This window comes from Bos taurus, chromosome 1, assembly GCF_002263795.3.
Source record: "Bos taurus isolate L1 Dominette 01449 registration number 42190680 breed Hereford chromosome 1, ARS-UCD2.0, whole genome shotgun sequence".
Taxonomy (NCBI): domain Eukaryota; kingdom Metazoa; phylum Chordata; class Mammalia; order Artiodactyla; family Bovidae; genus Bos; species Bos taurus.
This window is the reverse complement of record NC_037328.1, coordinates 131747567-131819655: the sequence shown is the minus strand read 5'-3', so window position 1 is coordinate 131819655 and position 72089 is coordinate 131747567.

The following is a 72089-nucleotide window of genomic DNA, read 5'->3' as shown; positions in this document are numbered from 1 at the left end:
AAAGAGTCCCTTCCAGAGCCTTCAGAGAGATTGGCCTTCGAACACCTTGAGTTTGGACTTGCCTTCAGAACTGTGAGGAAACAAACTTCTGTTGTCGTAAGCCACCCCATGTGCAGTAATTTGTCCAAGCAGCCCTGGGAGACTAATACAACGATTAACCACTGGGTTTCAGGGAAAAAGGGGACATGGAACAGGCAGGGCTGGAAGAGAAGGTCAGGCTGGAAAAGAAGGTTTAGGGAGGTGCAGAGGAGAGGGAGGGCTTTCCTGATCACAGGAATAGCAGCAGCAAAGGCATTGGGGTAGAAACAGGCAAGTCTGGGGAGACCTATGTGTGGGGAACAGAACTCGCTTTGATTTGTACCTGATGGTACAGGATTTATTTCTTCTTGATACAGATATATCACTAGACATAGTCTCATGTTTAACAATTATAATAAGGGGAAGATTTTTGGTTCTCAAGTAGAAAAATAAGGCTGGAAGAAATGAGTGGGAATTCTCTGATTGTCCAGTGGTTAGGACTCTGCCCTCACTATAGAGGGCCAAATTTAATCTCTGATAGAGGAACTAAAATTGGATTAAACTGTTGGAGCGAGTGTTCCTGGCTCAAACACCAGGTGGTGTCATCCATTTATGACAACTTGGTTGTGCCTCAAAATGGCCAAGATGGGTAAAGTTTAAGTGCCTGGGTGAATTTGGAAATTTGTGAGGTATGGGCTATTTGCAGGCTATGTACCTGTGATTTAGATTAGTGATTTGTAAAATACAAATGTTTCCTAAACTATGTGGCCTCTAATTTTACAAAAATTTTAAAATGGTTGTGGATTTCCCATCTGACCAATGAATGAAAAATAAGGAAAAGCAAGAGAAGGTTTATTCCATTTCTAAGTTAATATGTGTATTGTTCTACATCATTATAAAGTCACAAAGGATTTTAGGGTTGAAAAATCTATGGTTTGTTCACATCTAATTTCCTGAATATGGTCTGAAATCTCCAAGTAGTTAATCCTGAAACCCAGAGACTGTGTGTTATTCATTTTTCAACCTTAAGCAGGCACAGAATACAGGTGCTTAATCAGTGTTTGTGAAATGAATAAATTCTATAGAATTCTGTAAATGAAACTGAACATGTGGTCAGTGCTATTCCTAATAGTGATTCAATATGGCTAAAATAATTTTTATGAGGAGGTGGACTGTAAGAAAATTTATTGGGAAAAATCCTTGAGTGTCTAGGGTCAGCTTCTAGGACTTAGGTTTTATTGCATCCCATGTCCCAAGAGGCTTTCAACTGGTTCCTGGGAGGGCTTATTTTCTTTGCTTAGCATGAAACTGTAGGTCCTTTGTGGGATGCCTCTGAAATGAGGGCTTACCTTGCTTTCTATATTCCTAGGAAAGGCCCTCGATATTTCTGTAAGAGAGAGAAATTTAGGTGATGGGAAGAGGAACCCCAAATTCAGGTGACTCCTGAACTGCAAGTACAGACCTGTCCTGTCCCAGGATTTCATCCCAATGACCACTGTTCTCTGATGTTTTGAACCAAAAATAATTTACTAAAAAGTTCAAGGTGGTCAGGATGGGCTTGGTGTGGCCCAACTTAAAGAGGAAAAGAAGTGAAAACTAACATTTTGTGCTGGCTGTAATTGCTTCAGACAAATTTGTGTTCTGCAAATTACCCTCTATAGTCCAACATTTGATGAGCCATGGCCACTGTGGCTCCCTGACAATGTACTGGTACGTGTACAGTTGTCCCAGCCATGCAAGCTTACTTTGGCTCAATAAGTCTAAACCAAAATAGAATGTTAGCCTAACCCCCAGAAAAAAACCTGGAAGAAGAGTTTTGCTCCCTAAAATATCTAGATGGTACTCTTCTAAAAGATGAAAACAATCTTGTTAAACCCAATCCCAACCACTATGCCTTTCAAAATTCTTCCTTCCATATTTTCAACTATTTCATTTCATACATTCATGTGCAGGTGCTCATGATTATCTTACTCTGAAAGAAGTAAGTTCTCAGTTGATCATGGAAGTCCACAGACTTTCATGGACTGAACTTGTCATTGATCATGGCCCTTATCCTAGGTAACCTAAGTCATCAATAACTATGAAGCAGAGGGCCAGAATTAGTGCAGGACCATGCTCAGCAGGGCAGGAATAGGGCCCTTTATTATGAGCCATTTCCCTGAACAGAAGTTACTTTAGCACCTGGGACCAAGATTGCAGCCACTGAGGTAACCTCTGCAAGTTGGTAAACCCTCTGCAGAAGGGGTTATGGCAGAACCCTCTGCAGGAGGGGTTATGGCAGCAAACCTAACCAATCCTTCCACAGGCAAAGACCTAGGTAGAAGCAGTATGTTTGGTTTGACTCTTTTGCTCTGCCAGTTCCCAGCTGCAGGGAAAACGGAAAACCTCTTCTGCAAAATGGGCATTATATCACTACTTTGCAAGTTTGTAGTGAGGATTAGAGAAAGTAATACACTTTAATGCATTGGGACAAAACTAATATATGAAACTAACACATATTAGTTTTCATTTCCTTTTCCCCAAACTGAATGTAATTCAATCAATAAGTATTTATTGAGTCCCCACTAGAACAATAATCTCTGGAATTGGGGTATACAGAATAACTACCCTTATTGTTAGATTAATGCAGAGGAACTCAGATACTTTGCTCTTGAGAGCTCAGACTTTGTAAATCAGAAGCAGGATTTGGCCTTTGCAAGGAAGACACAGCCAGAAGAAGCCATTCCATTTCTCTAGGCTACGGGGAGGCAGTCAGGTCCATCACACTGCCCACGGCAAGTCTCTACTTGCATTTCCTGGGGACCCCTGGAACCAGTCAATCTATTTTTGTGTATCTCAGTTTTTTCATCTGCATGATGGAGAACTCAATAGTGTTGGCCTCATGGATAATATACTAAGTAATTTTCATTGAGACAGATATGTCTATAAACCACGTTGTATGTTTTCCCAGCTCTTTACAATGTGGATGAGTGTGTGCCCTCCACATGGCTTCTGATCATCTATGAGCTTTATCTCTCTTGTCTGGCCATGGTGAGTTATATCAAACAAACCCTCAGATCCCCTGGCTGACAGAGTCTCCTTCTCCTTCCAGCACCTTCCTCATCACTGTCTCCTTTTGAAGATTCTTTTTTCAACTTTCTCTTTTTCAAAAGATTACTTTGTCACAATTATTCAGGAAAGGGTTTTGCGCCTGTAGGAAATATTAATAGACTATTATGAGGTTCTACAACTAATTTTTCCACACATATCATCTGTCTTTGCATGGTTATTAAACTTCAACAATATTTCATGCAATGCTTCCCTGCTAAATTAATTTGGTTCCTTCTTTTCTGGCTTCTTCTTTTCTGTCCACAAGCTTTAAAATTAAATTGAATCTTCATAATTATAGCTTTTTGTTGTTCTCCTTCATATCTTTTTCTTTTTTTCAATTTCTCTATCAAAGGAGCAATAAAGACATAAAGAAGCAAAATTATAACTCTAAAAGACCCAAATGGTCTGGAGTTTGATGGGCTTGAGGTTGGGTATCTTTTAAGGAGGAGGAGAGAGGGTAAAGAAATTCAGACCTGCCTGGAATGTAGATAAATTGGCTCTGATTTATCCTGGGGCACTGAAAACAAATGAGAATTGTTCTCTCAATCATGAAATTTTCATGATTGCTATAGTGTTCTTATTTGTGTCCAGTGATATTCTCATTTTTTAAAAAGTAAATGTTCTTTCTCCACACACATACACATGCATGTATACACACACACACAGACACACACATTTTTAACTTGTGGTTAAATTTTCCCAAAGTCATATGTAGCTAATAAACTTCTCTTAAAATCCTTTTCTTAGCCACCAAGGATTCTTCACTTTTATGTTACATGTCTTGAAACTTGTGGATTAAGATCTAAAACATCCTTAATGCTTGGGGCTGACTCAACCACAGGGCTAGTGGGAAGTGGAACCAGGGAGGAGGCTCTGATTGGAGGCCCTGAGAATTAGAGATAGAAGCCAATTAAAGTCTATCAGGGAAAATGGAGACTCAGACACAAAGACCAGGAAACATGGAGGGGAGCGACTCCTCAATCTCCTTTCATCTGCAATGTGGTTCTTTGTTTTATGAGCTTCCTCATAATAAGAAGAAATGGCCAACCTGACAGGTTGGTGAGGTGTATCTGATGGGGCTCTGCTGGTGGGTGGGATTACTGTGCTTCCAAGGCCAATGCACATGGCCAGCCTTTTCTCAGATGGAAGCAAGCTTCTTTGGGTAAGCCAACCACCCTTGTGAGCCTTCCCTGTGCATCTGAACTGTTGGTTGGGTAGGGAATCTAAGGCTAATCTTGGTGCTTGGTGCCTCTTTTTCTCCCCATTTCTCCAGCCAAAAAGCTGCTTTCTTCAACTGAACTTCACAAAGGAGACTTGCATGTAGCAGTATTGGTGCTGATTTAGTCATTAATAAGGAGGTACCAGGATTCTTGTTACGTCTTGTGGTAGGATGGAAAAGGAAGAAATGATTTCAATGTTCCTAGAAATCTGGCCATAACATCATAATACCATCCATATCTTACCTTTAATTCACAAGAGTGAGACCCAATATAACTATGGAGTCAGGCAATATTCAGAGTCGGATGCACATGTGATCAATGAGAGGCCAGATAGAACACAGGGATAAACGTCCTGGACTGTTGCTTTGAACATCAGTAGATACTTGCTTTCACAGCCATGGGCTCTGGGTTTTATGGCGTCTGGTGAGTCAGGCTGGGTTAAAGTCCAGAAATATTTCTCCATGGAAAAAGGATTTATCCAGCAAACAATATAGTATGATTGTATGCTCAAACCTCAGATGAATGCTTAATTTACCTAAGAAAGTAAGTTGAACCAAACTGAAAAAAATCCATTTTCTAACACACTTGGCAAAGCAAGAATTACTCTCCTGATTGCTGAGGAAAGAAGCTAGAGACAACATGATGAAGAAGCTGAGGCCCTTCATCATGTTGTCTCTAGCTTCTTTCCTCAGCAATCAGAGAGGATGGCTGGAATTGAGACCTCAGATGTCCCTGAACCCAAATCATATCCTAAACATCTCATCCCTAGCACCACTCTTTTTCTTTGCTCCTTTAGTCTGCAGTTGCACAATAACATTATATTTCTTTCCTAAACTTCCATAAGTAATTTTTACTGATTCAGCTTTGGCAATACTGGATTAGCAAAATACTAATGAAAACTATAGTATCACCCCAAAGATGTATGGCCAAAGAAGTGAGAGACTAAAGCATGGTGGGGGGGGGGGTTGATTTGAACAATAATTTCAACATCTGAGATTACCTTTGTAATGTTTTGCTTTGAAGAGAACGCAGAAAACTCCTAAATGTCTAATTAGCTTATTAGCCATACTTATAAATTAGAAACAAATATCATTTCCCCTGTCTTATAAATGGACAGAGAAATTTTTAGAGCACTTCTGTTACTCCCAAGATGACGGCCATTCTGCTGAGAGAGGATGGGTCGCATCTAAGGCTATTAACCTGTGAAGATTCTGATGTGGTCACAAAGCAGTGTGTCCAGGTAATCAATCTTCAGGGGCAGGAGAATAGGGGACCCAACCCTGCAGCCCACTTGGTCACTTTCTACACGCTGAGGCCAGAGCTGTAACTATGGATGTCTAACTGAGAAGAAGTTCAGTGCAGAGATGATGTAGGAGAGAGCTTTCAGTCACCAACAAATGTGTTAACATCCACTGAACCCAAACCAGATGGATTTAAAAGCTGAATCAATTTGGTTGGATGTACATGAGTCAGATCTCTCCTCTGGATTGAGCAGGCGACATTCCAGGGAAGAGGACTCAGGCCTTATTCCCTGGCCGCTCTCCTACCCCCTGCACCTACATCAGGTCCTCAACTGTGAGTAGTGGTATAGTGGATGGAGCAAGAATGCTTGATCTACCACTTACTGAGTCATTGCTGAGGATCAGAGTTGTTTTTGTTTTCTGATTAGATCATTTTGTTGATTGGAGAGAGAAGTGTGTGGAAGAGAAAGAACACACATTCATTAGTTCACTTGTGTGTTCATTCACAAACATTGCCAGACCAGTCACTCTCTTCTAAGCACTGGGCTAAGCCCTGAAGACAAAATTAAACAGGGCAAAGTTGACCTTTAGTAGAAAAAACGTGTTGTGAATCATAAAATGCACCATGAGGTTGAATCTGTGGTGGTAATTCTGATATGATGCTCTGGGAAGGAAGGCTTATTTTAAAACAATTTAATTAATTAATTTTTATGGACATATAGTTCATTTACAGGGTAATGTTTTAGGTGCATAGCAAAGTTATATGTATATATGGGCTTCCTAGGTGGTGCTAGTGGTAAAGAATCCACCTGCCAATGAGGAGACGTAGGAGACGTGGGCTCGATCCCTGGGTCAGGAAGATCCCCTGGAGAAGGGAATGGCTTCTCACTCCAGTATTGTTGCTTGGAAAATCCCATGGATAGGAGTCTGGCAGGCTATAGTCCACGTGGTTGCCAAGAATCGGACACGACTGAAGCAACTTAGCATGCACACATGCATATATGTATATATTATCTCTTTCAGATACTTTCCACCCCACAGATTATTGCAAAATGTTGACTAGAGTTCCCTGTGCTCTACAGTAGGTTCTTGTTAGTTATCTATTTTGTATATAGTAGTGTGTATATATTAATCTCGAACTAACTTATCCTCCCCCCTTTCCCTTTTGGTAACCATAAGCTTCTTTTCTATGATAGTGCTTATATGTGGAATCTAAAAAAAAACCAAATGAACTTATATACTTAACAAGAAGGCTCTTTACTTAAGAGCTACTGTGGCCATGGGCTTCCCTGGTAGATCAGTGGTAAAGAATTTGCCTGCAATGCAAGAGATGTGGGTTCGATCCTTAGGTTGGGAAGATCCTCTGGAGATGGAAATTACAACCCACTCCAGTATTATTGCCTGGGAAATCTCATGGACAGAGAAAATGAACTGGCTACAGTCCATGGAGTTGCAAAAGAGTCAGACATGACATAGCGATGAAATGACAACTGTGACCTTAGATTTCCATTTTCGTGGGAGCAGTGAGCACATAAATGGGCATCAGAGGCTCGAGTGTCCTGTAAGGGGAAGAAGCGTCATGTAGTAGGGTCTGATGGGCTACCTGCCAATCAGGGAGGCACATTTGGAGCCTGGAGGCCGAGTTGGGTAAAAGGGTCGTTGTGGGGAAGGAGAAGGTTCCAAATCCCCTACTGGATGTGAGCCGTATGCATTCTCCACCTTGCCATCTTCCCACCAGTTCAGCTCATCATTCTGCTCCCCTCTTCCCTTTGTCAGCCACTCTACTCTCTGTCCCCAGCTTAACCTGTCTAAAGCTCAACTTCAGTGTAGCGATCGTAGCTGACACTTACAAAGCTTTTCCTCTGGGTACCATTCTATGCTCTGTACAGATGTATTAACTAATTTAATCTGCACAACAGGTAGGTACCATTATTATACCCCTGTTACAATGTGACAGCTGAGACCCCAGGATGTGACTTTTCTCAGGTCATAGGGTAAGTGAAAAAATTGAAACTCAGGCAGCTAGGCTCCAGATTCTGCACTCCTAGTGGCCAGGCAAGGGTCCACTGCTCCTGTGTCATCCTCAAGTTCAGAAACATACTTTGGTTCACCACTTACTATCAAATAAATCTAAACTTCAACTTGTAACCTCGCTCCGTCCATCACTATCCAGATCTCAGTCACCATCATTTGGCAGGCAAAATAAATCACTTAATATCCTTCATGACTTTTTATCTCTTAGCCTTTGCTTTTTCCCCTGCATCCATGCTCAGTTGGTCACTCATGTGACCCTATGGACTATAGCCTACCAAGCTTTTTTGACCTTGGGATTTTCACCTGGACTGTTCTCTTTTCTTTTATGCCTCCAGTTCAGTTCAGTTGCTCAGTCATGTCCGACTCTTTGTGACTCCATGAACTGCAGCATCCCAGGCCTCCCTGTGCATCACCAACTCCCGGAGTCCATCCAAACCCATGTCCATTGAGTCAGTGATGCCATCCAACCATCTCATCCTCTGTCGTCCCCTTCTCCTCCTGCCCTCAATCTTTCCCGGCATCAGGATCTTTTCAAATGAGTCAGCTCTTTGCATCACGTGGCCAAAGTATTGGAGTTTCAGCTTCAACATCAGTCCTACCAATGAATACCCAGCTCTGATCTTCCTTAGGATGGACTGGTTGGATCTCCTTACAGTCCAAGGAACTCTCAAGAGTCTTCTCCAACACCACAGTTCAAAAACATCAATTCTTTGGCACTCAGCTTTCTTCACAGTCCAACTCTTATGTCTATACATGACCACTGGAAAAACCATAGCCTTGACTAGACGGATATTTGTTGACAAAGTAATGTCTCTGCTTTTGAATGTGCTGTCTAGGTTGGTCATAACTTTCCTTCCAAGGAGTAAGCGTCTTTTAATTTCATGGCTGCAATCACCATCTGCAGCAATCTTGGAGCCCAGAAAAATAAAGTCAGCCACTGTTTCCACTGTTTCCCCGTCTATTTGCCATGAAGTGATGGGACTGGATGACATGATCTTCGTTTTCTGAATGTTGAGCTTTAAGCCAACTTTTTCACTCTCCTCTTTCACTTTCATCAAGAGGCTCTTTAGTTCTTCACTTTCTGCCATAAGGGTGGTGTCATCTGCCTATCTGAGGTTATTGATATTTCTCCTGAAAATCTTGATTCCAGCTTGTGCTTCCTTCAGCCCAGCATTTCTCATGATGTACTCTGCATATAAGTTAAATAAACAGGGTGACAATATACAGCCTTGATGTACTCCTTTTCCTATTTGGAACCAGTCTGTTGTTCCATGTCCAGTTCTAACTGTTGCTTCCTGACCTACATACAGGTTTCTCAAGAGGCAGGTCAGGTGGTCAGGTATTCCCATCTCTTTCAGAATTTTCCACAGTTTGTTGTGATCCACACAGTCAAAGGCTTTGGCATAGTCAATAAAGCAGAAATAGATGTTTTTCTGGAACTCTCTTCAATGATCCAGCGGATGTTGGCAATTTGATCTCTGGTTCCTCTTCCTTTTCTAAAACCAGCAGAACATCTGGAAGTTCACAGTTCACGTATTGCTGAAACCTGGCTTGGAGAATTTTGAGCATTACTTTACTAGTGTGTGAGATGAGGGCAATTGTGTGGTAGTTTGAGCATTCTTTGGCATTGCCTTTCTTTGGGATTAGAATGAAAACTGACCTTTTCCAGTCCTGTGGCCACTGCTGAGTTTTCCAAATTTGCTGGCATATTGAGTACAGCACTTCCACAGCATCATCTTTCAGGATTTGAAATAGCTCAACTGGAATTCCATCACCTCCACTAGCTTTGTTCATAGTGATGCTTTCTAAGGCCCATTTGACTTCACATTCCAGGATGTCTGGCTCTAGGTGAGTGATCACACCATCGTGATTATCTGGGTCATGAAGATCTTTTTTTGTACAGTTCTTCTGTGTATTCTTGCCACCTCTTCTTAATATCTTCTGCTTCTGTTAGGTACCTACCATTTCTGTCTTTTATTGAGCCCATCTTTGCATGAAATGTTCCCTTGGTATCTCTAAGTTCTTGAAGAGATCTCTAGTCTTTCACATTCTATTGTTTTCCTCTATTGCTTTGCATTTATAACTGAGGAAGGCTTTCTTATCTCTCCTCCTATTCTTTGGAACTCTGCATTCAAATGGGTATATCTTTCCTCTTCTCCTTTGCTTTTCATTTCCCTTCTTTTCACAGCTATTTGTAAGGCCTCCTCAGACAGCCATTTTGCTATTTTGCATTTCTTTTTCTTGGGGATGGCCTTGATCCCTGTCTCCTGTACAATGTCATGAACCTCTGTCCATAGTTCTTCAGGCACTCTGTCTGTCAGATCTAGTCCCTTAAATCTATTTCTCACTTCCACTGTATAGTCATAAGGGATTTGATTTAGGTCATACCTGAATGGTCTAGTGGTTTTCCCCACTTTCTTCAATTTCAGTCTGAATTTGGGAATAAGGAGTAATCTGAGTCACAGTCAACTCCCAGGTCTTGTTTTTGCTGACTATATAGAGCTTCTCCATCTTTGGCTGCAAAGAATATAATCAATCTGATTTCAGTGTTGACCATCTGGTTATGTCCATGTGTAGAGTCTTCTTTTGTGTTGTTGGAAAAGGGTGTTTGCTATGACCAGTGCATTCTCTTGGCAGAATTCTATTAGCCTTTGACCTGCTTCATTCTCTACTCCAAGGCCAAATTTGCCTGTTACTCCAGGTGTTCACTTGACTTCCTACTTTTGCATTCCAGTCCCCTATAATGAAAAGGACATCTTTTTTGGGTGTTAGTTCTAGAAGGTCTTGTAAGTCTTCATAGGACTGTTCAACTTCAGCCTCTTCATTATTACTGGTCAGGGCATAGACTTGGACTACCATGATATTGAATGGTTTGCCTTGGAAATGAACAGAGATCATTCTGTCATTTTTGAGATTGCATCCAAGTACTGCATTTTGAACTCTTTTGTTGATGATGATGGCTACTCCATTTCTTCTGAGGGATTCCTGCCCACAGTAGTAGATATAATGGTTGTCTGAGTTAAATTCACCCATTCCAGTCCATCTTAGTTTGCTGATTCCAAGGATGTCGATGTTCACTCTTGCCATCTCCTGTTTGACCACTTCCAATTTGCCTTGATTCATGGACCTAACATTCCATGTTCCCATGCAATATTGCTCTTTACAGCATTGAATCTTGCTTCTATCACCAGTCCCATCCACAACTGGGTGTTGTTTTTGCTTTGGCTATATCCCTTCATTGTTTCTGGAGTTATTTCTCCTCTGATCACAAGTAGCATATTGGGCACCTGGGCAGTTCATCTTTCAGCGTCCTATGTTTTTGCCTTTTCATACTGTTCATGGGGTTCTCAAGGCAAGAATACTAAAGTGGTTTGCCATTCCCTTCTCCAGTGGACCACATTCTGTCACATTCTGTCAGACCTCTCCACCACCACCTGTCTGTCTTGGGTGGCCCCCCACTGCATGGCTTAGTCTCATTGAGTTAGACAAAGCTGTGGTCCGTGTGATCAAATGGCTAATTGTCTGTGACTGTGGTTTCCGTCTGTCTGCCCTCTGATGCTCTCTCTCAGTGCCTATCATCTTACTTGGATTTCTCTTACCTTGGATGTGGGGTATCTCTTCACGGCTGCTCCAGCAAAGCGCAGCCTCTGCTCCTTACCTGGGACATGGGGTAGCTCCTCTCTGCCGTGCTTCTGCGCCATCTGTTGCAGCTGCCGCACTTCTGCCTCCAAGTCCGCACTTATGCCTCCAAGTACCCTGCATATTCATGGGCAGCTGAAATACCACTATCTCTGTGAAGGCTTCCTTGATTCCTGAGTTGGAAAGATGCTCTCCTTCCTCAGAAAATTCATAACACCTTTTAGTTCACATGCTTCTTGACACCCTTATATTACAGAAACTTAAGGTACCTTACAATATAACTAAGGTGCCACATGGGTTCTTCCCATTTGATTTGTAAGCCTCATGAGGCCCTCTCCTTTATGCTTTCCCAACCTCCATCCATCAAAGCTCACCTAACTGGTCCTCACTTAAGTCCCCCTTTTCCTGCCACACACACGACTAACACTCACTTAGATTTGGCCAGAGCCGAGACACAATAAACACACCGGACTTATGATCAGATGTCCTGACTCAAGACTGTGTCATTTTATCTCTGCAGTTTAGGTGTCATTATCAACAGTTATTATTGTCATAGGATATTGTCATTATCAATATCCTCTCGAGAATGGTGATCATTTAAAAGTCTACAAATAACAGATGCTGGACAGGGTGTAGAGAAAAGGGAAACTGTCTACACTGTTGTTGGGAATGTAAATAGGTACAGAAAATATGGAGAACAGTATGGAGATTCCTTGAAAAACTAAAAATGGAACTACCATATGATCCAGCAATCTCACCCCTGAGCGTGTATTTGGAGAAAACTATAATTTGAAATGATAGCTGCACCCCAGTGTTCATAGCAACACTATTTACAATAGCCAAGACATGGAAGCAACCTGGGATTGTGCATCAAGGGAGGAATGGATAAAGAAGATGTAGTACATATATATGATGGAATATTACTCAACCATTGAAAAGAATAAAATAATGCCAATTGCAGTGACGTGGATGGACCTAGAGGTTGTCATACTGAGTGAACTGGGTCAGAGACAAATGCCGTATGATATCACTTATACGTGGGATCTAAAATATGACACAAACGAACTTATCTGTGAAACAGACTCACAGACATAAAGAACAGACTTGTCCCAAGAAGAGGGTAGGGGAAGGATGGACTGGGAGTCTGAGATAAGCAGATGCAAACTAGTATATACAGAATGGATAGATAACAAGGTACTACTGTATAGCACAGGGACCTATGTTCACCATCCTGTGATAACCTATAATGGAAGAGAATATGAGAATGTATGTATGTATGACTGAGTCACTTTGCTGTACAGCAGAAATTAACACAACATTTAAATCAACTACACTTCAAGAAAATAAATTAAAAAAAAGAGTGTACCCTCTCATTTTCGGAAGTCTCATGATGTGGAAGGTAAATCATGGTTACCTTGCTGAAGGCTTCTCTCTAGACAGGACAGCATGTCATTGTGGCTGATTTCACAATGTGAATCCCTGAGTTAGAAATCAAGCTCTGCCACTCACTGGTCACGGAACCCTGAGCAAGCAGAGCTTGGAACCTTCTGGAAAGTAAGTATAACAACCATCCTTCACTTTAGGTTGTGAGGAAAATCAAATGAGTTAATCTTGCAGACTTGTCTGGCATGCAGTAACAGTGCTCACCAACAGGAGGCCCACATGTCTGGGCCTCCACTATTCAGGCTGCTCTTTTTCAAGTGTTAATTGTCTTTGTTCATAAATCTGTGTGTGACAGTTATGCTTAATATTGTAACCATGAAATTGAATTAAGTGTTACATAAACTGATGATAAGTGTGAAAAGAAGAATTGTTGCTTCTTTGAACATTAAATTGAATGCTTTGGACTCAATAAAAGGTGAGTCACTAAAAAATAGCTGTTGAATTAGATATGGGAAAAACCACCATAAAAGAATGGGGGGAAATCATAAACATCTAGAGAGTTTCTGCAATGAGATTGTTTCAAAAATGATTTAAGTTCTCGTTGTACGTTATAGAAACTGAATCTGGAAATGGGGGAGGGGGTGGGGGAATGAATTTCCACGAGTGTGGTTTGTACAAGAAAAGGAGAGCAGGACTGCATTAGTGCAAGTATATGAAAAGAGAAGAGCTAGGATCAACATCAAAATAACAGGGACTAAATGTATATTTGTGTGCTTTAGTTAAAATGTGTAAGATATGTTTTCGTAACATTTTTGGGAAAGCTTCACAGCACAAATAAACTTTCTCAGTAACCATTATGTTCTGTCTGGAAAATGTTGGAAAAGAAGACATCTCTGAACACTTTTTGAATTAATAAGTGAACAAATGCACGGGATTAGAGGGTGGCTGTAGGACATGCTGTTGGCTCTGGTCATCTTCTCTTGGCCTTCACCTCCACACATCAAGCCTGTTTGCTAGGCAGATATCACCTTTCCATCTGGGAGCTTTTATTTCTGGCTTTGGAAATCACTCAGCTCACACAAAGGGCTTCCCTGGTGGCTCAGATGGTAAAGAATCTGCCTGTAATACAGGAGACCTGGGTTCGATTCTTGGGTTGGGAAGATCCTCTGGAGAAGGGAATGGCAACCCACTCCAGTATTCTTACCTGGAGAATTCCATGGACAGAGGAGCATGGTAGTCTACAGTCCATGGGGTCACAAAGAGTTGGACATGACTGAGTGACTAACACTACTATAGCTCACAGAAAAGGGCAAATCAGGAGTGAGTGTTGGAGAGTTAACCCAGAAATCAGCCCCTCCAGGAACAGGTCAGGACTTGGTAAAGAAATGACTCATCTTCTTGGTGCCATCATTGAGCTATTTCAGGGTCTCCAGTTACCCCCAGCGGTACCTTACTGGATCATACTGCCTCTGTTGGCTTCCTCCTACACTCTGACTCACCTCCTCACTCCCTTGATGATGTTTCCTCCTGTCAGCTCCTAAATAAACTCTGGCTTCTTGTCTAGGAGGCTGCTTCAAGGGGAACCCAAATGAAGACATAGGCTCTAGTCATAGGGTTAGACAATGTCTTTCACAGAGAAGATGTACAGCAGAAGATGTACAAACAAAAGAGCATAAGCACAGATTTACTTAGAAGTTTTAAAAAATCTGATTTGATTGAAGTTCAGACAAAATATTCAAATTTTAAAAATCAACAAGAAGTTACGATTTTATTTTCCAGACCAGTTACCAGAAGGGTGGTTTTACTTATTTGTTTAATTCCAGTTGTTTTCCTGAGTACATGCAGCCTTTGAGAAGTTGGAGATGTAGGAATTGAGCTTTGAGTGCAGACCCAAGAAAGTTAGTAAACTGCTTTATCTCCTGCTCACCTTTTTCCTGTTCAAAGAAGGGGGCTGTTCCAGCCTCACGTTGGTTGAGAGCAAGCAACCAAAGAAGGGGGCAGTGGGGAGGTCCCAGCAATGACTTCTCAGGCTCCCAGTGATGGACCCTATGTCTGTGGGCCAAAGAACTCTTTGGAGGCTCAATAACCTTTTCTGATAAAAGAGCCCACACCCTGAGTGGTTCTGGTGTTTATAAAAATGTTTGAAAATCTCTCACTCATTCCCCTGCTCACCCCCATCCTACCCTAAGCACACAGCTTAGACTGTGTATTGCAGAATGAGCATAAGGCCCTGGGCACTCTGCCAGGTCTGATGAGTTCTGTAGATTCATGTGAGCAGCAGCAGCTGCCTGGGAAGTTATCCAACGCTCCATCAAACCTCAACAACTGTCCTGGGATGGCTGTGCTGGCTGGGATTGCCCGCTGCAGCCGGCAGAAGCCCCACACACCTGTGGTTCATCCCCTAGAGCAGCAGTTTCTGCCATTGAGAAACAAGAAGCATCCAGGCTGGGCATAGAAAGGTGAACAAACATTGCCCAGTGCCCTGCCAATCGCCAGTCCCCTCATTCTGGTTTTATTTTTTTTGACTTGGGCAAATTTGGTTTCCTGAAATTAATTATTCAACAGGAGGTGACAGCCGGTGTATAGCAGCACTGTTGGAACAGAGAATAAAGAGACACATTGGACACAGCAGCTGCACCTCCCAGACCCTGAAATTTAAGATCTTTATAAATGATCTGTTAAAACTATAGTGACGATAAGCTTATGAATCATGATCTATATTAATCAGGGCTGCTGATATGGAAAGATTAATTGAAACGTGCAGTTCTACACAAATGATAAAGTGGTAACAATTTAATATCAGACAAGAAGAGTGAAGAAATTACACTCCAAGCTTCATGCATCATTACTATGGATATTAATATTTTACCCAGCGCAACAGCATCGGGAATCATAATGAAAATCCATAAGTGGTGCACAGACATGATTAAATACAACAGTCTTTAGGAGCTGTTTGGTGGCGGCAGTTGGGCCATATTTCACTCGGTGGCTGGTGATTCCAGTGATAGAGTCTAGACGAGGGTGATTAAAAATCGTTCCTCCTAAAGGCTGTTAACCTTTTACTACTAAAATGAATTTCTTTGATTTTTAAATTATGTCATTCTGTTTGCTCTTTTCAAAACCAAGCTTGATCCCAAACCTTGACAGGATGCTGAATCCTTGGAGTACTGACAATCAAAGTAAAATTTCTCAACTACAGTCCCTGCCTTTGGGTGTGGTATTAACGGGTCATGGAGAATGGAGGGTCTTTGTCTACCTTGACCACAGTTAGATGGAAAGAGTGAATGATGGATGAACCATCAGGGACCCTTAGGGAGTTTCTCAAAACCAGGGGTTAATATGGCTGACTTCCTCACCCAACCTTAGCAGAGTGGGATGCAAATTACTTATTCTGAGATCCTGGTCTCACTGGCTTAATTAATTCATTTATTCAATCACTCATCCGACCAATAAGCAAAGAAACATGCACCCACACCTGGGAAATGCAAAAATCTGCCCCCGTGCACATGTGTTTCAGGTTGAGGAGATGAAAACCCTAATCAATGAGATGGCTTCCGAAACGGAAACAGAGAAAGTCAAAAGAGCTTCTTTGCCAGACTGTTTCTCCTGCCCTATGAAATCTTCACTCTCACAAGCCAAGAGACTTCTGATCCGCCTTGTGTGTGTGTATGCATGCTCAGTCGTGTCTGACTCTTCATGACCGCATGGACTGTAGCCTGCCAGATTCCTCTATCCAGGCAAGAATCCTGGAGTAGGTTGCCAGTTCCTTCTTCAGAGGATCTTCCTGACCCAGGGATCAAATCTTTGTCTCCTGCATCTCCTGAATTGCAGGTGGATTCTTTACCACTGATTCTTTACCACTGGGAAGCCCCTTGATCCCACTTACCTTTGTCTAAAACAGAGAGGTCAGTGTATATTTGCAGTGGTGAAATTCATTACCACCTCAGGTGGTAATAAAAAAAAAAATGCAGCCTATTCCCTTGAGTCTATTACATCCACTTCTTAAATCTCTGGGGTAGCAATTCTCAAATTTTAATGTGCACAAGTATCAACTGAGGGAGGGAGGGGCTTGTTTAAAAAATGCAGTTTTTAAGAGAAAATCCCTATAGAGATTTCCAGAATTCCTTTGCTGAATAGTTCTCTTCTTTCTGAAACTCTGCCCTGTAACTTCCAGAGACCTTGATCTCCCTGAAGACCTATCTCCTCAACTCAATAAGACCATGGACTCAACTGGGGTTCCCTTATAGTTCTGGATGGTGTTCTCAGGCAAAGCGATATGGTGATCATAGCTACTTTATTTGTTTTCTTTCTTACATGGATCACAGTTCTGTGCTGCTTGTTCCCCAATGTCTGAAAATCATTGTTTCACATATGTTGTCCACTTTTCTAGTGGCTTATGGTGGAAGGGAAAATCTAGTCACAAGTCCTCTCAGAGTTTTAAGTGAAAATTGCTACCATTATCTTTTATCTCAAATACTGCAAAGTGCTCCGATTTCCATTCCTGCCAACTTTTCTACCTCATGTTCTACCATTCTCTTCATGCCAAACTCAATTTTCTTCTATCCATTAAATACACTAAGCATCTTTCAATTGTGGGGCCTTTGCACTTATTCTTTCTTCTGCCTAGAATACTGTTCTCAATCAAGTTTCAGCTCAAATGTCACCTTCTCTGAAGGTCTATGCTGACCTATGAGCATCCTTCAGCATCCCAGACTACTATATTGGACTATTTTACATCCTCATTGACTTCATCACAACCTGATATTACCTTATATGCTTGCTTACATGTTCACTGTTTTGTTATTTCCCACTAAAATGGAGTTCCATACGATAAAAATCATGACTGTCTTACTTACCAGATAACTTTAAGGTCTAGGACAGTGTGACAAATGCTTAAAAAATACTTTTGAGTGATAAGTAAATGAATAAATATGGGAAGGCATATAAAAATAAAACAAATTCAGGAATAATGTTATGATGGGATTTGGTGGAAAACCAATCACAAGGACCAGGAACACTTACTCTGCTAGGGATATAAATTAACCTTACAACTTCTGAACTGTTTTAGTTGGATATCTGGGGCTTGCAGAGCCTTGTAATAGAGACAGTTAAGAGCATGTGTTTTGAAGTTGGGAAGCTTGAGCCTGGTTCTTGGCTTTATTATTTAAAGATTGTGTGTGTTGGTGGGGGGGGGGAGGGGGCTCAGTTTCTTCTGTAAAAAGTAATCCATTAGTGTTGGTGAGATAATGTTTGTAGAACATGTACTACAGTGCCTGAAAATAATTGGAATGACCAGACATAGACCTTAAAGTAGCTGTTTAGTAGTTCAAAGAGGTAAAAAGCAATATTCAATTTTTTTTTTCTACAAAGAACTGAGAACCATGCCACATGAAATTTCTAGAACTGAGAAAAAGTTAATCATCACATTAGAGAGCTCACTAGACATGTCAGACTACAGGTATCAGTGGACTGGAAGGTAGGTCAGAAGAAAGCAGCACTAATGGCACATGGAGGAACAAAAATACAGGAAGTACAGAGGGTTGTGAGAGACATAGGAAATACAGGGAGACATGCTAATACATGTGTAATTGGAGTCAGAGAAGGAGACAGTAAGACAGAAGAAGGTGATGAAGAAGAGCTGGCCAAGAATTGGTGAAATACATTGAGCCACAGATTTAAGATGCTCTGTCAACCCTGAGCCAAATAGATAAATCTATACCTAATCATAGAGTAAAACTGCTGAAAACCAAAGCCAACTAATAATACATAACCTATCACAGGAAAAAATTGACAGATTATTTCAAGGGAATATAAATTAGACTGACTTCTAGCCACTTAATAGAAACAATTGCATCCAGAAAACAGTGCAATGATATTGAAGTGTGAAAGAAAATAAAAGCCAAACTATAAATCTATATCTAGCGAAAATATGTTTCAAGAATGAAAGAAAAATAAAAGTATTTTCAGACAAACAAAATTGGAGAATTTGTCACCAGGAGACCCAGAAGTAAAAATGCTCTTCAAGCAGATAGAGAATGATCCTAGATGGAAGAAAAGAAGAATGAAATACAGTGAAAATGATGTTGGTGAATAGAAGCAAACACCGATGTATAAAGCAATTACAATGTGTTACTAGATGTATGGGGAGGGAGGAGGGAGGAGGGTTCGGGATGGGGAACACATGTATACCTGTGGTGGATTCATTTTGATATTTGGCAAAACTAATACAATTATGTAAAGTTTAAAAATAAAATAAAATTGGAAGAATAAAAAAAAAAAAAAAAAAAATAAAATAAAACCATTCTTAATAGGTGAAAAAAAAAAAAAAAAAATATCCTATAGACCATTAAAATGCATGACAACAATGATATAAAATTCAGAGAGAGTATGTAACTATAGCTAAAGAATTTTAATGACTTTGTATTGCCTGGGTAAAGAGTATAATACCAATTAATATTAGCTACTTAGAAGGATGCATGTGATAATTTCTAATGTTCTTGTTATAATAGGATAGTAATATATAGTCTCCAAGATAATAGTATGGAATTAAATAATTTAAAAAATACCAAGAAAGTATTATTAAAGGCCAAAAGGAAGAGAAAAATGAAATAGAACAGGTATGGTAAATTCAACCCAAAAATATCAGTAATTTCATTAAAATTAAAATGACTAAATGATTTAGTAAAAAGACTTCAGACTGAATAAACAGTAAAACTTTCTGTACTGTATTTATAAAAGTCACATGTAAAACATGTGAATAAAAAACTGTTGGTGATAAATGAAATATTTAATGAAGGTGATTTGGCCATATTAATATCAGGCAAAATAGACTTTAAGATTGAAATCACTACTGAAGATAAAGAAGGTCATTTTATAGTAATAAATGTTTAACTCAAATATATAGCAATTCTAAATTTATACATGCTCAATTTATGAAATGAAAATATATGAAAATTTACAGAGCTATTAAAGGAGATTAAGTTCACAATCATAATGAGTGATTATGATATATCTTTAAATGACTGATTTTTAAAAAGACCAGAAAGTCATTAAAGTTATAGAAAATATGAAATTGCACAGGCATTCTACCCATTTAAAATAATAGATATTCTTTTAAATCACCATAGAATATTTATAAAAATTAACTGTATAAAGAAAATTGACTATAAAGTAAACCTCAACAAATTTCAAAGGACTGAAATCATACAGACTCTTTTCTGATGAAAGTGGAATTGAAATTATAACAAAAGTGTATCTGGAAAATTCATGTTCATTTTCACTACTTAGGAGTTAATGAATAATTTCTAAATAATCCATGAATAAAAAAATAAAATAGCAATTAAAAGTATATTCTTACATTAAAAAAAAATCTCAAGTCAACAACTTAATCTTCCATCTTAAAACACAAGAAAAAGAAGAGCAAAGTAAACCCAAAGAAAACAGAAGAAAGGAAATAATGATTAGAGCAGAGATTAATAAAATAGAGAATAGAATAATGATAGAGAAATTCAGTGAAACCAAAAGTTGTTATTTTGAGGAAATCAAAAAACTTGACAAACTTTTAGCTAAACTAACCAAGAAAAATAAGAGATGTCTCAAATCACTAAAATCAAGAATAAAGGAGAGACTATTACTACTGATCTTAAAAATACAGAGGCTTCCCTGATGGTTCAGACAGTGAGGAATCTGCCTGCAATGGAGGAGACCTGGGTTCGATTCCTGAATCGGGAAGCTCTCCTGGAGAAGGGAATGGCTACCCACTCCAGTATTCTTGACTTGAGAATTCCATGGACAGAGGAACCTGGTGGGGTACAGTTCATGGGTTGCAAAGAGTCAGACATGACTGTAAAGTTCAAAAATAAAATAAAATTAAAAAAAAAATTTCCCTAGCTTTTTCAACAAATGGAAAAGGTTCACATTCCAATTCATTTTATGAATTCAGTGTAACTTCTTCGATTTTCTAAAGGAAATCAACCTTGAATAATAGGACTGATGCTGAAGCTGATGCTTTAACATTTTGTCACCTGATGCAAAGAGATCAGTTCAGTTCTGTTCAGTCACTCAGTCGTGTCCGACTCTTTGCAACCTCATGAATCGCAGCCAGGCCTCCTTGTCCATCACCAACTCCCGGAGTTCACCCAAACTCATGTGCATGGAGTCAGTGATGCCATCCAGCCATCTCATCCTCTGTCATCCGCTTCTCCTCCTGCCCCCAATTCCTCCTAGAATCAGGGTCTTTTCCAATGAGTCAACTCTTTGCATGATGTGGCCAAAGTATTGGAGTTTCAGCCTCAACATCAGTCCTTCCAATGAACACCCAGGACTGGTCTCCTTTAGGATGGACTGGTTGGATCTCCTTGCAGTCCAAGGGACTTGCAAGAGTCTTCTATAACACCACAGTTCAAAAGCATCAATTCTTTGGTGCTCAGCTTTCTTCACAGTCCAACTCTCACATCCATACATGACCACTGGAAAAACCATAGCCTTGACTAGACGGACCTTTGTTGGCAAAGTAATGTCCCTGCTTTTGAATATGCTATCTAGGTTGGTCATAACTTTCCTTCCAGGGAGTAAGCATCTTTTAATTTCATGGCTGCAATCACCATCTGCAGTGATTTAATGCAAAGAGATAACTCACTGGAAAAGACCCTGAAGCTGGGAAAGATTGAGGGCAGGAGGAGAGGGGGGGAACAGAGAATGAGATGGTTGGACAGCATCACTGACTCAATGAACTTGAATTTGAGCAAACTCCAGGAGACAGTGAAGCACAGGGATTCCTGGCATGCTACAGGACATGGGGTCATAGACAGTTGGACACAACTTGGTGACTAAACAACAACAACAACAACAAAACAAACAAACAAAAAAACCTGTGATACAAATAGACAAAGATGATATAATAAATAAAACTAGGCAACAATTACAAAAAAAAAAAAAACAAATCCCATACTTGCCGAGTGGGTGACCCACAGACAGGAGAACAATAATACCAAAGAAGTTCTTGCACTATTGTGAAGGTTCTGAACCCCACGTCAGGCTTCCCAACCTGGGGATCTGACAAAGGGACCGGGAATCTGGCTTTGAGGACCAGCGGGATTTAATAATAGGACTTCCAGAGGACTGGAGGAAACAGAGACTCCAGTCTTGGAGGGCACAAGCGATATTTTGTATGCACCAAGACCCAGAGAAGAGGAGCAGTAACCCCACAGGAGACTGAATCAAAACTACATGCTACTGTTGGAGGCACTCCTGTGGAGGCATGGGTTGGCAGGGGCTCACCATAGGTAGAGGGGTACTGGAACGTCCCCCTTGGCATAAACTCTTTTGGAGTTAGCCTTTAACCCTACCATAGAGCCTGTTGACCCCAGGGCTGGGTTGCCTCAGGCCAAACAACTACCAGGGAGGGAGTGCAACCCCACTTAATGGCAGATAATTAGATTAAAGCTTTACTGAGCAAACCCCTGCCCACCAGAGCAAGACCCAGTTTTTCCCATTGAGAGTCCCTCCCATCAAGAAGCTTACACAAGGAGAGAGAACAAGATGGCAGAAGAGCAGGTGGAAGTGGAGTACATCTCTCTCCATAGATTCTTCAGGAATACACTTTCAGACACAGAAGTGCTTGCAGAACACCACAGGAGTACCTGACCACGGGAAAAAAAAATATATAGAACCACACAAAACTTGGAAGGACAAAAGAACTAGGGGGAAAAACAGGAGTGTTAACAGGACTAGACCTGCCCTTGGCAGGTGGGAAAACTGAAGCAGGGGTCTGATCCCCACATTGGAGCAATTGTCTGGATCAGAGGAGAAACATTTAAGGCTGAGAGTGTAACAGCTGATCTGTGGTAGCCCAAACAGAATGAGACTATGACAGTCCTTGCCGCAGCCATATATACCCCAGACAGGGATGCAGGTCCCCTGGAAGGAACAGCAGCTGGGAGCTGGAGTTTAGGGATTGTGGAGCAATCCCAGGGCAAGGGCTGCTGTTGACTGCAGAGAGACAAACTGAAGGGACATGAGGGAGGAGATTGTGGTGGGAAATGCCTGTGGAGGAAAGCCAGGCAGCCATAGAAGCAAGGCGATAGTTCTGAGTCACATGTAGGGGGTGGAGCCATCATCATAGCCTCTCTCTCCCCACATGCCAGCATCTGCAGCTGAACAATAGAGTGTCTGGCCCATAAAGTGCCTGATGCACCAAACTACAAAGTAGGACTCCACCCAGGGTGCTCCTTTAAGTGACTTCTGATACACCGAACTGCAGAGTAGAACCCCAACCAGGGGGGCCCCTCTATATGCCCAAATGGGCAGAGCTATGGAGAAAGACTAGCCAAGGAGGTCTTCTGATTGCCAGCTACTGGAGGCTCAAAAAAAGACTCCGACAGGGCCATAACTCCTACTGCTGAGGCAGGCTGTGTCCCTGAGCACTTGGTGCTGCCAGGGTTCCTACAACCCTAGCAGCTGCACCACCTTCACACTCAACCCTCACTGGGGCAGAGCTGCCACAGGCAAAAGAAGTCTGGCGTCTATGCATGCAGGGTCACTTTGGTCATGTCCAACTCTTGGCAACCTTGTGGACTGTGGCCTGCCAGGCTTCTGTCAGTGGGTTTCTCCAGTCAAGAATACTGGAGTTTATTGGCCAACACTGGTTGCCATACCCCTCTAGAGTACTGTATTTCCTGCTGCCCTAGCTGCCAACTCCCCTGAGTACCTGGTGCTGCCAGAATCCCTGCGACCCAAGCAGCTGTACCACCACCACACCTGCCGTCACTGGGGCAGGCCGAAGTCTTCCAGGGCAGCCTCAGGAGCAAACTCCAGGGGACGACCCACATGCAGAGGTGGAAATAAAACCACAATTGAAACCCAGGGGCAGTGTGGCAAAGGAAGAAGAACCAAAACCTTCCCACCAGCTATAAAGCTGCTGATTAAATCCACACAATCAACTAGGCAGACTCTGTGCCTACAGAATATACAAAAGGACATTGAGAGCTCCCACAAAAGAAAATTCACTGGTTTTGGTATCTGTGCACATTGGAGGCAAGAAAACACAGGAGTTAGACCAGATTAGAGTCTGATCTGCCCCTACAGCAGGTCCAGAGACCGGGGCATTGTTGGAAGGGACCCTAGGTGGGTGAGGTGGATTATGACTTCTAGTAAGGGAAAGGATGCAGACAGCAGTGACTTGAAAAGTATTTACTATTCTTATATTTTGTCTTGCTCTGCAGTTTCTTTTGGAAATTTTTCCTTTTTTTTTTCTTTTTCTTCTTCTGTTATAGTTGTCAATTTTATTAGCACTATGAAATCTAATTAAGTTTTTGAGTTTTGTTTTTTTTTTAATAATCACACTTTTTATTGTTCTTATAAACCTCTGCCTCTATGTTGGCCTTTTGTATTTCTGTGGAGTTTCCCCTCCCACTTTTTTCCTTCTTTTGATTTATCTCTTTAAAAATTTTAATTAAAAAAAATTTAAACTTGTTATTATTTTTCTACATGTACTCCTTTGTTTGCTTTTCCTACCGTTCTTTTTCCTTTGCAGTTAACTTTAATGTATATAAATCTTCTTTATCTACTTCTATTTAGCTTTGCATATCTATTCCTTTTTTCTTTTCTTTCTTTCCTTTCCTTGCACCATATTTGTTAGTTTTTTTTGTTTTTTCATTACTTTTTTCCCCCACTAGGCACCTTGCCTTAGTTTTGTTTTCCAGATTGTGCTTTAGTTAGTTCTGTTCTTAACTGGTAGATATCATTTTTAGTTTCTTTTATTCACCAGGTCAATCTATTGTACTTTATTTTTGTTGGGCTGTTTTGATTTTTTGTGGGTGTACAAATATATGTGTATATTCCATTATTTTAATTATTAGTTGCCTGATTTTGTAACTGCCATTTGTCTGGGGTTCACCTTTGGTTTCTCATTTTTGGGTATTTGTTTTAATCTCACTTAATGCCATAACAAACCACCTGTGGAATCTTTGCTCCTGGCCAAAGATCAAGCCCTGAGCCTTTGGAGTGGGAGCACTGACTCCAAGACCCTAGATGACCAGAGTACTCCTAACCCTAGGGAGTGTCTAATACTGAGAACTCCCACAAAGGAAACCACTTGAATACAAGACCTGGCATCACCCAACCACCAGTAGCGCCCTGTGAAGGACGCCTATCCAAACTGCAAACAGGACAAAAATGCAAACCCAATCATCAGCAGATAGGATTACCACCTCACTCAGCCCTGCCCATCAGAGGAAAAAATAAAAGAACTCAGCATAAATCTCACCCTGTACAAAGCTTACACAAACCACTGGACTTCAGGAGTGCAGAACCCAAATGAAGAAAAAATTCAAACTTGAAGCCTGGAAAAAGGAGATCTCAAACACAATAAGTTTAAAAAAAAAAAAAAAAAGAAGACAGAGAAATAATGAAGGAACAAACTAGAAACACAGAAGTCCAAATAAATAAAGAGGAAATAGGCAAACTACCTGCAACATAATTCATAATAATGATAGAAAAGATGATCAAAAGCCTTGAAAACAGAATGGAGAAAATGCAAGAATCAATTAACAAAGACACAGAAGAATTAAAGAAGAAACATACAGAAACAACACAATTACTGAAATTAAAAGTATTCTAGAAGAAATCAATAGCAGAATATCTGAAGCAGAACAGATCTGTGAGCTGGAAGATAAAATGGTAGAAATAACTGCTGAAGAGCAGAATAAAGTAAAAAGAATGAAAAGAACTAAAGATAGTCTCAGAGACCTCTGGGACAATATCAAATTCACCAACATTTGAATTATAGGGGTCCCAGAAGAAGAAGAGAAAAATTTTAGAGGAGATTATAGTTGAAAATTTCCTCAACATGGAAAAGGAAATAGTCAATCAAATTCAAGAGGCACAAAGAGTCCCATACAAGATAAACTCGAGGAGAAACACACCAAGACACATACTAATCAAACTAACAAAGATTAAACACAGAGAAAAAATACCAAAAGCAGCAAGTGAAAAGCAACAAGTAACATAAGGGAAACAACATATGCTTAACAGCTAATCCTTCCGCATAAACTCTGCAGGCCGGAAGGGAATGACAGGATATATTTAAAGTACTGGAAGGGAAAAATCTACAACCAAGATTACTCTACCTGGCAAGGATCTCATTCAAAATTGATGTTGAAATAAAAAGCTTTTCAGACAAACAAAAATTAAGAGAATTCAGTACCACCAAGCCAAGTTTACAGTAAATGTTAAAGGGACTTATATAGTCAAGAAATACAAGACAAGAAAAAGATCTACAAAAACAAACCCCAAACAATTAAGAAAATGGCAACAGAAACAGATATATCAATAATTACCTTAAATGTAAACAGATTAAAAGTTCCAACCAAAAGACACAGACTGGCTGAACGGATACAAAAACAAGACCCATATATATTCTGTCTACAAAATACCCACTTCAGACCTAAACATACAATAGACTGAAAGTGAGAGGATGGAAAAATATATTCCATGCAAATGGGAAGCAAAAGAAAGCTGGAGTAAACTCCTCATATCAGACAAAGTAAATCTTAAAATACAAGAGATAAGGAAGGATACTAAATAATGATCAAGGGATCTATCCAAGAGGAAGACAACAATTATAAATATCTATGCACCCAACATGGGTGCACCTCAATACATAAGACAAACACTAACAGACATAAAAGGAGAAATGGACAGTAACACAATAATAGTAGGAGACTTTAATATCCCACTGACATCAATGGACATATCACCAAAACAGAAAATTAATAAGGAAACACAAGTCTTAAATGGTACACTATACAAGACGGATCTCTTTGATATCTCAGGACATTCCATCCACATGCAAAAGAATACACCTTCTTCTCAAGTGCACATAGAACATTCTCCACAATAGACCACCTCTTGGGTCACAAATGAAATCCCAGTAAATTTAAGAAAATTGAAATCATACACAGCATCTTTTCCAAACCACAACACTATGAGACTAAATATCAATTACAAGAAAAAAAAATACTGTAAGAAACATAAAAACATGGAGGTTAAACAATATGTTTCTAAATAATGAACTGAAGTTACTGAAGAAATCAAAGAAGTTAAGTTACTGAAGAAATCAAAAGGGAAATAAAAAAAATTCCTAGAAACAAATGACAATGTAAACAGCACAACTCAAAATCTATGGGATGTGGCAAAAGCAGTTCTAAGAGGGAAATTTATACCAATACAATGCTACCTCAAGAAATAAGAAAAACATCTAATAGACAACCTAACTTTACACTTAAAACAACTGAATAAAAAAACAAAACACTCCAAAATTAGCAGAAGGAAAGAAAACATAAAGATCCGAGCAGAAATAAATGAAAAAGAAATGAAAGAAGCAATAATAAAGATTAATAAAACTAAAAGCTGGTTCTTTGAGAAGATAAAATTGACAAACCTTTAGCCAGACTCATCAAGAAAAAAAAGAAGACTCATCGACAAAATTAGAAATGAAAAAGGAACAGTTACAACAGACAATGCAGAAATATAAAGGATTATAAGAGACTATTATGAACAACTATATGGCAATAAAATGGATAACCTGGAAGAAATGGACAGATTTTTAGAAAAGTTCAATCTTCCAAGACTGAGCCAGGAAGAAATAGAAATTATGAGCAACCCAATTACAAGCACTGAAATCGAAGCTGTGATCAAAAATATCTCAAAAAACAATGCCCAGGACCAGATGGCTTCAAAGGAGAATGCTATCAAACATTTAGAAAAGAGTTAATGCCTGTCCTTCTAAAACTCTCAAAAAATTGCAGAGGAAGGAACAATTCCAAACTCATTTTACAAGGCCATCATCACCCTGATACCAAAACCAGACAAAGACAACACACAAAAAAGAAAACTACAGGTCAATATCACTGATGAACATAGATGCAAAAATCCTCAACAAAATTTTAGCAAACAGAACTCAGCAACACATGAAAAAGCTCATACACCATGACCAAGTTGGGTTTATTCCAGGAATACAAGGATTCTTCAATACATGCAAATTAAACAAATTAATACACCATATTAATAAATTGAAGGGTAAAAACCATATGATAATCTCAATAGATGCACAAAAAACCTTTGATCAAGTTCAGCACACATTTATGATTAAAACTCTTCAAAAAATGGGCATATAAGGAACCTACCTCAACATAGTAAAGGCCGTATATGATAAGCCCACAGCAAGCATTAGTCTCAGTGGTGAAAAACTGAAAGCATTTCCCCTAAGATCCGGAACAAGACAAGGGTGTCCAGTTACACCACTGTTATTCAACATAGTTTTCAAAGTCCTAGCTATAGCAATCAGAGAAGGGGGGGTGGGTGTGGGAAAGAGGAATCTGGATTGGAAAAGAAGTAAAACTCTCACTGTTTGCAGATAACATGATACTATACCTAGAAAACCTTAAAGATATATTCAGAAAATTACTAGAGCTAATCAGTGAATTAGCAAAGTCGCAGGATACAAAACCAATACACAGAAATCACTTGCATTCTTTTACAATAACAATGAAAAATCAGAAAGAGAAATTAAAGAATCAATCCCATTCACCATTGCAATGAAAAGAATTAAATATCTAGGAAAAAACTTACCTAAGGAGAAAAAAGAACTGTATACAGAAAAGTATAAGACACTGATGAAAGAAATCAAAGATGATATAAACAGATGGAGAGATATTCCATGTTCCTGGGTAGGAAGAATCGATTTTGTGAAAATGACTATACTACCAAATGCAATCTCAGATTCACTGTGATCCTTATCAAATTACCATGGCATTTTTCACAGAACTGGAACCAAAAAAAATTCACAATTCATATAGAAATACAAAAGACCCTGAATAGCCAAAGCAGTCTTGAGAAAGAAGAATGGAACTGGAGGAATCAACTTTCCTGACTTCAGATTATACTACAAAGCTACAGTCATCAAGACGGTATGGTCCTAGCACAAAAGCAGAAATATAGAACAACGGAACAAGATAGAAAGCCCAGAAAGAAAGCCATGCACCTATGGATACCTTTTTTTTTTTTTTTTTTTGAGAAAGGAGGCAAGAATATACAGTGGGGCAAAGATAGTCTCTTCAGTAAGTGCTGCTGGGATAACTGGATAGCTACATGTAAAAGAATGAAATTAGAATACTTCCTAACATCATACACAGATATAGACTCAAAATAGTTAAAGACCTAAATGTAAGACCAGAAATTATAAAACTCTTAGAGGAAAACATAGACAGAACACTTGATGAAATAAGTCAAAGCAAAATCCTATATGACCCACCTCTTGGAGTAATGGAAATAAAAGCAAAAGTAAAGTGGGACATGATTAAACCTAAAAGCTTTTGCACAGCAAAGGAAACTATAAGCAAGGTGAAAAGACAACCCTCAGAATGGGGGAAAATAATAGCAAATGAAACAAGTGATAAAGGATTAATTTCCAAGATATACAAGTTGTTCATACAACTCAGTACCAGAAAAACAAACAACCCAATCAAAAAGTGGAAAAAAAGACCTAAATAGACATTTCTCCAAAGAAGACATACAGATGGCTAAAAAACACATGAAAAGATGCTCAACATCACTCATTATTAGAGAAATGCAAATCAAAAGTATAGTGAGATATTACCTCACACCAATCAGAATGGTCATCTTCAAAAAGTCTACAAACAATAAATGCTGGAGAAGGTGTGGAGAAAAGGGAATGCTCTTGCACCATTGGTAGAAATGTAAATTTATACAGCCACTAGGGAAGACGGTATGGAGATTCCTTAAAAAACTAGGAATAAAACCACCAGATGACCCAGCAATCCCACTCCTAGGCATATACCCTGAGGAAACCAAAATTGAAAAAGACACATGTATCCCATTGTTCATTGCAGCACTATTTATAATAGCTAGAACATGGAAGAAACCTAGATTTCCATTGACAGATAAATGGATAAAGAAGTGGTACATATATACAATGGAATATTACTCAGTGATAAAAATGCACACGTTTGAGTCAGTTCTAATGAGATTCATGAACCTAGAGCCTATTATACAGAGTGAAGTAAGTCAGAAAGAGAAAGATAAATATCACATACTAACATATATGCAATCTAGAAAGAATTTATTTACAGGGCAGCAATGGAGAAACAGACATAGAGAATAGACTTATGGACATGGGTAGAGGCGAGTAGAGGGTGAGATATATGGAAAGAATAACATGGAAACTCACATTACCATATGTAAAATAGATAGTCAATAGGAATTTGCTGCATGTCTCAGGAAACTCAAACAAGGACTCTGTATTAACCTAGGGAATGGGATGGGGAGGGAAATAGGAGGGAGTTTCAAGAGGGAGGGGATATATGTATTCCTATGGCTGATTCAGTCCTGGGTGTTCTTTGGAAGGAATGATGCTAAAGCTGAAACTCCAGTACTTTGGCCACTTCATGCGAAGAGTTGACTCATTGGAAAAGACTCTGATGCTGGGACGGATTGGGTGCAGGAGGAGAAGGGGATGACAGAGGATGAGATGGCTGGATGGCATCACCGACTCGATGGACGTGAGTTAGAGTGAACTCTGGGAGTTGGTGATGGACAGGGAGGCCTGGTGTGCTGCAATTCATGGGATCACAAAGAGTCGGACACAACTGAGTGACTGAACTGAACTGATGGCTGATTCATGTTGAGGTTTGACAGAAAACAAAATTCTGTAAAGCAATTATCCTTCAATTTAAAAATAAACACATTAAAAAAAAAAAAAGAAGCTTACACAAGCCTCTTAGCCTCCTCCATCAGAGGGTAGACAGAAGAAGCAAGAAGAAGCACAGTCTCACAGTGGCTAAAGCAAAAACCATATTACAGAAAGTTAGTCATGATGAAAAAGCAGAACGTTATGTCCCAGAAGACAGGACAAGGTAAAACCCAAGAAAAACAACTAAATGAACTGGAGATAGGTGGCCTTCCAGAAAAAGAATTCAAAATAATGATAGTGAAAATTATTCAGAATCTCGGGAAAAGAATGGAGGTAAAGATTGAGAAAATGAAAGAAATGTTTACCAAAGACCTAGAAGAACTGAAGAACAAACAAACAGAGATGAATAATACACTAGAAGGAATGAATAGCAGAATAACCGAGGCAGAAGCATGGATAAATGACCTGGAGGACAGAATGGTGGAAATCAATGCCACAGAACAGTAAAGAATGAAGAGAAATGAAAACAGCCTAAGAGTCCTCTGGGACAACACTAAATGTGCCAACATTCACCTTATACTGGTCCCAGAAGGAGAAAAAAGAGAGAAAGGACCTGAGAAAATACAAGAGATAATAGCTGAAAATTCCTGAACATGGGAAAGGAAATAGTCACCCAAGTCCAGGAAGCACAGAGAGTCCCAGGAAGGATAAACCCAAGGAGGAATACACCAAGACACATAGTAATCAAATTGACAAAAATCAAAGACAGAGATAAAGTATTAAAAGCAACAAGGGAAAAATGACAAATAACATACAAGGGAACTCCCATCAGGCTATCAGCTGATTTCTCATCAGAAACTCTATAGGCCGGAAGGGAATAGCAAGATATATTTAAAGTGATGAAAGAGAATCTACATCCAAGAATACTCTACCCAGCAGGATTCTCCTTCAGATTTGATGGAGAAATCAAAAGCTTTCCAGACAAGCAAAAGTTAAGAGAAGTCAGCACCACCAAACCAACCTTACAACAAATGCTAAAGGAACTTCTCTAGGCAGGAAACACAAGAGAAGAAAAAGACCTACAGAAAAGAAACCCAAAACAAGTAAGAACATGCTAATAAGATCATGTGTGCACACTGGATCACTTCAGTTGTGTCTCTTCACAACCCCATGGACTTGTAGCTAATTACCTTAAATGTAAATGGATTAAAGGCACCAACCAAAAGACGTAGACTGACTGGGTGGATGAAAACATGTGCATGTATGTACTTCCACTTACCACATCATTCTGCTTGAACCCCCCCAATTATATATAATTATTTTATATTGTTAATGTTCCCATTATGACTTGCAATTGTAATTATATATTATTTTTTTGTCTGGCTATTGATTGTGAAAACTGATAAACATCTTTTACTATTGTGATTATATAACTATTACTCAATACCATTGTATCATTATTGGTCAACAGGAAAATAATAGAATTCTATTTCACCAAAGCTAGGATCTAATAGGAAAATCCATCATCACTTTTTAAATCCAGATGCATATCAGAATTATCTTGAAATTTTTTGAAAAATACAAATATTTAGGTATTGCTTTTTTCCTCCAGAGCTCTAGATATATTTCTAATGAGCAGTCACGTTTAAAAACAACTGGACTATATGATGATCTTTTACTGTTATCTAGTTTGTTTCACTTTTTCTATTTCATATTCAGTGCTCCCATTTCATTTAGTTTATGTTCTCCAATTTCTCCATTTCCTCTTCTTGATCTTTTGGTCTTTCTCAAGCCTTTATTAAGCATAGTAGAAAAACTTTTGCATACATATATAAAAATATGTATAATGTTTAATATATATATTTTAGAAAACTTGTGAATTTTTGCCTAAGTGAAAAAATTATGACATTTTGATTCCATTTGTTTGACTTAGTATGAATAGAATGCTAGAATTCTAATTGAAAAATAGATACGCAATAAGCAACAAAGGTTTACTGTATAGCATAGGGAACTATAGTCAATATCTTATAATAACTAATGATGGAAAATAATTTCAAAAGTAATATATGTGTATTTGTATAACTGAATCACCTTGCTGTGCACCTGAAACATTGTAAGTCAACTATACCTCAATAAAGTATATATATTAAAAAATAAAATTGAGAAAACAATTCCATTTACAATAATATAAAATGAATAAATACTTGAGAACAAGACTACAAAACAGAAGAAATTAAAGATACAAATAAATTTAAAGATATTCCATGGTTATGAGTTGGAAGACAATATTGTCAAAATGTTAATATTAATACTCTTTAGATGATGTACAGAGTCAATATAGTCTCTATTAAAATCCCAGCTAACCTCTTTGAAAATACAAAAATTCTAAAATTCATATGGAAATTCAAGGGACCCAGACTCCAAACATATTGAAAAACGACAAAATTGGAGGACTCCAAAGTTGGAGTACTTCCTGGTTTCATGAGTTACTCCAAAGCTACAGTAATCAGGATAATGTGGAACTGGCATAAGAATGAAATACAGCTAAGTGGAACAGAATTGAGCATCCAGAAAAATATCCATGAATCTATAGTCACTTGATTTTCAATAAGAGCTCTGAGACAATTCCATAGGGAAAGAATAATCTCTTTAAAAATTCCAGAACAACTGGATATCCATACACAGAAGAATGAAGTTGCACCACTACCTCACACCATGTAAAAATTAATTAAAAATAGATTAAAGGGGGCAGTCCTAAGATGGCAGAGGAATAGGACGGGGAGACCACTTTCTCCCTCACAAATTCATTGATAGATCATTTGAATGCTGAGCAAACACCACAAAACAACTTCCGAATGCTGGCAGAGACCCAGAAAGGCAGCCCATTGTCTTTGAAAGGAGGTAGGAAAAAAGATAAAAGATAAAAGGAAAGACAAAAGAGTTAGGGATGGAGACCTGTCCCAGGGAGGGAGTCATAAAAGAGAAGTTTCCAACACCAGGAAACCCTCTCACGGGCGGATCTGTGGGGAGTTTTGGAATCTCAGAGGGCAATGAAACTGGGAGGAAAAAAATAAATAAAACCCACAGATTACACGCCTAACCACAGCTCCCAGTGGAGAAGTAGCCCAGATGTTCACGTCTGCCACCAGCGAGCAGGGGCTGAACAGGGAGGTGTGGCTGTATTGCTTAAGGTAAGGACTGGGCCTGAATTCCCTGAGGACAATCTGAGGGAACTAACAAACTGCGGGATAGCCAGATAGAGAGAAAAAGGGAAAAAAAGGAAAGAGAGAGAGAGAACTTTCCCATGAAAGCCTCTGACCTAGGGGACTGCCGGGCCCATTCACAGAACAAAGGACTGAGCGAATACCACAGGAGAGTTAGCTGGCTGTGGACCGGTCCATCCCCCACCAGAGGCAGAGAGGCAGGTGGGCGACAGCCAGAACTGGAAGGCGAGGGGCAAACTCAGCCCCAGAGATGGCATCCTCTACCAAACTGCAAGCAGGCTCCCAGTTGCTAACCAAGTCTTCCTGGGATCCTGGACGGTTGACATCTGCCAGAAGGGTTGCAGGCAGAGATTGGCTCCCCAGAGGAGACAAATGGAACACCTGAAATGGTGCCCCCACTGCGCATCCAGGAAACTGAGCAGCTGGGATGGGGGAGGTGCTAAGACGCACCTCCCACTTGGGGAGTGTGCGCTCACTAAGCAACTGGTCACCTGAGCTGCTTGGACCTAGGAAGGGCACAAAATGCAGGCCCAACTGAGCCTGTGCCTTTTTGGAGTACCTGAGAACCTGAACCCGAGAGCCTTAGACCTGGGAAGTGCACAAAACCCAGGGCCTGCTTTAGAGAGTTCCCCTGCAGAGCAACCTGGAGCCTGAGCAGTATAGACTGGGAAAGCACACACGCTGTGAATGGGGGCAAACCCAGTGTGGCCCAGACACTGCAAACACTCCCCACACACGTCAGTGATATTTGTTTGCAGTGTTCCTCCCTCCCTATAGACTGAACAAGTGAGTCTGAATAAGTGACCACCTCCGCCCCCTTGTGTCAGGGTGGAAATTAGACACTGCAGAGACTTGCAAACAGAGGAAGCCAAAATAAACAAAGAAGAGGGAATCGCTTTGGAAGTGATAGGTGCAACAAATTAAAACCCTGTAGTTAGCATTGACTACATTGGAAGACCTTGATAGAAGTATAAGCTGGAATAAAGTACTATCTGAAACTGAACTGACCCACACTCCCCTCAACAGCTCCAGAGAATGTCTAGATATATTTTACTATTATCATTAAAAAATTTTTTTAAGTTCTTTGCTACTACTTTAATTTTCATTTTTTAAACCTACTATTCAGTTCAGTTCAGTCACTCAGTCATGTCCGACTCTTTGCAACCCAATTAACCTCAGCACGCCAGGCCTCCCTGTTCATCACCAACTCCCGAAGTCCACCCAAACCCATGTCCATTGAGTTGGTGATGCCATTCAGCCATCTCACTCTCTGTCATCCCCTTCTCCTCCTGCCCTCAATCTTTCCCAGCATCAGGGTCTTTCCCAATGAGTCAGGTCTTCGCATCAGGTGGCCCAAATATTGGAGTTTCAGCTTTAGCATCAGTCCTTCCAATGAACACCCAGGACTGATCTCCTTTATTTTTTTTTCTTTTTTTTTTTTTCTAATTTTATTTTATTTTTAAACTTTACATAATTGTATTAGTTTTGCCAAATATCAAAATGAATCCACCACAGGTATACATGTGTTCCCCATCCTGAACCCTCCTCCCTCCTCCCTCCCCATACCATCCCTCTGGGTCATCCCAGTGCACTAGCCCCAAGCATCCAGTATCGTGCATCGAACCTGGACTGGCAACTCGTTTCTTACATGATATTTTACATGTTTCAATGACATTCTCCCAAATCTTCCCACCCTCTCCCTCTCCCACAGAGTCCATAAGACTGTTCTATACATCAGTGTCTCTTTTGCTGTCTCGTACACCGGGTTATTGTTACCATCTTTCTAAATTCCATATAGGATGGGCTGGTTGGATCTCCTTGCAACCTTGCAAAAAAAAAAAAAAAAAAAAGACCCTATTTTTAAAAACAAATTTCATATATAGATTTTTTATAATTTTTGCAATTTTTTTCTTAATACTGTATTTTTGAGAGTCTAACCTCTACTCTAGATTTTTAATCTTTGCTTTTTGGTATTTGTTATCAATTTTGTACCTTTAAGAATCCAATCTTCAGTACCCATTTTTACTTAGGAGTGTGATTACTGGCTTGATTGCTTTTTCCCCTTTTGACTATTCTTTTTCTCCCCCAGGTCACCTCTATCTCCTCCCTCCCCCTTCTCTTCTCTACTTAATTCTGTGAATCTCTTTAGGTGTTCCAGGCTGTGGAGAACACGTAGGGGGCTGATTACTGACTAGATTGGTCTCTCTTCTTTTGACTCCCCCTCCTCTCCTCCTGGTCACCTCTATCTCCTTCCTCCCTCTTCTCTTCTCTATGTAACCCCGTGAACCTCTCTGAGTGTTCCAGACTGTGGAGAGTAAATAGGGAATTGGTTACTGGCTAGATTGCTCTCTCCCCTTTTGATTCCCCCTCTTCTCCTCCTGGTTACCTCTATCTCACTCCTCCTTCTTCTCTTCTCCATGTAACTCTGTGAACCTCTGTGGGTGTCCCTCACTGTGGAGAAGCTTTTCACCATTAACCTAGATGTTTTTTCATTGGTGCTGTATGGATAGAGAAGTCTTGAGGCTACAGTAAGAATAAGACTGAAAGCCAGAGGCAGGAGGCTTACTTCCAAATCTTGAGAACATCAGAAAACTCCTAACTCCAGGGAACATTAATCAACAAGAGCCCATCTAAAAGCCTCCATACCTACACTGAGACCAAGCTTCACCTAAGAGCCAACAAGTTTCTGAGCAAGACATACCAAGCTAATTCTCCAACAATGCAGGAACATAACCCTGAGCATTAAAATACAGGCGGCCAAAGTCACACCAAACACATAGACACCTCAAAACTCACTATTGGACACGTCATTGCATTCCAGAGAGAAGAGATCCAGCTCCACCCACCAGAACACTGACATAAGCTTCCCTAACCAGGAAACCTTGACAAGACACTTTTTCAACCACACCTGCAGGGACGACCCTCCACAATAAAGAGGAACCACACACTTCCAGCATACAGAAAAGCCACCCCAAACACAGCAATCTAAACAAGATGAAAAGGCAGAGAAATATTCAGCAGATAAAGGAACATGATAAAAGCCCACCAAACCAAACCAAAGAGGAGGACATAGGGAGTCAACCTGAAAAAGAATTCAGAATAATGATAGTAAAAATGATCCAAAATCTTGAAAACAAAATGGAGTTACAGATAAATAGTCTGGAGACAAGGACTGAGAAGATGTAAGAAACATTTAACAAGGACCTAGAAGAAATAAAAAAGAGTCAATCAATAATGAATAATGCAATAACTGAGATCAAAAGCACTCTGGAGGGAACCAACAGTAGAATAACTGAGGCAGAAGATAGGATAAATGAGGTGGAAGATAGAATGGTGGAAATAAATGAAGCAGAGAATAAAAAAAAAGAAAAAAGAATTAAAGGAAATGAGGACAACCTCAAAGACCTCTAGGAGAATGTTTAACGCCCCAATTTTGAATCATAGGAATCCCAGAGAAGAAGACAAAAAGAAAGGCCATGAGAAAACACTTGAGGAAATAATAATTGATAACTTCCCTAAAATGGGGAAGGAAATAGCCACCCAAATCCAAGAAAACCAGACAGTCCCAAATAGGATAAACTGAAGGCAAAACACCCCAGGACACATATTAATCAAATTAATGAAGATCAAACACAAAGAATAAATATTAAAAGCAGCAAGGGAAAAACAACAAATAACGCACAAGGGGATTCACATAAGGATAATAGCTGATCTTTCTATAGAAATTCTTCAAGCCAGAAGGGAATTGCAGGACATACTTAAAGTGATGAAAGAGAAAAACATACAGCCCAGATTACTGTACCCAGCAAGGATCTCATTCAAATATGAAGGAGAAATCAAAAGCTTTACAGACAAGCAAAAGCTGAGAGAATTCAGCACCACCAAACCAGCTCTTCAACAAATGCTAAAGGATCTTCCCTAGACAGGAAACACAGAAAAGATGTATAAACTCGAACCCAAAACCACAAACTAAATGGCAATGGGATCATACTTATCAATAATTACCTTAAATATAAATGGGTTGAATGCCCCAACCAAAAGACAAAGACTGGCTGAATGGAATAAAAAACAAGACCCCTAAATATGCTGTCTACAAGAGACCCACCTCAAAACAAAGGATACATACAGACTGAAAGTGAAGGACTGGAAAAAGATATTTCATGCAAATGGAGACCAAAAGATAGCAGGAGTAGCAATACTCATATCAGATAAAATAGACTTTGAAAATAAAGGTTGTGAAAATAGACATAGAAGAACACTATATAATGATCAAAGGATCAATCCAAGAAGAAGATATAACAATTATATATACACACACACACACACCCCCAACATAGGAGCACCACAATATGTAAGGCAAATGCTAACAAGTATGAAATGGGAAATTAACAGTAACACCATAGTGAGAGACTTTAATATCCCACTCACACCTATGGATAGATCAACTAAACAGAAAATTAGCAAGGAAACACAAACTTTAAATGATACAATGGGCCAGTTACACCTAATTAATATCTATAGGCCAATTCACTCTAAAACAATGAATTTCACCTTTTTCTCAAGTGCACATGGAAACTTCTCCAGGATAAATCACATCCTGGGCCATAAATCTAGCCTTTGTAAATTCAAAAAATTTGAAATCATCTCAAACATCTTTTGTGATCACAGTGCGGTAAGATTAGATGTCAACTACAGGAAAAAAACTATTAATAATACAAACATATTGAGGTTAAACAACACACTTCTGAATAACCAACAAATCACAGAAGAAATCAAAATGTGCATAGAAATGAAAGAAAATGAAAACACAACAAACCTTATGGGATTCAGTAAAAGCAATGCTAAGGGGAGGTTCATAGCAATACAAGCCTACCTCATGAAACAGGAGAAAAATCAAATAAATTACCTATCTCTAAACCCAAAGGAACTAGAAAAAGAAGAAATGAAGAACCCCAGGTTTAGTAGAAGGAAAAAATAATAAAAATTAGGGCCGAAATAAATGAAAAAGAAACAAAGGGGACCATAGCAAAACTCAACAAAGCTAAAAGCTGGTTCTTTGAGAAGATAAATAAAATAGACAAACCCTTAACCAGACTCATCAAGAAAAAAAGGAAGAAGAATAACGTCAACAAAATTAGAAATGAAAATGGAGAAATCACAACAGACAACACAGAAATACAAAGGATCATCAGATCAGATCAGTCGCTCAGTCGTGTCCGACTCTTTGCGACCCCATGAATTGCAGCACACCAGGCCTCCCTGTCAATCACCAACTCCCGGAGTTCACTCAGACTCACGTCCATCAAGTCAATGATGCCATCCAGCCATCTCATCCTCTGTTGTCCCCTTTTCCTCCTGCCTCCAATCCCTCCCAGCATCAGAGTCTTTTCCAGTGAGTCAACTCTTCGCATGAGGTGGCCAAAGTACTGAGTTTCAGCTTTAGCATCATTCCTTCCAAAGAAATCCCAGGGCTGATCTCCTTCAGAATGGACGGGTTGGATCTCCTTGCAGTCCAAGGGACTACTATTAGCAACTATATGCCAATAAAATGGACAACTTGGAAGAAATGAACAAATTCTTATAAAAGTATAATGTTCCAAAACTGAACCAGGAAGAAATAGAAAATCTTAACAGACCCATGACAAGCACAGAAATTAAAACTGTAATCAGAAATCTCCCAACAAACAAAAGCCCAGGACTAGATGGCTTCACAGCTGAATTCTACCAAAAATTTAGAGAAGAGCTAACACCTATCCTACTCAAACTCTTCCAGAAAATTACAGAGGAAGGTAAACTCCTAAACTCATTCTATGAGGACACCAGCACCCTAATACCAAAACCAGACAAAGATGCCACAAAAAAGGAAACTACAGGCCAATATCATTGATGAAAATAGATGCAAAAATCCTTAACAAAATTATAGCAAGCAGAATCCAACAACATATTAAAAAGATCATACATCATGACCAAGTGGGCTTTATCCCAGGGATGCAAGGATTCTTTAATATTCACAAATCAATCAATGTGATACATTACATTAACAAAAAGAAAGATAAAACCATATGATTATCTCAATAGATGCAGAGAAAGACTTTGACAAAATTCAGCATCCATTTATGATAAAAACCCTCCAGAAAGCAGGCATAGAAGGAATATACCTCAACATAATAAAAGCCATATATGATAAACCCACAGCAAACATTATCCTCAATGGTGAAAAATTGAAAGCATTTTCCCCTAAAGTCAGGAACAAGACACGGATGCCCACTCTCACCACTACTATTCAACATAGTTTTGGAAGTTTTAGCCACAGCAATTAGAGAATAAAAAAAAATAATAGGAATCAAGATAGGAAAAGAAGTAAAACTCTCACTGTTTGCAGATGACATGATCCTCTACATAGAAAGCCCTAAAGACTCCACCAGAAAATAGAGCTAATCAATGAATATAGTAAAGTTGCAGGATATAAAATTAACACTCAGAAATCCTTTACATTCGTATACACTAACAATGAGAAAACAGAAATTAAGGATACAATTCCATTCACCATTGCAACGAAAAGAATAAAATGCTTAGGAATAAAGCTAACTAAAGAAACAAAGGACCCATATATAGAAAACTATAAACCACTGATGAAAGAAATCAAAGATGACACAAAAAGATGGAGAAATATACTGTGTTCATGGATCAGAAGAATCAATATAGTGAAAATGAGTATACTACCCAAAGCAATCTATAGATTCAATGCAATCCCTATCAAGGTACCAGTGGTATTTTTCAGAGAACTAGAACAAATAATTTCACAATTTCTATGGAAATACAAAAAAATCTCGAATAGCCAAAGCAACCTTGAGAAAGACGAATGGAATTGGAGGAATCAACCTGCCTGACTTCAGGCTATACTATAAAGCTACAGTAAACAAGGCAGTATGGTACTGGCACAAAGACAGAAATATAGATCAATGGAACAAAATAGAAAGCCCAGAGATAAATTCATGCATCTATGGACACCTTTTCTTTGACAAAGGAGGCAAGAATATACAGTGGAGAGAAGACAATCTCTTTAACAAGTGGTGCTGGGAAAACTGGTCAACCACTTGTAAAGAATGAAATTAGAACACTTTCTAACAGCATACACAAAAATAAACTCAAAATGATTAAAGATCTAAATGTAAGACCAGAAACTATAAAACTCCTAGAGGAAAACATAGGCAAAACACTCTCTGACATAAATCACAGTAGATCCTCTATGACCCACCTCCCAGAGTAATGTAAACAAAAGCAAAATTATACAACTGGGACCTAAGTAAACTTAAAAGTTTTGCACAATGAAGGAAACTATAATCAAGGAAAAGGCAGCCTTCAGAATGGGAGAAAATAATAGCAAATGAAGCAACAGACAAAGAATTAATCTCAAAAATATACAAGCAGCTCCTGCAGCTCAATTCCCAAAAAATAAGCAACCCAATAAAAAAAAATTGGCCAAAGAACTAAACAGATATTTCTCCAAAGAAGACATACAGATGGCTAACAAACACATGAAATGATGCTCAACATCACTCATTATCGGAGAAATGCAAATCAGAACCGCAATGAGGTACCATCTCACACTGGTCAGAATGGCTGCTATCAAAATGTCTACAAAAAAAAAAAAAAAACGTTGAAGAGGGTGCAGAGAAAAAGGAACCTCTTACAATGTAGGTGGGAATGCAAACTAGTACAGCCATATGGAGAACAGTGTGGAGATTCCTTTAAAAACTGGAAATAAAAACTGCCATATGACCCAGCAATCTCACTGCTGGGCATACACACTGAGGAAACCAGAATTGAAAGAGACACGTATACCCCAATGTTCATTGCAGCACTGTTTACAATAGCCAGGACATAGAAGCAACCTAGATGTCCATCAGCAGACAAATGGATAAGGAAATTGTGGTACATATACACAATGGAATATTAACAGCTATTAAAAAGAATGCATTTGCATCAGTTCTAATGAGGTGGATGAAACTGGAACCTATTATACAGAGCGAAGCAAGTTGAAACGAAAACACCAATAGAGTATACTAATGCATATATATGGAATTTAGAAAGATGGTAACTATCACCCTATATGCAAGACAGCAAAAGAGACACAGATGTAAAGAACAGACTTTTGGACTCTGTGGGAGAAGGCAAGGGTGGAATGATTTGAAAGAATAGCATTGAAACATGTATATTTATCATATGTGAAATAGATCACTAGTCCAGGTTCGATGTATGAGTCAGGGTGTTCAGGGCTGGTACACTGAGATGACCCTGAAGGATGGGATAGGGAGGGAGGTGGGAGGAGGGTTCAGGATGGGGAACACATGTACACCCTGGCTGATTCATGTGAATGTATGGCAAAACCCACCACAATATTGTAAAGTAATTAGCCTCCAATTAAAATAAAATAAATAAGTAAAATAAATAAAAATAGATTAAAGACATAAACATAAGAGCTAAAACCATAAAATTCTTAAGAAAAATCATAGGTGTAAATATTTATGACCTTTGATTAGGCAATGCTTTCTTAGACATGATACCCACTGAACTTAGTCAAGATTTAAAACTTGTGCTTCAAAGGACACTACAGGTAAATTAAAAAATAACCCCCAAAATGCAAGAAAATATTTGCAAATTGTATAGTTGCATATTTAGTATCCAGAATACATAAAGAATTATTATAGATCAACAGCAAAAACGTGAATAACCGAGCAAAGTAAATGAATAGACTGTTCTCCAAACAAGAGATACATGGCTGAAAAGGACATGAAAAATGACTAACATCATTAATTATCAGGAAATGGCTAATTCTACTTCACACTCACTAAGATGGCTATAATTTAAAAAGACAGTAACAAGTATTAGAAAAATTGGAACTTTCATACACTGCTGGTGGGAATGTAAACTGAGGAAGCTGCTTTGGAAAACAGTCTTTCAATTCCTTGAATGGTTAAACACAGTTACCATATGATTTGGCAATTCCACTCCTAAGCAACAATCTATTAGCCTTTTCCCTGCTTCATTCCGTATTCCAAGGCCAAATTTGCCTGTTACTCAAGGTGTTTCTTGACTTCCTACTTTTGCATTCCAGTCCCCTATAATGAAAAGGACATCTTTTTTGGGTGTTAGTTCTCAAAGGTCTTGTAGGTCTTCATAGAACTGTTCAACTTCAGCTTCTTCAGTGTTACTGGGGCATAGACTTGGATTACTGTGATATTGAATGGTTTGCAGCTGCACTTATGGCAGAAAGTGAAGAGGAACTAAAAAGCCTCTTCATGAAAGTGAAAGTGGAGAGTGAAAAAGTTGGCTTAAAGCTCAACATTCAGAAAACGAAGATCATGGCATCTGGTCCCATCACTTCATGGGAAATAGATGGGGAAACAGTGGAAACAGTGTCAGACTTAATTTTTTGTGGCTCCAAAATCACTGCAGATGGTGACTGCAGCCATGAAATTAAAAGAAACTTACTCCTTGGAAGGAAAGTTATGACCAACCTAGATAGCATGTTCAAAAGCAGAGACATTATTTTGCCAACAAAGGTCCGTCTAGTCAAGGCTATGGTTTTTCCTGTGGTCATGTATGGGTGTGAGAGTTGGACTGTGAAGAAGGCTGAGTGCCAAAGTATTGATGCTTTTGAACTGTGGTGTTGGAGAAGACTCTTGAGAGTCCCTTGGACTGCAAGGAGATCCAACCAGTCCATCCTAAAGGAGACCAATCCTGGGTGTTCATTGGAAGGATTGATGCTGAAGCTGAAGCTCCAGTACTTTGGCCACCTCATGCGAAGAGTTGCCTCATTGGAAAAGACCCTGATGCTTGGAGGGATTGGGGGCAGGAGGAGAAGGGGACGACAGAGGATGAGATGGGTGGATGGCATCACCGACTCAATGAACGTAAGTTTGAGTGAACTCTGGGAGTTGGTGATGGACAGGGAGGCCTGACATGCTGCAATTCATGGGGTTGCAAAGGGTCAGACACGACTGAGTAACTGAACTGAACTGACTCCTAAGCAAATGCCCAAAAGAAATGAAAACATTTGCATTAAAATTTGTGCACTAAATGTATTATTCAGCAATGAAAATGAAAGAAGTACTAACATTGTGCTAAGTGAAAGAAGCCACTCAAAAAGGATTGCATAGTGTATGATTTCATTTATAGGAATGTCCAGAATAGGCAAATCTATAGATACAGAAAGCAAATTAGTAGTTTCCTAGGGCTATGTGGGATTGGAATAATGCATGGAAATGGCTGAAGTGAGTGAGGTTTCATTTTGGGGTAATAAAAGTATACTAAAATTGATTGTGGCAATGAATGTACAACTCTATGAATGTACTAAAAGCCATTGAACCGTACACTTTAAATGTATAAATTATATGATGTATGACTTGGAGGAGGAAATGGCAACCCATTCCAGTATTCTTGTTGGGACAATCCCATGGACAGAGGAGCATGGAAGGCTACAGTCAATGAAATTGCAAAGTGTCAGGCATGACTGAGTGACTGAGGATGTGATATATGAATTAACTAGTTTATATTGGGTAGGTTGGACAGTTTATCCTTTTTGAGGAACTGGTCCATTTCATCTAAGTTGTCAAATTTATAGATCTAGAGTTGTTCATAATGTCACCCAGTTACCCCTTTATGTCTGTAGAGTCAGTAGTGATAGCCCCCATTTCATTGCTGATTTTAGCATTTTGTGTCATCTCCCCCTCTCTTTGGCAATTTGTGTCATCTTTCTTTTTCTTCTCTTTCTTGCTAAGTTTTATGAATTTTATCGGTCTTTACCGAGAATTGGGTTTTTATTTCAATTTTGTATTGCTTTTCTGTTTTCACTTTCATTGCTTTTTGCTTTTATATTTATTATTTCTTTCCTTTTGTGAATTTTGGATGTATCTTCTCTTTTTTATTTTTTTCATTTCTTTAAGTTGGAGCTTAGAGAATTGATTTAAGACTTGATCTTTTTCTAATGTATGAATATAGTGCTATGTATTTTCCTCTCCGAAGGGGATGACAGAGGATGAGATGGTTGGATGGCATCACTGACTTGATGGTCATGGGTTTGGGTGAACTCTGGGAGTTGGTGATGGACAGGGAGGCCTGGCATGCTCTGGTTCATGGAGTCGCAAAGAGTCAGACATGACTGAGCTTCTGAACTGAACTGAACACTTCTCTAGCTGTATCCCACAACAATTGATGTATTTCATTTTCATTCAGTTAAGTAAATTTTTGTATTTCTTTTGAGATGCCTCTTTGATCACTGGATTATTTAGTAGTGTGTTGTTTTGTTCTCAAGTATTTGGAGATTTTGCTATTATCTTTCTGTTTTTGATTCTAACTTTGATTAGAATCCTTGTGGCAGAGAACACCCTCTATACAGTTCCAATTAAAGAAAAATCTGTTGAGATTTGTATTATGGCCCAGAATATGGTATATCTTGGTTTATGTTCTGTGAAAAAGAAAGTGAAAGTATTAGTCACTCAGTCTGTCTGACTCTTTGCAACCCCATGGATTGTAATCCACCAGGCTCCTCTGTCCATGGGATTCTCCAGGAAAGAATACTGGAGTGGGTTACCACTCCCTTCTCCAGGGGATCTTCCCAATCCAGGGACTGAACCTGGGTCTCCCACACTGCAGGCAAATTCTTTACAAAGAATGTGTATCACACTTCTGTTGGATAGAGTGTTCAGTAAATGCCAATTAGGTCCTGTTGGTTGATGACATTATAGAGCTCTGTACCCTTGCTCATCTATCATGGAGATGCTCTATCAGTTTCTTTGAGACAAATTTCTTTGAGAGGATTTTTGAAGGAACCAAATAACTGTGGACTTATCTACTTCTCCTTTCATTTCTGTCAAGTTTTTCTTTGCATGCATTCTTTCTGTTGTTTGGTGCATACGGATGTAGGATTGCTATGTCTTCTTGGAGGATGACTTTTATCATTATATTATGTCTCTCTCAATTTCTGGTAATTTTATTTGCTCTAATGTCTGCATTTTATCTGATATTAATTTATCCACTCTTGTTTTCCTTTGTTTTACATTTTTGTAATATATATCTTTATATCCTTCTACTCTTGACCTGTCTGTATCATAATATTTGAAGTTAATTTTTTTATAGATAGTTTATTTGCTAAATCATGTTTTCTAATCTACTCTGAGAGACACTGTCAGTGTATTTAAGCCATTCGTATTTAATGTAATTTTAAATTTTAATTTGGCTGTTTTACTTTTTTGTTTTGTGTTTGTTTTCTTTGCTTTGATATTTCTGTTTTATTTTTCCTGTATTCTGTGGACTAGTTTAAACAGTTTTTAAAAAATTCTACTTTGATTTATTAATAGTATTCTTGAGTATATCTGTTTGTATAACTTATTTTGGTGGTATTTCTTGGTATTAGATTATATATCTTTACACAAACACATACCTGCACACACACATACAGGCACACCTTCTCATGAATATTGTGAGTTAAGTTCCAGATCACCAAAACAGAGCAAATATTACAATAAAGAAAGTCACACAAATATTTTTCGTTTCCGAGTGCATAGAAAAGTAATGTTTACACTTTAATGTGGTTGAGTATTATGTGTGCAATAGCATTATATCTAAAAAAACAACGTACATATCTTAACTTAAAAATACTTTATTGCTAAAAAATGCTAGCCATCATCTGAGTCTTCAGCTAGAAAGAATAGTAACATCAAGGATTGCTAATCACAGTTCACCATAGCAAATACAATGATAATGAAAAAAATTGAAATGTTGTGAGAAATACCAAAATGTGATATTGAAATAAAAAGTGAGCAAGTGCTGTTGGAAAAATGGCACTGATAGATTTGCTCAATACAGGATTGCCACAAACCTTTAATTAAACAAACAAACAAACAAACACAATATCTGCAAAACATAATAAAGTGAGGCATAATAAAGAATATTATGCTTATATATACAGACATACCTCATTTTATATATATATGTAAAACCATGGAGACCAGAAGGAAATAGCATGATAGTTTCAAAGTGTTGAAAGAAAATATCATCATACTCAGAATCCTATACCCAGTGAAAATATCCTTCAGGAATGAAGGAAAAATCCAGACATTTTCAAAGGAAGGAAAGTTAAGAGAATTTATATACATATATATAATATATATATATATATATATATATATAATGAGGTATGCATGCCTGTATATATATATGTCTTTATCTTATTACAGTGTACTGGTGCAGCCATCTCACCAGTTCAAGTGACCTCATTTTATATACCATTAGCCTTCCTTGTTTATAAAATAGTTGTCTTAAATATTTCCTTCATATACATTTAAAACTACATCAATCAGTGTTACAATTTTTGCTTCAATCCTCAAACATGATCTAGAAAACTCAAGAGCAGGAGATAAACCTATTTTATTTATTCATAGTTTTGTTTGTCATGTTCTTTCTTCTCTTCTGATGTTTCAAGATTCGTTCTTTCCTCATTTCTTTTCTGTATAGAGAATTTTGTTTAACCATTCCTTCAGGATAGGTTTGGTGGTAAGAAATTTTCTTGGTTTTCTTTCTTTGAAAATGTCTGGATTTTTCCTTCATTCCTGAAGGATATTTTCATTGGGTATAGGATTCTGGGTTTGACAATATTTTCTTTCAACACTTCGAAACTATCATGCTATTTCCTTCTGGTCTCCATAATTTCTGATGAGAAAAAGTCATTCCAACTGCTACTTCCTTTTATGTAATATGCCTTTCTGGCTGCTTTCAAGATTTTTCTTTTTCTTTAATTTCAGAAGTTTAATTATGATATGTCTTGGTATGGATTTTTGGGGTAATTATTCTGTTTGGGGTTCACTCACCTTTTTGAATCTGTAAGGTTATGTCCCTTGACAAATTTGGGAAGTTTCAATTATTATTACTTCAAGTATTTTTTTCAACCTGGCCCTCTTTCTCCTTTCCTTCTGGGACTCTGATGACACAAACTTTAAAACTTTTGTTGTAGTACCACAGGTCCCTGAGTCTATGTTCTAACAGAGATTCTGAAGAGCCATACATCCATAAACCCCAAATCAGATCACCATGCAAAATGATCAATTATAAACCAAGTAGATTTTATACTAGAAATGTAAGCCTGGATTATCCTTAGAAATTATTAATAAGGATTATTTTCTTAAGAAATTAAAGAAGAAAAACCATATGATTATTCCAATTGATGCTAAAACAAACATTTGATAAAAATTCAGCACATGTTTTTATTAAAGAAAAATACATATAAAGCAAATTCCTATAATATTCATAGAAAGGTAGCAATATTAATAGGTGGAAATTTTTTAATTTCATAAGATATACCCAACAGAAATATTGCAAATATTATACTCAATGGTGAAGGTTTAGAAGTAGTTTCTTTAAGGTAAGAACAAGAGTAGATAGGATTATTAGTGCTACCTTTTATCATTATTCTGGAGATACTGCATATTACAACAAGATATGAAGAATGGTACAATTATTGGAAAGGAAGAGATTAAGCAATTATTATTTAAAATATAATGATTGTCTCCCTAAAAAATCCAAGAAAAACAATGTAAAAATGATTAGAACTATTAAAGTAGTAAGACATGTGGGTATAAAATCAACATTAAAAAACCAGAAACTTTATTATAGACTAACAATGACCCCATAGAAAATGCAATGCAGAAAAGTGACATTCACAACAGAAACAAAATACTTAGCGATAGACCTAATGGGAAATGTATGAGATTCATATAAAGGAGGATAAAACTTTACTGAAAAACTAAAGAAATGCTAAATAGAGACATATGATCATTTGAAAGAAAAGACTTGAAATTATAAGGATGGAAATTCTCCAGAAATTTAATTTGTAAACGCACATAAATGTCAATCAAAAGCTTAAAATGATATTTTATGAAACTTGAAAGGATGATTCTAATGTTTACCTAGCAAGGAAAATGTGCATGAAGGTACTAAGGAAAGAATTTTAAAGAGAACAATGGGGAGCTTTTGCCTACCAGATATTAACATATTTTATAACGTCATAGCAATTTTAACACTTTGGTGTTGGTACTAAAATAGTCAAGTTTATAAAAGAATACTGCAACAAACCAAGAGACGTTGTAATTGAGTCTTTTTTACTCCTTCTAAGAGCCTTGGATTGAACTTTACCCCCGCCCACACCTTGTCAGCAGCAGAAAAGACAGAGAGAGTAATTCACATTGGATGCAATTGCTCCAGTTCTTGCACCCAGGTGATAGGGAGAATGAGTTTTATTGTATTCCTTGAAGAAATGCTGGTAGAGCAAACACGAGGCAACAGGTGAATCTGAAAATCCTGACCAAGTCAGAGGGAAAATAATAGGTATATACGGTATACCACTCTAAATACCACCAAGTTCATCTACTTGCTTTGTTTATTTCTTTTTAAATGTTTTACTTTAGTTTTTAACCATGTTGAGCAACATGTAGGATTTTTCAAACTTGTGCTCTCTGCATTGGAAGAGTGAAGTCTTAACCACTGGACTGCCAGAGAAGCCCCAAAGTCCATCTACTTGTAAATTATTTTTTGTTTACTCTTTAACACAATGAGTTCATTACTTTCCCCAAGATAAAAGTAACTAAACTACATGGAAATGTGCTCTTTGTTGGAGTTCATTGAATTTTTCAGTGGCTTTCTTATTAACTATAATATAGTTATGAATGAATAAGGGTGCCTGCAATCAGAGCAGATATACTTAAGAGTGAACATTTTCCCTAGACTGCTTTTGATTCAGTCTTCTGTGTTTGAAAGTTTGTGACATTATGTGGTCTTCTCCCTCTTTATTTCTATCAGTCAACTGTATCTTGATACTAGAACAACCACACAGGGTGATTGAAAGCTACCATATCTAAAAAATGTGTTTTGCCTTGTTGAAAGGCTTTTTGTCCAAATGCAATCATATGCATTTCACTACATACTACCATAATTTTTATTGTAGTACAGTAATACTCCTTCAGTTTATCAGATCCCCTTAATAAGGGAAGTAGTATATGATTAATACATCATTTAAAAAGTAGTGGAGAAAGGCTGTTTAATAAATGATGTTGGGGCAATGGATTATTATTTTTAAGTTAGATTACTCTCTCATACAATAGTTAAGATTAATTCTAGATTGCATATCAAAAACAAAAATTTTAAAGTTTCAAAAATATAAGGGAACATTTTTATAGTCTGAATGGTGCAGCACAGAATTCTACCACAGAAAATGGAGACCACACTAGTTATTTCAAGCAGAAAAGAATTAAATGTAGAAAATTAGTTGCTTCTAAAATCTATAAAAATGACTGGATAGGTGGTTATTTTGAGCCATTTTTTACTTTGATGTTCTGTTTCTTGCAACCAAAGATATTCTAAGTGATAGCCTAACTCATATTTGACAGATGTGACTCCATTGAAATGTACTCTTTAATATGACTTAGTAATCATAAAACTCATAATGGTTGCCATTAATTGAGCACTTTCAAGGTGCTAGATAATGCAGTATGCACTTTACACAAATTGTCTCATTTAATGCTCACAATAATTCAAGATGTGGGTACCACTGTAACAGATCCCTACTTTGAGAGCACAAATTAAGTCTTAAAAAGCATTAGTGATTTTACAAAGTTATGTAGCTAGTAAGTTGCAGAAGTACTATTTGAACCTAGGCTGTCTGATTCCAGAGCAAATAACCACTATTCTGTGATCTTACTGCTATGAAGATGTTATAAACAATGATAAAACAAGTGATAGACCAGGGACAAATATTTGCAATCTATGTAACAATTATAAAATTAATATCAATAATATGTAAGTAACAACTACCAATCAGCAGGAAAAAAGAAAATTACCTGATAGGAAAATAGCAATAAACACAAATGCCTGATAAAGACATTTAAAAAAAACTTCAAAATTGTAACTCAATAAATTCAAATCAAGCAAGTAAATGCAATTTAAAGTAATATATACACAGAAGCTTTTTACTCTTCAGATTATCAAATTTAAAATATTTTTAATATCCAATGCACATATGCAAATAGACAAATAATCACTGTTGATATGTTGCTGATTAGAATAAAATCTAGAAAAGCTTTTCAGAAAGGAAAATTTGAAATACAGATCAAAAGGTAAGATTTTAAATGTTTATACTTTGTCTTAGCTATTCTGCTCTGGGGAATCTCTCCTAAGGAAATAAGCCCATTCTAGTCATATGGGTTTAGCATTTTTAAAAATAGCATATTGAAAATAATATAAATAACCTATAATTGAGGAATGATCAAAGAAATAATAGCCCACTATTAGAGATCTCCAGAAAAAAAGCCAATATACATGTCTTTACATATAAATGTATATATAAATTTATTATAAAGAATTGAATCATGGTTAAGAGTCTGACAAGTCCTCAGAAGTGTAGTTGGACACAGCAAGTTGGACAAGAAGGAGAGCTGAGGGTATAGTTCCAGTCTGGAAGCTGGCAGGATTGAGACTAATAAAAGGTAGATTAAAAAAAAAAACCAAAAATCAATATTCCAGCTTGAAAGCAGCCAGCCAGAAGGAATTCTCTTTTACTGTACCATTTTGTTCTACTCAGGCCTTCAACTGACCAGATGGGGCCCATCCACATTGAGGAGGTCAATCTGCTTTACTCAGTCTACTGATTCATTCAAAATAATATTTGACCAAATATCTGAGCATCCCATGGCCTTGTCAAGTTGACACAGAAAATTATTCATCACGCAAAATATGGAGTGTTATATGATTATTAAGAGGAATAAAGTAGATCTGTATATTTTGACATGGAAATATCTTCAAGCTTCCTTGTTAAATGAAAAAAGTCACTGAATAATAATACAGTGTTATTCTTATGTGCATATGTTTATATGTTGATATATGTACATATTTAAATACAAGCAAAAAGTCTTGAAATTTATTACTTTGAACTCTTTAAGTTTCATGCATGGGCTTCCCTGGTGGGCTCAGTGGTAAAGAATCTGCCTACCAATGCAGGAGATGTGGGTTCAATGCCTGGGTTGAGAAGATTCCCCTGGAGTAGGAAATGGCAACCTACTGGGAAACTTTCCAGGGTAACTCCATGAAGAGAGGAGTCTGGTGGGCTACCGCCCATGAGGTCTGGAAAGAGTTGGACATGACTTAGCAAATAAACACACACACCTACAACAGACCCTCATTTCTCTCTAACCAGGTGAATCTGAATTCTGGTAAGTGGGATCCAGAGCTTAAACAATATCAATGAGGCCTCTACTAATTCAGCCATTGGCTATTCTTTCTTCTTTGTGATTTTTCAAAGCTGAAGAAGATGATCACTGACAGTTTCAGGTTTATACATGAGAATATCCTTCTTGGTACTCTAAAGCCACACTCCACATAGATCTAAATGCATTTTTCTATCTTACCCACTACTTTATTTCTAATTAAGGATAAACCCGAAGTATCTCTCTGATAAATAACATACAAGGCAAGTGAACATAATGATAATCACCAATTGGACAACACAGTATATGAGATTCTAGGCAATAATGCTCAGAAGAAGATAGATACAGGAACTAGTAATAGCTAAAGGGCTTCCTCAACAAGACAGCTGATATGAAGGAAGGACCTCTGCAAAGCTTCCTGCTGTAGGACATTCATAAACTGTGGACTTCAAGTGAGTTTTGGCCTAGAGGCCTTAGCAAACCTTTGCTGCCAAATTAAAAATGGTGGAGACCACAGAGCAAGGTACAATACCTTGTGCTGCTCCAGACACCACCAAAACTGTTTTTCTGACTTCTGAGTTGTCCTAAATTCCCTGTTATGTTAAGAATTTAGATCCTTGGTGTTTGCTAGTCATTTTTCATTTTAATCATTCTCTAGCAACTACCCCATTCAAAAGATTAGGCATGAAACGTTTCTCTCCTAAGAGAGTTGAGATTACAGAGAAATTCATCCTTACACCAGAATATAACTTTAAATCCCACTGAGAAGAACCAAGCTGAACTTTTTAAGTGGAGATATAAAACCTTTGCTGACAAAGGTCCGTCTAGTCAAGGCTATGGTTTTTCCAGTGGTCATGTATGGATGTGAGAGTTGGACTGTGAAGAAAGCTGAGTGCCGAAGAACTGATGCTTTTGAAGTGTGGTGTTGGAGAAGACTCTTGAGAGTCCCTTGGACTGCAAGGAGATCCAATCAGTCCATTCTGAAGGAGATCAGCCCTGGGATTTCTTTGGAAGGAATGAGGCTAAAGCTGAAACTCCAGTACTTTGGCCACCTCATGCGAAGAGTTGACTCATTGCAAAAGACTCTGATGCTGGGAGGGATTGGGGGCAGGAGGAGAACGGGACAACAGAGGATGAGATGGCTGGATGGCATCACCGACTTAATGGACATGAGTTTGAGTGAACTCCGGGAGTTGGTGATGGACAGGGAGGCCTGGCGTGCTGTGATTCATGGGGTCGCAAAGAGTCGGACACTACTGAGTGACTGAACTGAACTGAACTGAAAGGGAGGAGAACAAGATGGCAGAAGAGTAGGTGGACATGCAATACATCTCTCTCCATGGATACATCAGGAACACACCTTCAGACACAGAGGTGCATGTAGAATACCAACTGAGAGTGGACGGGAGTACCTGACCACCAGAAAAGAATATATAGAACTACACAAAACTCAGTAGGACAAAGGAACTAGGAGGACAAACAGGAGTGTTAGTAGGACTGGACCTTCCCTCGGCCAGTGGGGTAACTGAAACAGGGGTGTGATCCCCACACTGGGGCCACTGTCTCAGTCAGAGGAGAAACATTTAAGGCTGAGAGTGAAACAGCTGATCTGTGGCAGCCTAAATGGAATGAGAATCAGACAGTCCTTGCCGCAGGCATACATACCCCAGACAGGGACGCAGGCCCCTGGAAGGCACAGCAACTGGAGTTGGAGTTTAGGGATTGTGGAGCAATCCCAGGGTGGGGGCTGCTGTTCACTGTGGAGAGACAGATTGAAAGGACGTGAGGGAGGAGATTGTGGTGGGAAATGCCTGTGGAGGAAAGCCAGGCAGCCATGGAAGCAAGGCGATACTGCTGAGTCATGCATAGGGGGTGGAGCCATCACCATAGCCTCTCTCTCCCTACACGCCATCATGGGCAGCTGAATAATAGAGAAGCTGGACCATCAAACACCTGAGGCACTGAACTACAGAGTAGGATCCCAGCCAGGAGGACCCCTCTATGTGCCTGATGCACTGAAAACAGAGAAGGACCCCAGGCAAGGGAGCCCTCTAAGTGCCTGAAAGATGGAGCTATGGAGAAAGACCAGCCAAAGAGGCCTTCTGATTGCCAGCTACAAGAGGCTCAAAAAAGACTGATAGGGCCATAAATCCTGCGGCAGAGGCAGTCTGTGTCCCTGCACACTTGGTGCCACCATAGTCCACGCAAGCCAAGCACCTGTGCCACCTTCATGCTCAATTCTCACTGAGGCATAGCTGACACAGGCAAAAAAAGTCTTGTGTCTATGCGTGCAGGGTTGCTTCGGTCATGTCCAACTCTTTGCAACCATGTGGACTGTGGCCTGCCAGGCTTCTCAGTCAGGGGGGTTTTCCAGGCAAGAATACTGGAGTGTATTGGCCAATATTGGTTGCCATACCCTTCTCAGATCAGATCAGATCAATCACTCAGTCGTGTCCGACTCTTTGAGACCCCATGAATCGCAGCACGCCAGGCCTCCCGTCCATCACCAACTCCTGTAGTTCACTCAGACTCACGTGCATCAAGTCAGTGATGCCATCCAGCCATCTCGTCCTCTGTCATCCCCTTCTCCTCCTGCCCCCAATCCGTCCCAGCATCAGAGTCTTTTCCAATGAGTCAACTCTTCGCATGAGGTGGCCAAAGTACTGGAGTTTCAGCTTTAGCATCGTTCCTTCCAAAGAAATCCCAGGGCTGATCTCCTTCAGAATGGACTGGTTGGATCTCCTTGCAGTCCAAGAGACTCTCAAAAGTCTCCAACACCACAGTTCAAAAGCATCAATTCTTCAGTGCTCAGCCTTCTTCACAGTCCAACTCTCACATCCATACATGACCACAGGAAAAACCATAGCTTTGACTAGATGAACCTTTGTTGGCAAAGTAATGTCTCTGCTTTTGAATATGCTATCTAGGTTGGTCATAACTTTCCTTCCAAGGAGTAAGTGTCTTTTAATTTCATGGCTGCAGTCACCATCTGCAGTGATTTTGGAGCCCCCCAAAATAAAGTCTGACACTGTTTCCACTGTTTCCCCATCTATTTCCCATGAAGTGGTGGGACCGGATGCCATGATCTTAGTTTTCTGAATGTTGAGCTTTAAGCCAACTTTTTCACTGTCCTCTTTCACTTTCATCAAGAGGCTTTTTAGTTCCTCTTCACTTTCTGCCATAAGAGTGGTGTCATCTGCATATCTGAGGTTATTGATATTTCTCCTGGCAATCTTGATTCCAGCTTGTGTTTCTTCCAGTCCAGCGTTTCTCATGATGTACTCTGCATATAAGTTAAATAAACAGGGTGACAATATACAGCCTTGATGCACTCCTTTTCCTATTTGGAACCAGTCTGTTGTTCCATGTTCAGTTCTAACTGTTGCTTCCTGACCTGCATACAAATTTCTCAAGAGGCAGATCAGGTGGTCTGGTATTCCCATCTCTTTCAGAATTTTCCACAGTTGATTGTGATCCACACGGTCAAAGGCTTTGCCATAGTCAATAAAGCAGAAATAGATGTTTTTCTGGAACTCTCTTGCTTTTTCCAAGATCCAGCGGATGTTGGCAATTTGATCTCTGGTTCCTCTGCCTTTTCTAAAACCAGCTTGAACATCAGGAAGTTCACGGTTCACATATTGCTGAAGCCTGGCTTGGAGAATTTTGAACATTACTTTACTAGCGTGTGAGATGAATGCAGTTGTGCGGTCGTTTGAGCATTCTTTGGAATTGCCTTTCTTTGGGATTGGAATAAAAACTGACCTTTTCCAGTCCTGTGGCCACTGCTGAGTTTTCCAATTTGCTGGCATATTGAGTGCAGCACTTTCACAGCATCATCTTTCAGGATTTGAAATAGCTCCACTGGAATTCCATCACCTCCACTAGCTTTGTTAGTAGTGATGCTTCTAAGGCCCACTTGACTTCACATTCCAGGATGTCTGGCTCTAGGTGAGTGATCACACCATCATGATTATCTGGGTCGTGAAGATCTTTTTTGTACAGTTCTTCTGTGTATTCCTGCCATCTCTTCTTAATATCTTCTGCTTCTGTTAGGTCCATACCATTTCTGTCCGTTATCGAGCTCATCTTTGCATGAAATGTTCCCTTGGTATCTCTGATTTTCTTGAAGAGATCCCTAGTCTTTCCCATTCTCTTGTTTTCCTCTATTTCTTTGCATTGATCGCTGAAGAAGGCTTTCTTATCTCTTCTCGCTATTCTTTGGAACTCTGCATTCAGATGTTTATATCTTTCCTTTTCTCCTTTGCTTTTCGCTTCTCTTCTTTTCACAGCTATTTGTAAGGCCTCCCCAGACAGCCATTTTGCTTTTTTGCATTTCTTTTCTATTGGAATGGTCTTGATCCCTGTCTCCTGTACAATGTCACGAACCTCATTCCATAGTTCATCAGGCACTCTATCTATCAGATCTAGGCCCTTAAATCTATTTCTCACTTCCACTGTAATCATAAGGGATTTGATTTAGGTCATACCTGAATGGTCTAGTGGTTTTCCCTACTTCTTCAATTTAAGCCTGAATTTGGCAATAAGGAGTTCATGGTCTGAGCCACAGTCAGCTCCTGGTCTTGTTTTTGCTGACTATATAGAGCTTCTTCATCTTTGGCTGCAAAGAATATAATCAATCTGATTTCAGTGTTGACCATCTGGTGATGTCCATGTATAGAGTCTTCTCTTGTGTTGTTGGAAGAGGGTGTTTGTTATGACCAGTGCATTTTCTTGGCAAAACTCTATTAGTCTTTGCCCCGCTTCATTCCGTATTCCAAGGCCAAATTTGCCTGTTACTCCAGGTGTTTCTTGACTTCCTACCCTTCTAGAGCACTATATTTCCTGCTGCCCTAGCTGCCAGCTCCCCTGAGTACCTGGTGCTGCCAGAACCCCTGCAAGATTATAGTTGAAAATTTCCCCATATGGAAAAGGAAATAATCAAGCCCAAGAGGAGCAAAGACTCCCATATGGGATAAACCCAAGGAAAAACGTGCCAAGACACATACTAATCAAACTAACAAAGACTAAACACAAAGAAAGAATATTAAAAGCAGCAAGCAAAAAGCAACAAGTAACATAGAAGGGAAACCACAGATGCTTAACAGCTGGTCTTTCAGCAGAAACTCTGCAGGCCAGAAGGGAATGACAGGATATACTTAAAGTTCTGAAGGGAAAAATCTACAACCAAGATTATTCTACCTGGCAAAGATCTCATTCAAAATTGATGGAAAAATCAAAAACTTTTCAGACAAGCAAAAGTTAAGAGCATTTAGTACCACCAAACCAGCTTTTCAACAAATGTTAAACGGACTTATATAGTCAAGAAATACAAGACAAGAAAAATGATCTACAAAATCAATCCCAAAGAATTAAGAAAATGGCGGTAGGAACATATATATCAATAATTACTTTAAATGCAAATGGACTAAATGCTCCAACCAAAAGACACAGACAGGCTGAATGGATACAAAACAAGGCCCATATATATGCTGTCTACAAGATACCCACTTCAGACCTCAAGACACATATAGACTGAAAGTGAGAGGATGGAAAAATATATTCCATGCAAATGGGAAGCAAAAGAAAGCTGGAGTAGCAATCCTCATATCGACAAAATAGACCTTAAAATAAAGAAGATTACAAGAGATAAGGACACTACATAATGCTCAAGGGATGCATCCAAGAGGAAGACATAACAATTATAAATATCTATGCACCCAACACAGGAGCACCTGAATACATAAGACAAACACTAACAGACATAAAAAGAGAAATGGACAGTAACACAATAATAATAGGAAACTTAACACCCCCCACATAAACACACACCAATGGACAGATCATCAAAACAGAAAATAAATAAGGAAACATAAGTCTTAAATGATACACAATATGAGATGGATCTCATTGATATCTTCAGGACATGCCATCCACATGCAAAAGAATACACCTTCTTCTCAAGTACACATGGAACATATTTCAGGATAGATCACATCAGTTCAGTCAGTTCAGTTGCTCAGTCATGTCCGACTCTTTGCAACCCCATGAATTGCAGCACGCCAGGCCTCCCTGTCCATCACCAACTCCTGGAGTTCACTCAGACTCACGTGCATCGAGTCAGTGATGCCATCCAGCCATCTCATCCTCTGTTGTCCCCTTCTCCTCCTGCTCCCAATACCTCCCAGCATCAGAGTCTTTTCCAATGAGTCAACTCTTTGCATCAGGTGGCCAAAGTACTGGAGTTTCAGCTTTAGCCTCAGTCCTTCCAAAGAAATCCCAGGGCTGATCTCCTTCAGAATGGACTGGTTGGATCTCCTTGCAGTCCAAGGGACTGTCAAGAGCCTTCTCCAACACCACAGTTCAAAAGCATCAATTCTTCGGCACTCAGCCTTCTTCACAGTCCAACTCTCACATCCATGCATGACCACAGGAAAAACCATAGCCTTGACTAGATGAACCTTTGTTGGCAAAGTAATGTCTCTGCTTTTGAATATGCTATCTAGGTTGGTCATAACTTTCCTTCCAAGGAGTAAGCGTCTTTTAATTTCATGGCTGCGGTCACCATCTGCAGTGATTTTGGAGCCCCCAAAAATAAAGTCTGACACTGTTTCCACTGTTTCCCCATCTATTTCCCATGAAGTGGTGGGACCAGATGCCATGATCTTCGTTTTCTGAATGTTGAGTTTTAAGCCAACTTTTTCACTCTCTTCTTTCACTTTCATCAAGAGGCTTTTTAATTCCTCTTCACTTTCTGCCATAAGGGTGGTGTCATCTGCATATCTGAGGTTATTGATATTTCTCCTGGCAATCTTGATTCCAGCTTATGCTTCTTCCAGCCCAGCATTTCTCATGATGTACTCTGCATATAAGTTAAATAAACAGGATGACAATATACAGCTTTGATGCACTCCTTTTCCTATTTGGAACCAGTCTGTTGTTCCATGTTCAGTTCTAACTGTTGCTTCCCGAGCTGCATACAGGTTTCTCAAGAGGCAGATCAGGTGGTCTGGTATTCCCATCTCTTTCAGAATTTTCCACGGTTTATTGTGATCCACACAATCAAAGGCTTTGGCATAGTCAATAAAGCAGAAATAGATGTTTTTCTGGAACTCTCTTGCTTTTTCCATGATCCAGCAGATGTTGGCAATTTGGTCTCTGGTTCCTCTGTCTTTTCTAAAGCCAGCTTGAACATCTGGAAGTTCATGGTTCATGTATTACTGAAGCCTGGCTTGGAGAATTTTGAGCATTACTTTACTAGCACGTGAGATGAATGCAATCGTGCGGTAGTTTGAGCATTCTTTGGCATTGCCTTTCTTTGGGATTGGAATGAAAACTGACCTTTTCCAGTCCTGTGGCCACTGCTAAGTTTTCCAATTTGCTGGCATATTGAGTGCAGCACTTTCACAGCATCATCTTTCAGGATTTGAAATAGCTCCACTGGAATTCCATCACCTCCACTAGCTTTGTTCATAGTGATGCTTTCTAAGGCCCACTTGACTTCACATTCCAGGATGTCTGGCTCTAGGTGAGTGATCACACCATCGTGATTATCTGGGTCGTGAAGATCTTTTTTGTACAGTTCTTCTGTGTATTTTTGCCACTTCTTCTTAATATCTTCTGCTTCTGTTAGGTCCATACCATTTCTGTCCTTTATTGAACCCACCTTTCATGAAATGTTCCCCATCTTGGGGAAATAGACCACATCTTGGGTCATAAATCATACCTCAGTAAATTTAAGAAAATTGATATCATACCCAGCATCTTCTCCAACCACAATGCTATGAGACCAGATATGAACTACAAGAAAACAACTGTAAGAAACACAAACACATGGAGACTAAACAATATGTTTCTAAATAATCAACAGGTTCCTGAAGAAATCAAAAGGGAAATAAAATTTCTAAAAACAAATGGAAATGAAAATATGACAAATCATAACCTATGGGATTCAGCAAAAGCAGTTCTAAGAGGGAATTTTATAGCAATACAATCCTACCTCAAGAAATAAGCAAAACATCTAATAGACAACCTAACTTTACACCTAAAACAACAGAATAAAGAAAAACAAAAACGCCTCAAAATTAGCAGGAGGAAAGAAATCATAAAGATCCGGGCAGAAATAAATGAAAAACAAATGAAAGAAACAATAGTAAAAGTTAATAAAATGAAAACCCAGTTAGTAGATAAAAAAGCTTTTTGAGAAGATAAACAAAATTGACAAATCTTTACCCAGACTCTTCAAGAAAAAAAGAGAGAAGATTCAAATCTCAAAATTAGACATAAAGAAGGAATAGTTACAACAGACAATGCAGAAATACAAAGGAGTAAAAGATATTTATGAACAACTATATGGCAATAAAATGGATAACCTGGAAGAAATGGACAGATTCTTAGAAAAGTTCAATCTTTCAAGACTGAACCAGGAAGAAATAGAAATTTTGAACAACCCAATTACAAGTACTGAAATTGAAGCTGTGATCAAATATTTCCCCCAAAACAAAAGCCCAGGACCAGATAGCTTCACAGGAGAATTCTATTAAACATTTAGAGAAGAGTTAATGCCTATTCTTCTAAAACTCTTTCAAAAAATTGCAGAGGAAGGAACACTTCCAAACTCATTCTACGAGGCAACTATGACTATGATACCAAAACCAGACAAAGACAACACAAAAAAAGAAAACTATAGGTCAATATCACTGATGAACATAGATGCAAAAATCCTCAACAAAATTTTAGCAAACAGAATTCAGCAACACGTCAAAAATCTCATACACCATAACCTACTTGGTTTTATTCCAGGGATATAAGGATTCTTCAATAAACGCAAATCAATCAATGTGATACACCATATTAACCAATTGAAAGATAAAAACCATATGATAATCTCAATAGATGGAGAAAAACCTTTGACCAAATTCAGCATCCATTTATGATTAAAACACTTAAAAAAAATGGGCATAGAAGGAACCTACCTCAGCATAAAGTGAAAGTGAAGTCGCCCAGTCCTGTCTGCCTCTTTGCGACCCCATGGACGGTAGCCTACCAGGCTCCGTGGTTCAAGGGATTTTCCAGGCAAGAGTACTGGAGTGGACTGCCATTTCCTTCTCCAGGGGATCTTCCCAATCCAGGGATCAAACTCAGGTCTCCTGCATTGCAAACAGATGCTTTACCGTCTGAGCCACTAGGGAAGCCCTACCTTAGCATAGTAAGGGCAATATATGATAAGCCTACAGCAAACATAATTCTCAACAGTGAAAATCTGAAAGAATTCTGCTTAAGATTAGGAACAAGACGAGGGTGTCCACTTTCACCACTATTATTCAACATAGTTCTGGAAGTCCTAGCTACAGCAATCAGAGAAGAAAAAGAAATAAAAGGAATTCAGATTGGAAAAGAAGTAAAGCTCTCATTGTCTGCAGATGATATGATACTGTACATCAGTTTAGTTCAGTTCAGTCGCTCAGTCGTGTCTGACTCTTTGTGACCCCATGAGTCACAGCACACCAGGCCTCCCTGTCCATCACCAACTCCTGGAGTTCACTCAAACTCATGTCCATCGAGTTGATAATGCCATCCAGCCATCTCATCCTCTGTCGTCCCCTTCTCCTCCTGCCCCCAAACCCTCCCAGCATCAGGGTCTTTTCCAGTGAGTCAACTCTTCACATGAGGTGGCCAAAGTACTGGAGTTTCAGCTTTAGCATCAGTCCTTCCAATGAACACGCAGGATTGATCTCTTTTAGGATGGACTGATTGTATCTCCTCACAGTCCACGGGACTCTCAAGAGTCTTCTCCAACATCACAGTTCAAAAGCATCAATTCTTCAGCGCTCAACATTTTTTTTTTTAATAGTCCAATTCTCACATCCATACATGACTACTGGAAAAACCATAACCTTGACTAGATGGACCTCTGTTGGCAAAGTAATGTCTCTGTTTTTTAATATGCTGTCTAGGCTGGTCATAACTTTCCTTCCAAAGAGTAAGTGTCTTTTAAATTCATGGCTGCAATCACCATCTGCAGCAATCTTGGAGCCCTCCAAAAAAGGTCAGCCACTGTTTCTCCATCTATTTGCCATGAAGTGATAGGACCAGATGCCATGATCTTAGTTTTCTGAATGTTGAGCTTTAAGCTAAATTTTTCACGCTCCCCTTTCACTTTCATCAAGAGACTCTTTAATTCTTCTTCACTTTTTTCCATAAGGGTGGTGTCATCTGCATATCTGAGGTTATTGATATTTGTCCTGGCAATTTTGATTCCAGCTTGTACTTCCTCCAGCCCAGCGTTTCTCACAATGTACTCTGCATATAAGTTAAATAAGCAGAGTGACAATATACAGCCCCGGTATACTCCTTTTCCTATTTGGAACTAGTCTGTTGTTCCATGTCCAGTTCTAACTGTTGCTTCTTGACCTGCATACAGGTTTTTCAAGAGGCAGGTCAGGTGGTCTGGTATTCCCATCTCTTTCAGAATTTTCTACAGTTTATTGTAGACTTGAACAAATATGGGGTTTCATTTCAGAATAGTCTCTCACTTCAGTGGTACTCATGAAAGAATGCTGTTAACTGGCATGTGCACCTTCTAAGCAAGTAATACATGATCTTCACAGTGACCTGCCTCCTGATTCTTCAACAATTTAATCCTGTCCATTTAGTTATAGTGCACAGTGAATTATATTGTATTCTAAGATATCTTTCCTAAATTGGTAACTCAAAATATTTTGGGTAAACTGTAAAATTGAACAATTAAAGAGAACAACCTGGTCCATGATCAGATCAAGAGTTATGTAGATCAACAGTCTAGAAATCTTGCTAAGATTACCATTGGGGGAAAAGTAACTTTGTTATTGACAAACTGAATTACTTTAAACATTGATGGCTCATATTTTTCATTAACTAAAAAATATTTCTATTTGACAGACACTCCTTGAACCAGTCCAGTTCCCAAAGATCTCTTAATATCATGGGGGAAGACAGATATGTCATTAAGAATTTCTGTACATGGTATCAGTGCTATGATGGTGACAACACAAGTGTCTTGACTTTGTGATTTTTGTAATAGAAATAATCTGATAAGTGCTAAAGTGCTTTTGGAGAAAATATTCATATCTGTGTTTAACCTCTTCCATTTTAGTCATCTGTAATTATTTCAGGGCCACTAGATTAGAAGAGTGATGGGCAAATAACCCACAGTAGAGATACAGCATGTGTTTACCATTGCAATTCCCATAAACTCTCCTGCAGATAAATTGTGGAAGGACTCTGGGAACAAGACCTTGGAGTCTTTCTCCTAGAATCAGGATGCTTTTGGGTAACTGAGTGGCCCAGTAATGTGTGAAGAATGGGTTTCCATGGCAGTACCCCCAGGCTGGGTTAGAGCCTCTACATCTGCAGGATGACTGGCCATTCCCCAGCCCTTTACCTCCTCTGTCAGAGTACCCACCACACTGAGGTGTCACTGCTTGTCTTTGATCTGCCTCTCCTGCCAGATGGTGGCATTCCAGAGGGCAGCAATCTTGTCCTGTTGATCTGCAGTTCTCCAGTGTCTAGCATAGCACCCGGCACACAATGAGTGATCAATAAATGATTGTTGAAAGAATGAACAAATGTTATAGGCAAAGTGTATAATCCAGGGATTGCAATCAACTCCAAGCTAATTCCCAGTCAATTCCTAGTTGTGGCTTATGGCCATATTAAACCTTGCATTAGAATGATTTATGATGCCTGGTTTAACACAACAACAATAACAGACTCAATGAAGTAATAAATGAATTGTGTTTTAGACATGGTCAATTGTCAAACTAGGAATTAATTTAATTCAGAGCTTCCATTTTAACCATGAATACTATCACATGGAGGTATTTGAGGAGCTGTTTCATGTTTTAGAATTTAAACATACTTAAAATTCAGGCAGCTTTATTTACTAAAGGCCTTTAATCGAAGAACAGCCTTTATTTCAATTAAACATTTAGCTTCAGTAAATGAAGTTTATGAATTTACTCCCTGTTTTTAATTGCTGTAGACATTTGCTCAACATCTAGTTTTATAGCCATTTAAATAAACAGTTTTGCTGTAATAAAGTGTGTATATTTGTTTTGAGTGGGTAACATCATTTTTTATGGGAGTTTATCTTGCTTGTGTAATTCAAGTAAAGGCTTCTATAACAACTGGCTCTCAAAATGTATGGAATGTACGATCCCCAAAGACATTTGCTATAGAAAGATGTGACCAAATAGAAGTATATGTATTAAAAGGAATCAAAATTATTTTCTCCATGGAACACTGATGGTATTTCTGTTACATTATTTGCAAACTGTCAAATGTTTTGAGGAAAAAAAGGTAATTTATAGAATGGAAGCCCTAAACCACATCCTCCTTCTCCCTCATCCTGCCTCCTCTCTGACCCTTAACCTGGTCCAGTCTCATCCCTAAAACCATGTGAGGATATTGTAGCCACAGATGTATGTGAGGATTAGCTATTAGAAAAGTGGAAACTTTTACTGTTTTCCATTTCTGGTAACTTGAGTGAGGATAGATTGATAAACTTAAGTAATTGTGAATGGTATGTTTTAGCTGACTTTTAGATATTAAGATATATGTGTATTTGTACATATATGCCTATGCAATTGTCCACTCTCACGGAAACACTGAAAATCATTTCCAGAAATCCTCCATTATACACCCATTTATTGGACTTACTATCTCTTAATGATATTTATCATTCCCTCTACATCTTCCTGTCATCTTAACCTAAGAGCACACATGTCCAGGGTAAACTCTTTTGTTCAAATTGCTATGAAACACAACAAAGGCTTTGTCAGCAGGACTCTAACCATTTAGCTGTTTGTACAAAATTCAGATGACTCACCAAATGCTGGATTCTACCTGAGAGACGTGCTGAGTTAGAAAAATGAGTGGAGAGACTTGGTTGGAAAAGAGAAGCTGAAGACTATATCTGAGAGATGCACTTAGTTTCTATTTGCATTCCCATTATCCCTCCTTCACATCCTAGGAGGGGTTTTAGCGATATTTGCAAAGCAGTTGAAAGTATCCTGAGGCTTCTGATGGGTGATCTCAGGAATCTTTGCCCCAGAACAATCTGCAAGCATCAGAGAAAAGATGGTGATTGGTACCATTAATTGAGAACAGACAAAAACAAGTTTGGCCACACTGCTTTTTAAAAAATGGTTTTCTCAATCCTCTAAAACCCAAACAGTAATTTAGTTGCTGCCTTTTCAAAGTTCCTTTTATTGTTTCCCTTAGCTTGTGGTGCCTTCAGCTTTGTTCCTGAAATTTATGCTATTGTCAGAAATCCTAGATTAAAAATCTAGTAGTGTAGCTAGATATACTTAACTCTCTTTTTCTGTATGTGTTCAACACCCATATCAAGGGTCCATCTCTTCATTTGGCGATCTATGTCTATGTATTGATAGACGTGTGCAAGTCAAACACACACACACAGCAGGAACTAACTTCAGTGCCAGTTTGCATCATCACCCCTATTAGGATTATCAGAGTATTGGAACTGTGGGTAAAAGAAGATCTATTTCTTTTCCAAAGGGTGAGAAAAATGGGAGGGTGTCAGGGAGAGGGAAAAGACAGAAAATAAAATTGTGTGTGTGTGTGTGTGTGTTTTGGGTGGGGGAGGGAGAAAGGGGGAATATGAGTGAGTGTGGAGGGAGGAGGGGAAATGAAAGGATATTATATATTTTTTTGTATCTGTCATTTCCCTGCTATCTCCCATATGACTTCTTAATCCATCAGAATGCTGGGAAGATAATGTTTTGGGCGAAATAACATGAGAGAGAGGATAGACTCCCAAGGACCAATATCTTTATTGCTCGGAGGATAAACGGATTATGTCAGCCATTTTCTGTTGCTGACAGCTTTTCTTATTAACCGATTTTATTTTTTAATCTTCCAGGGAAGAAATATGGTTTTATGTCACAATAAAACGCCGGTCACATCTAATTCTGCCCTCAAACAAACAGATTTCTGAAAGCCTTGCAGAGAAATTTGAAATAACTTTAAAGAGGGGGTTTTTGGATAAAGTCTTTATCCAGGGGCTTGTTCAACTGCAGTGTAAAAGGTTTAGAGAGAGAGGAGAAGAGAGAGGAATAGAGGGAGGGAGAAGGGAAGAAGGAGAGAAGAAAAGACAGAGAAAGCAAGACCCACACAGTCGTTTGACTCGGTGATCTCTCTTAGAACACACCCTAGCAGAGTCAGGGAAATGCAGCTTGGATGAAAGAGGCTCATAAGGTGAGCAGGGGGACGGTGGTCTCCTTGGGGGCTCTGGGCGTGGGAAGCTGCTTAGAACACCCTCTGAAACAGATACTTGGTCCCCAGTTTTTGTGAAACCATTAGTAGTTGATGGCATGTCTTTCAAGAGTCATAAACAAATCAGTGGGAGTCCTGTGAGGCATCTGGCACTCAGAGGCAATTCTAGTCTTTTTTCCATGATTCCTGCACCAGGAGATTTCATCCTGCTTGAGGATTTAGGTGCTGTGTTCCCTTCAAGAAAATCTCTCAAACACCCCAGATAGCTCTGGCCTTTACTCACTTCTGTAGGCCCACAGCAAGCACACGTAACCATCACTAATATCAAAAATCATTCCTTTCTTCTCGTCTGTGTGGCACAAAGCAATTCAGCCAGACAGGGCCCTGACCACCAGAGGCTCAGCACAGAAAACATCCTTAATTTGTGCCTCTTGCTTTGTTCGGTGTCCTGCTCCCTGCAGACCCCACGCCTTGATTGATAATGTGGCTGCGCACTGCTGGCAAGTATTGGTGATGTCAAGTGATTTAAGAATATGCTAAAAAATAAATCATTTGGATTTTTGAAGGTGTTGTTTTGCGTAAGGGAAACTGGCTTCTCAAAAAGGCATTCTGCAACCTGGGGCAGTTTGGGAATTCAAAACTCATCCTGAGGCAAGTGAGCCAAGCTGAGCGCCCCCAGCCAGCTGTGAGGAAAGAGAGAATCCCAGGACTAGATCGAGGCAAACATTTCACTTGCAAGCAGAGTGATCCCCCTCTCCCCACCCTCACTTCTTTACCTGAAGAGACGGGAAACTGGTAGAAATGGAGAGAGGGAGGTCATTTGAGGTCTTTCCAGCCTGTGGAGGAATGAATCTGGGCCAGCACTGAATCAGAGACAAAGGATTGGTCTCCACGCTGCCCCTTTGATTTTTAAAACATATTTTTGATTTTTAAATATATATTTAAAATATAATATATATTTTTGATTTTTAAAATGTATTTTTGATTTTTATTATTTTATAAAATTTTTATACAGTTTTCAAGTCTTACATTCCATTTAGTTATTCCAGGATATTGGCTATACTCCCCATGTTGTACAATAGAGCTTTGTAGACTTACACCCAATAGTTTGTACCGTCCATTCTTCTACCCTTATATTGCCCCCCCCCCCCCCACTGGTCTGTTCTCTCCATAAGACTGCTCCTTTTTTTGTTACATTCACTAGCTTATTGTATTTTTTTTAGATTCCACATAAGTGATATTATATAGTATTTGTCCTTCCCTGTCTGATTTATTTCACTAAGCATAACGCCCTCCAAGTCCATCCAAGTTGCTGCAAATGACAAAATTTTGCTCTTAATTTAAAAAAAAAATAAACAGGTCTTAAATGAACAACTTTATTGGCTTTGAAATAGGGTTATACCCGTGTGACCAACACTCCAAAGGACACATGAAACATCTCTACCAACCCTGATGTATGACTTGTGTTCCTGCAGGTCCACACTGCACCATCTGTGGGGACATTCATGGTGGCCCAGCAAGTAGCATTGGTGAAGGGATACTGGTCTAATGAGCAGATCACTTGGCTTGGTGAGAACAGCTATTATATTCTGCTTTTCAGTTCACTAAGCACTTTCACAAACATTATCTTAGACTTATCCTTCTGGATGATGGCTATAATGATAATAGTACCATCAATAACAACAATAATTCCAGACACTGACACATGTTCATTTTGTATCAAGCACAGATAACATTACAACAACTCTTTCAACAACTCTTAAAGGTTGGTACTATTTCATAGTGGTAAAAACTAAATCAAAGAGAGGTTAAGTAACTTGTTCTAGAGCACACAAGTAGGTGCTAGAGTGAGAATCTGCCTCTAGAAACTGCTTTTAATGAAATACATGGGGCCCATAAAGGGCAGATGACATATTGATGAAGGTCACACAGTCAACTCAGTGGTAGATCTGAATCCTCTTCTAGGTTTTTAAGTTTCTCTCAACATACCCCTCAGCCTCTTTCTCATTCTCCACCCCACCCTGTACACCTACCGCTCTGTACCTGAGCCCTGCAGAGATAGTTGTTAGTCTCTGTGTCTTTGGACATGTGTTTACTTCATGTCCTGTTGGGCATATCTCACTCATCCTTCAAGGCTCAGCTCTATAAGCACCTCCTCAGTGAGTCTCCCAAGAACCTATGCAGGTGTGGTTCTCTTCTTTATATCCTTTTTCTATCCCATTCATCCCATTGGCTTGTCCTTGTCTTTCCAGCAGACTATGAGTCCTTTAAGGACAAAGACTAAGTTCTACCTCCCTCTATTTCTGGTGCCTGGAACTGTGCTTGTCTAAGTGCCTAGTTGAGTGGTTTTCCCTAAACTATATCAAGACTTAATTTTCACTTTTATTTTTTAGACTATTTGTTCTGTTAATGTCCAGTCACTCACTTGTGTCTGATTTTTTGCGACACCATGGACTGCAGCATGCCAGGCTTCCCTTTCCCTCACCATCTTCCAGAGCTTGCTCAAACTCATGTCCATTGAGTCTGTGATGCCAACCATCTCATCCTCTGTCATTCCCCTCTCCTCCTGCCTTGAATCTTTCTTAGCATCAAGGTCTTTTCTAATGAGTTGGCTCTACACATCAGGTGGCCAAAGTATTGGAGCTTCAGTTTCAGCATCAATATTGCAGCTTCCAATGACTATTTGGGAGGTTCATTTCCTTTAGAATTGACTGGTTTGATCTCCTTGCAGCCCAAGAGACTCTAAAGATTCTTCTCTAACACCAGAGTTCAAAAGCATCAATTCTTCAGCACTCTGCCTTCTTTATGGTCCAACTCTCACGTTCATACATGACTTCTGGAAAAACCATAGCTTTGACTATATGGACCTTCGTTGGCAAAGTGATGTCTCCACTTTTTAGTACTCTGTCTAGATTTGTCATAGCTTTTCTTCCTAGGAGTAAGCATCTTTCAATTTCATGGCTGCAGTCACCATCTGTAGTGATTTTGGAGCCCAAGAAAATAAAGTCTGTCACTGATTCCATTGTTTCCCCATCTACTTGCCATGAAGTGATGGGACTGGATGCCACATCGTTCTTCTTTGGGACTAGAATGAAAACTGACCTTTTCCAGTCCTGTGGCCACTGCTGAGTTTTCCAAATTTGCTGGCATATTGAGTGCAGCACTTTCACAGAATCATCTTTTAGGATTTGAAATAGCTCAACTGGAATTCCATCACCTCCACTAGCTTTGTTAGTAGTGATGCTTCTAAGGCCCACTTGACTTCACATTCCAGGATGTCTGTCTCTAGGTGAGTGATCACACCATTGTGCTTATCTGGGTCATTAAGATCTTTTTTGTATAGTTCTTCTGTGTATTCTTGCCACCTCTTTTTAATATCTTCTGCTTCTGTTAGGTCCATATAATTTCTGTCCTTTATTGTGCCCAGCTGTGCATGAAATGTTCCCCTGGTATCTCTAATTTTCCTGAAGATACCTCTAGTCTTTCCCATTCTAATGTTTTACTCTATTTCTTTGCATTGTTCACTTAGGAGGGCTTTCTGATCTCTCCTTGCTATTCTTTGGAACTCTGCATTCAGATAAATGTATCTTTCCTTTTCTCCTTTGCCTTTCACTCCTCTTCTTTTCTCAGCTATTTGTAAGGACTCCTCAGACAACCATTTTGCCTTTTTGCAGTTCTTTTGGGGATGGTTTTGATCACCGCCTCCTGTACAATGTTATGAACCTCCATCTGTAGTTCTTCAGGCACTCTATCAGATGTAATCCCTTGAAACTATTTGTCACTTCCACTGTTTAATCATAAAGTGTTGATTTAGGTCATACTTGAATGGCCTAGTTATTTCCCTTACTTTCTTCAATTTAAGTCTGAATTTTGCAATATGGAGTTCATGGTCTGAGTCACAGTCAGCTCCCAGTCTTGTTTTTACTGACTATATAGAGCTTCTCCATCTTAGTCTGCAAACAATAGAATCAATCTGATTTTGGTATTGACCATCTGGTGATGTCCATGCTTACAGTGGTCTCTTGTATTGTTGGAAGAGGGTGTTTGCTATGACCAGTGTGTTCTTTTGGCAAAACTCTGTTAACCTTTGCCCTATTTCATTTTGTACTCCAAGATCAAACTTGCCTGTCACTCCAGGTACCTCTTGACTTGCTACTTTTGCATTCCAGTCCCCTATAATGAAAAGGACATCTTTTTATTTTGGTGTTAGTTCTAGAAGTTCCTGCAGGTCTTCAAAGACTCATTTAACTTCAGCTTCTTTGGCATTAATGGTTGAGGGATAGACTTGGATTACTGTGATATTGAATGGTTTGCCTCAGAAACAAACAGAGATCATTCTGTTGTCTTTGAGACTGCACCCAAGTACTGCATTTCAGACTCTTTGTTGACTACGAGGGCTTCTTCCTTTCTTCCAAGGGATTCTTGCCCACAATAGTGGATGTAATGGTCATCTGAATTAAATTTCCCCATACCAGTCCATTTTAATTCTCTGATTCCTAAATTGTAGATGTTCACTCTTGCCATCTCCTGTTTGACCACTTCCAATTTACCTTGATTCATGGACCTAACATCCAGGTTCCTATGCAATATTGTTCTTTATAGCATCAGACTTTACTTTCATCACCAGACACATCCACAACTGGGTATTGTTTCCTCTTTGACTCAGCCTCTTCATTCCTTCTGGAGCTGGTTCTCTGCTCTTCTCCAGTAGCGTATTGGGCACCCACTGACCTGGCAAGTTCATCTTTCAATGTCATATCTTTTTGCCTTTCCAGCCAATTAACAATGTTTTGATAGTTTCAGGTGAAGAGTGAAGGGATTCAGCCATACATATACATGTATACACTCTTCCCCAAACTCCCCTTGCATCCAGGCTGCCACATAACGTTAAGCAGAGTTCCATGTGCTATGTAGTATAGATCTTCACTTTTAAAAGGAAAGACATGCTTGTTTCTATTGCAAGCCTCTGGTTTCTGTCTTACTACTTGAAACTATGGCTGTGATACTGCTGCACTGGGTGTCAGCAGTGTGCCTAGTTCAGAAGAGAGATAGATGGCATTCTTTCAAAAATGTTTAGGGTTGCTAAAATTCCAACCATAAGTTACAAAGAATGTCTCAATGAAAGATGATTTTTATTCACAATTCTGTAACAAATTCTGTTACTCTTATTTGGCATTATAATGGACCCAACTTCTTCCAAGGAGCCTTTACCCAGACTTTCCAATGTGTATAGTCAGAGCCTCCTTCCTAAAATGATCCACGCCATTACCCGGCTCTTCACCTTCCTGTGAGCCTTCCCAGGGCACTTTTACAATGTACTTTAACTCAGAGTTTCATAACTGATGTCCTACATACATGATTCTGTTGGACATTACCATGTAATTGAGAGAGAGAAAAGGGCAAGGGGAGAAAACTAGGTCAAACAGCATCAGAAATGCTGTTGAAATTGGTTTCTGGAGAGCAGTACTTCACGGAGTCCCTACTATGCAGTGTTTCTTATGTCTGTTTATTTATTAAAATAAGGAAGCCACTTTGGAGAGGCTCCAGCTGTCTACAATCCTGTAACTATCCACAGTTTGGTAAGCACTCTTCAGCTCTTAAACAGAGACATCCTGGACTCATTTTCTACCTCAAAGTATATTTCTAACTGGTATTTTCATCTGTAAAACAATGTTGACCAAAACACGTGTTGGGCAATGCAGTGTTTGAAGACTGGAAAGTTTCAGACTCTACTGGGAATGTGAATATAAACTGTGGGACCCTCAGAAACACCTGTTGACTGGTGGGTGGTGAAGGCTGGGCCCTCATGCTGACCTAGAAAGGAATTTGCTGTGAGAATGCCTCATAGAGTGTGATGCCCTAGGGTGGGGTCATGCAGAAGCCAAATGTCCTGAGCCACATCTGCAGTGGCCAGCAAATTTGGTCTGAGTTTTCAATGCATGTACAGCTGGGGGAACTACTGGGGCTTTTTCCAAAGACTGAGATGCGGATACTGTCACCAG